General features: G+C 36.8%; 2 protein-coding genes and 1 long non-coding RNA gene across 26 annotated transcripts; 2 read left to right on the top strand and 1 right to left on the bottom strand.

Moving 5' to 3' along the window:
• Positions 1-20,853: 20,853 nt before the first annotated feature.
• LOC140823057 (uncharacterized) lies at positions 20,854-31,203 on the top strand. The gene is made up of 2 exons (XR_012116135.1): positions 20,854-21,005; positions 30,936-31,203. It is a non-coding gene; the product is annotated as an uncharacterized lncRNA (long non-coding RNA).
• On the bottom strand, positions 30,828-60,471 carry LOC140823051 (uncharacterized). Of its 17 annotated transcripts, none has more exons than XR_012116126.1 (8): positions 60,262-60,471; positions 58,664-58,725; positions 44,300-44,419; positions 32,173-34,964; positions 31,944-32,050; positions 31,501-31,785; positions 31,293-31,397; positions 30,828-31,200 (listed from the first exon to the last, which is right to left on the bottom strand). XR_012116126.1 is itself a non-coding variant. In XM_073184140.1 (5 exons), exons 1-4 carry the CDS (start codon positions 60,265-60,267, stop codon positions 32,182-32,184), a joined length of 444 nt encoding a protein of 147 aa, XP_073040241.1. In that variant the 5' UTR covers positions 60,268-60,471; the 3' UTR covers positions 31,944-32,050; positions 32,172-32,181. The 17 variants fall into 17 exon arrangements, 4 of the variants coding, with proteins under 4 accessions (XP_073040241.1, XP_073040242.1, XP_073040240.1 ...); XR_012116124.1 differs by lacking the exon at positions 44,300-44,419 and having other exon boundaries at positions 32,173-34,807; positions 34,892-34,964; positions 60,251-60,471; XR_012116125.1 differs by having other exon boundaries at positions 60,251-60,471.
• Positions 41,761-46,630, top strand: LOC140823054 (uncharacterized). 8 transcript variants are annotated; one of them, XM_073184150.1, is made up of 8 exons: positions 41,761-41,974; positions 42,902-42,961; positions 43,054-43,374; positions 43,451-43,667; positions 43,867-43,956; positions 44,089-44,196; positions 44,278-44,541; positions 45,720-46,630. In XM_073184150.1, exons 5-8 carry the CDS (start codon positions 43,888-43,890, stop codon positions 46,005-46,007), a joined length of 729 nt encoding a protein of 242 aa, XP_073040251.1. In that variant the 5' UTR covers positions 41,761-41,974; positions 42,902-42,961; positions 43,054-43,374; positions 43,451-43,667; positions 43,867-43,887; the 3' UTR covers positions 46,008-46,630. The 8 variants fall into 8 exon arrangements, 7 of the variants coding, with proteins under 7 accessions (XP_073040251.1, XP_073040253.1, XP_073040250.1 ...); XM_073184152.1 differs by having other exon boundaries at positions 42,902-42,940; XM_073184149.1 differs by lacking the exon at positions 41,761-41,974 and adding an exon at positions 42,549-42,797.
• Positions 60,472-62,303: the final 1,832 nt, after the last annotated feature.

A 62,303-nucleotide genomic window follows, 5' to 3' on the forward strand; every position in this document is an offset into this window, starting at 1 on the left:
TTTAATCATGAACATTTCATAAAAATTTAAAAATAATCATAATATCATAAAAACAGCATTTAGAGCACTGCCATGACGTTTACTAATTTTTAGGTGTAAAAAGACCGTTTTACCCCTGAACGTAAAATTTCACGTTTTTGACATTTTCTTAATTCTATTGGCTCTAACATGTCCCAAATAATTATCTAAGCTTACATGAATTTTCTCATATTTTTATTTAGCTTAAATCAATTACTTTTAAATTAATCTTTAAATAAGACGTATTAGTGCGTTTTAATCCCAAATTAAACCAAACCTTAATATATAATTCAAAAATTAGACTTTTAATAATTATTTAAGCTTAAATATAATTTTTCATAATTTTATAAATCTTAAAACTAGGCGTTTCAATTAACTCGTTAATTAGCGTTTCGTGCGGCGATTAAATCCCGAATAAATCCAAAACTCATTATTTTGCTCCCAAATTTTTAACATAACATTTTCAAGATGCCCTTCCAAATAATGAGCCACACCCGTGGACACATGGATTCAATTTTGGCTTTATTAATTTCGTTTTTGACACACTAACGAACCCACCGAGCCATCTCTCAATTTACTCGAGCCACGCCCAAGCCATCTTGAGCCAACCCATATAGGGACCCTCCTGACCAAGCCCAGCCCTAAACACCAGCCCTAGCCCGCTCAAAAACCTCCTGGAAATCGACATAAAATTCTTCACGTGTGTGTGTTTTGTGTTCTAGTTGTACTAGGACTCCTAGCTACCTTAGGACTCTACCAGCCCTTACCCATTGAGCACCCATGACCCTTATTGACCCTAGACCAGTCCCACACCCGAGCCACCCCCAGCCCAAGCCCCTGAACCAAGCAGCAAGGTGTTGTACATGGACAGCACCTGCGCGTCCCTTATGTGCGCGAGAGTCCTACTTGTGTGGGACTCTTTGCAGCAGCCACCAACGAGCCCTAGCCTCCCTGACCCACTTTGGACCACCCTGAGCCATCACCTGGACCACCCTAGCCCAGCCATCATCCGAGCCATTCCCCTGAAAATTTCGACCGACCACCATCACCTTACGGGAAGAGTCCTATGCAGCGTGGACTCTTCCCTAGCCTGGTACATGAGTCCTAGCCATGCTAGGACTCTTCCTAGGACCTAGCCACGTCCCAAAATAGCCCTCCTCAAGACCTGGTCGAGCCCCTAAGCCCCATGCATCAAAACCGAACCCATGAAGACAACCCAATCTCTCGGCCCTTACTGTAAGATTCCTTTCAGATTTAAGAATGATAGTGTCTTGATTGCAGCATTATTAGTGCATCCTAGGACCTTTAAAATCATATAAAGCATGCCCCTAACAAGTCCTAATCATGGAAGCCCCTTCAAGCCCATAAAAATCATGTTTTTGGAACAAAGATCAAGCTTTAAAAATCACCTTGGATGCATACACGAAAATATATCAAGGTGCTCTTGTTTTGCATGAAATTTCAAACATAAATATATAATATGGTGTGATGATGAGTAAAGGAGGAATATAGCATGTATTTGTGTTATATACGCACGAAAAACCGTTGACGTCGAAAAACGGAGTGAAACCTTGGCTAGATTTTCCTTGAACCCTTCGAAAATCCCTTCACTGTGATGTGTGTGTAGTGTCGTGTGTGTTGTGTATTTGCTGCTGCAAATTTTTGTATGGGTGGAGGGCAAGTGGCGTGGATAAATAAGAGTTTAGGGTAGGGTTTAGCAATATTATATAGTTAATTATTTCACTAACAAGGTTTTAGGCCTAATAAGATCATAATTAGGCCCATTAGTCTTAATTAAGATTTAATAAAATATAATCAAAGCTTTTTTTAAATAAATTTGTGAATTTATTAGCCGGGTTGCCAAAAAGCTCACATTTTTATTGGAAAAACCACACCAATAAAATTTACGTCCCGACGTATAAAATCACCTCAAAACCCCTTGTTTTCAAAAATATGAAAAACCATCAACCATATTTTAAATAGTTAAAAACAATTATTTAATAAAAAAACATTTTACGTTTTCCAGCCTTCGGTCTTCGTTCTTCGATCGCAACTCGAATAACCTTTAAAAATATATTTTAATGCAATCATGTAGAAAAGTATATTTTAAACATGAAAATATGCACAACATAATTAATTAATGCAATTAAAACATTTAATTAAAATACACAAAGAATTTAATAACTTGCGCATGTGGTTTACGTGGACCTTAAAATTTTCGAGGCGTTACCATTTGTTGCATCGATATATGTCATATGATGCATGCCATTATGTCACGCTTTATAATGCATGTTGCATTTTATGTTAAGCAGTATCTTCTTCGAGATAGCCTTTACTGTTGAGCTGTATATCTTTCGAGATAAGCTATATCTTGTGGGGCCGCTCAGCCCTGTCTTGTGGACGTATGGACTCCAAGAGTACGTAGTGGCCGACGGGTCGGTAGGGCTTCGGTGTTTCGGGACATTTCTTGTCCACTTCTGATCTTGTAGTGGATGTAGTGACACAGAGGAGTACCACGCGACACTATCCACTTGGCGCCTCTAGACTGAGCAATATTGAGATCTTTTGTGATTCTTGTTTCTTAACTACCCTGGTATCATATCATAGCATGTGCATGTAATATAGGTTTGTATACTCATGCTTTTGTACTGTGCATTCTTATCGCTCGCATCCTCGGTTTTTTTATCTTGGACACCCTATTCCCACGAGGCAGGCCTCAGGTTGGATGGATCGGGAGGAGGTGGACGTTGAGTAGCCGGTTGATTTAGTTTATCAGTAATGTTTTGATTCGATATGGTTCTACCGTATATTTTGGTTTGAGTTATTCTGGACTTCGATTGGGTTGTATAATTATTGTTTACATACCATTTCCGCAATTATCTATGATTATTGTTATTTAGGTTAATTGCATGCTTAGCTCATGATTAGTAGGTGATTCTAGAACGGGTCACTACATTTATGGTATCTGAGACTGCATATGATTTTTGGGATATAGATTTTGTTTTTGGAATTTTTTAGGGAGGGGGGAAGTTGAATAAACATTTGAAAATTTTCACAATTTTTTCGAATAATGAATCAGTTTACTGATAAACTGAATTCAAGAATCTTGTTATCAATTATATAACTTAATGAAAGTGCGGAAATAACTGAAGGACATATAGGATAAAACTGATAAGGAAAAACACAAGATTTGTGGATGTTCGGAAATTTCAAATAATCCTACGTCACCCCTGCTATATCGAAAATAGGATATTCACTAAAAGACTTCGATCTATACAAAAATTTGTACAAACTCACTTCAATTTGGAATTACCTTATTGCCTAACTGAACTCCTAGACTAGACTGAAGATAGCACCTTCCAGTCAACACTATTTTAACGTCTGTGTGTCAAAAACTACATACACAAGTTTATTGTCTTTGTGCAAGATTATATTCGAGTTGGTGTGTGTGTGTGTCTGTGAGAACTGATCTCTGAGTACAACACGAAAGTGTTATCACCCAATGAGGCAATTGCGCTTCTAATCTAAGCTGACAACACGACGAAGTGTTCTCTCTTGGCTGATTGCATTTTGTAAGCTGATATGCAATATGTGTCCCCTTTTTCTCCATATCTTCACACACTTGTTTTTTATTGGTCTTCACTGATCTTCTATTTATAGGCAGGAAACTGATCATATAGTGAGACTCAATAATTGTATCCGTTGCATCTTGAATGTGTTCCTTGAGACTTGTGTCTCGACTTTTCCGACATTTATGCTGGAACTTTTTGTCTTTAAGTGTTGCTGCAACGTCCATTATTGTACCTTGATCATATAATAGCTTTTATATCATTGTGCGTAGTTGGAATCCACTTAGGTAAGCTTGTCTTGATCTGCAACTGATTGAGTCCTAACTGATGCACCTAACTGGTCATCTGAACTGATATTCAGTTGGTCTGGTAAAATCAGTTTACTCTTCAGTTGAACTGATTTCACTCTTTCATTTGAACTGGTCAGCTGGGCTCTTCATCAGTTGAGCACTTCATCAGCTGGCCGGGCTTTTGAAGGTCTTCTGCGGAACTGCCTATCAGCTGGAAAATCAGTTGAACTATTCTTTGATATATCAGTTGAGCTGATTCAGTTTGGGCAATCAGCTGGCACTTTCAGTTCGAATATATTAGCTTCAGTTTTGGCTCGTTTAACTGATAAGTTCGAAGCCTGATCAATTCTAGTTTCCTGCGCTCTTAGGTAAATCATTATAAACAAAATAACAAGTTTTGTTATCATCAAAATCAAGATTACGAACATGAAATGTTCCAACAATCACCCCTTCTATCTCGAAAATAGGATATTTACTAAAAGACTTCGATCTATATAAATATTTGTACAAACCCACTTCAATTTGGACTTACCTTATTGCCTAACTGAACTCCTAGACTAGACTGAAGGTAGCACCTTCCAGTCAGCACTTTTTTAACGTCTGTGTGTCAAAGACTACATACACAAGTTTATTGTCTATGGCAAGATTATATTCGAGTTGGTGTGTGTGTCTGTAAGAACTGATCTCTGAGTACAACACGAAAGTGTTATCACACACTGAGGCAATTGCGCTTCTAATCTAAGATGACAACACGATGAAGTGTTCTCTCTTGGCCGATTGCGTTTTGTAAGATGATATGCAATATGTGTGCCCTTTTTCTCCATATCTTCACACACTTGCTTTTATTGGTCTTCATTGATCTTCTATTGATCTTCTATTTATAGGCAAGAAACTGATCGTAAAGTGAGACTCAATAATTGTATCCGTTGCATCTTGAATACTTTCCTTGAGATTTGTGTCTCGACTTTTCCGACATCGATGCTGGAACTTTTTGTCTTTAAGTGTTGCTGCAACGTCCATTATTGTACTTTGATCGTATAATAGTTTTGTATCATTGTGCGTAGCTGGAATCCACTTAGGTAAGCTTGTCTTGATCTGCAACTAATTGAGTCCTAATTGATGAACCTAACTGGTCATCTGAACGGATATTCAGTTGGGCTGGTAAAATCAGTTTACTCTTCATTTGAACTGATTTCACTCTTTCAGTTGAACTGGCCAGCTGGGCTCTTCATCAGTTGAGCACTTCATCAGCTGGCCGGGCTTTTGAAGGTCTTCTGCGGAACTACCTATCAGCTGGAAAATCAGTTGAACTATTCTTTGATATATCAGTTGAGCTGATTCAGTTTGGGCAATCAGCTGGCACTTTCAGCTCGAATATGTTAGATTCACTTTTGGCTCGTTTAACTGATAAGTTCGAAGCCCGATCAATTCTATTTTCCTGCGCACTTAGGTAAACCATTATAAACAAAATAACAAGTTTTGTTATCATAAAAATCAAGACTTTTTATTTTTTTATTTTTTTTCGAATATGAAATGTTCCAACAATCTTTCCCTTTTTGATGATCATAAAATTTAAACAGTTAAAGAATTTTTAACGAATTTTTAAAATTTAAAATTTAACTACTAATTCTCTCCCTTTGTGAGAATAAAAAACATTTAAAGATGATTAAAGAAAAACTTTCCGTTCGAGGGATAAGAACTTTCCCTCAATAACTGAATTTAAAACCGGGTTAAAAACGAGTTTAAAACATTTTTCAGTTCAAGGAAATAAAGTTCCCCCTCACTAACTGAATGTTCTCTTCTATTTCAGTTACTTCTGCCTCAGTTGGTATTTGATTGTCATCGTTTTGTTCCACCAACTGATTATTAAAATGATTTTTTCCATTATCGTGAATATAATATCTGCAGCCGAATATTCTGAAATAGGACACCACACTTCTATGTCCATGTCAGATCTCATACGATGTTTGCAAATGATTTTTATTAATCATTGATCTGTTCTAAGTGTGACATGCGGTATTTACTGCTTCTGCCCAAAATCTTTCAGAAATACCTGAATCAGCAAGCATTGTTCTAGCAGCTTTTTTAAGAGTTCGATTTCTTCTCTCAGCTATACCATTTTGCTGAGGAGTTCTAGCTGTTGAGAGCTCATGCTTAATTCTAGTATTTTCTAAAACTTGAGAAAGGTTTTGATTGGCAAAATCAGTCCCTCGATCAGACCTTATTCTGTCAATTCCAACTAATTTTTCATTTAATAATCTTTTGAAAAGTTTAATCTGTTTTATAGCAGTTTGGTCTTTTGATTTAAGAAATATAACCCAAGTAAATCTTGAAAAATCATCAATGACTACCAATGTGTATTTCATTCTCCCTAAACTCATGACTGGTATAGGGCCAAAGAAATCCATATGCAATAGTTCTAAGCATCTGGAGGAAAATTTACTACCCTTGTTTTTGAATGAAGATCTTATTTGTTTACCAAACTGACATGCTGAACAAATTTTGTCTTTAGAAAAATCTATTTTTGGTATACCAGTTACAAGATCATGGTTACTCAGATGAACAATAGACTTAAAGTTTAGTGGTCCAACCTTTTATGCCACAACCAGTTTTTTTAAAGATTTTGAAGCTATAAAAAAAAACTGCTGCATTAGGTTGATTAGTCTAACTGACTTTATATGTGTTACCACAACGATTGCTAGTTATAAAGATCTGATCAATGAATTCTTAACTGTGCACGTGTGTCTGTTGAACTGGACTGAAAAATTATTGTCGCATAACTGGCTGATACTAATCAAGTTACAATTTAAATTATCAAGTAGTTAGACATCTTTAATAATAATGTTATCATGGATAAGCTTACCATTACCCACAGTTTTACCTTTAGAGTTGTCTCCAAAACTGATGTTTGGACCAGTGTATTTGATTACTTGGGATAGCAAATTTGCATCCCTTGTCATATGTCGCGAGCATCCACTATCCAAGTACCAAATTGATTCTTTTGTTGTACTTGTCACCTGCAGTCACACACAATATATAATCTTTGTACCCTCATTTATTTGGGTCCTAAACTGATTAGTCCTTTAGGAACCCAGACTTGGATCAGTCTAACTGACTTACGAGTTGTTGTGTTCCAAATTATTTTTCCCGGCTTGTGTGTGTTAGGTGTGTGATGCGTGGATGAAACACTATGATTGTTAACCTTCTTCAACTTCTTGTTTACCTGATATCTCTATTGAACTGGCTTACAGTTGTAATAATTGTAATAGTCATCCTTATAATTTTAATTCTTGTAGCTGAACCTTTTCGGTGACTAGCGCTTTGAACCAGTTGAGCTGTCCGGCTATAACCAATTCCAAACCGTTTAGCTTTGTTCATATTTTCAATCAGTTGAAAATAAGTTTACTTGGTTCAAAGATTTCATGTGCCACAGTTGATTTCACAAAAGTAATGTACTTTCCTTTGGGCTCTTTAAACTTGGGAATTGTATCACTTACAGAGGTTTCTTCAATGCTATTGAAGCCTAAACCAGTTCTACCAGTAACTGATTTTTGAAAACTCTTCATTTCAGTCAGAATAACTGATGACTTATTCCAAGCTTGAATCAGATCATCTTGTTTTGAAATTTTGTTTTTCAACTTATGAATCAAGGATTGGCTCTTGATCATATCATCCTTTTGCATTGCAATCTCCTTTTTTAGACTCAACAATTCAACTGATTCATCAGTTTCAGTTTTGTTGTCTATGAGATCAGTTTGCTCAGCTTTGGTTTTTTCAAATGAGCGAGCAAGTTTGTGATACTCATTTACCATATTATGCAAAGTGTCAATGAGTTCTTCTCGTGTAAAATCAGTAGAGTTGAAGTCAAATACCTGTTTACTTGTGGACTCCAATTCTGCCTCATTTTCCATTAAACATTTGACTTCTTTTTCATCATCACTAGAGCTGACTGAGCTTTCTGAACCTGACTTTTCACTGTCAGTCTCTGCCCATTTAGATTTGCTCTCTTCAGCTAGTAGTACTTCATGTTTATTCTTAAATGATCTTTTATCATTCATGTCTCTTCTCTTGTATTCAACTGATTTCTTGCCTTTATCAGTTGAATGTATGTTGTCCTTCTTTGGTTTGGATAGTCAGCAATGAAATGACCTTACTTTTCACAGTTGAAGCAAGCATTTGGTTCTTCCTTGGAATTTATCTTCTGATATTTTCGTTGGTAAGAACTTTGATTTATCATCAAGAACTTTTCAAACTTCTTCACAAATAATGACATTGCGTCATTACTTAACTTATCTGCAGTTTTCCCAGCTGAACCAGTTGTTTCCAGTTTATGAGCGCTAAGAGCGGTTGTAGCTGCTGGTGTAGACGTTTCTCCTTATCTTGTTTGCAACTCAAACTCATAAGATTTTAGATCAGCAAATAAATCGTGTAGTTCGACCTTATTCAAGTCCTTTGATTCTCTCATGGCCATGGTCTTAACATCCCACTCCTTGGGAAGACCTCAGGCCACCTTCAGCGCGATTTCTTTGTTTGAATACACTTTTCCAGGTGCATTCAGTTAATTTATGATGATGATGACTCTCTCATCGTATTCGTTCGTAGATTCTCTAGTCATAATTTTAATATTGTGAATTTCTAAAAAACAACTGAGAGTTTGTTTTCTTTATTCTGTTCATTGCCCTCGCACAGCTGAATTAATTTCTCCTAGATTTATTTTGATGCTTTGCAGAGCTTGATCTTACTGAATGTAACTTTTCCTAGGTTTTATACAAAATATCTTTAGCCACATTATCCAAATTGGCTTCCCTCTTATCTTGAGCTGTCAATTCTTCACGTGGTTTCTCGACGCGATGAGGAGCACCATCAGTTATGGCAACTACTGTAGTTGTTTTTAGTATTTTCATTTGTCCATCAGTTATGACTTACCACATATCATCATCTTGTCTTTGTGCAAGACGATATATGAGTGGTGGTGTGCATGTGTGAGAATTGATCTCTGAGTACAACACGAAAGTGTTCTCCCACACTAAGGAAATTGTGCTTCTAATCTAAGCTGATAACATGATGATGTGTTCTAGTTGGGATGATTGCTTCTTCTAAGCTGATATGCAGTATACGTGCCCTTTTTCTCTGTATCTTCACACATTTGTTTTATATTGGTCTCCACTGATCTTCTATTTATAGGCGGGAAACTAATCGTACAGTGAGACTTAATAATTTTATCCATTGCAGCTTGAATTTTTTCCTTGAGATTCGTGCCTCAAATTTTTTGACATCTATGCTAGATATTTTTGTCTTTAAGTGTTGCTGCAACATCCGTTATTGTACCTTGATCGTACTATAGCTTTTGTATCGTTGAGTGTAGCTGGAATCCACTTAGGTAAGCTTGTATTGATTTGGAACTAATTGAGTCCTAACTGATGCACCTAACTGGTCATCTGAACTGATATTCCATTGGGCTGGAAAAATCAGTTGACTCGTCAGCGGAACTGATTTCACTCTTTCAGTTGAACTGGACAGTGGGCTCTTCATCAGTTGAGCAATTCATCAGCTGACCGGGCTTTTGAAGGTCTTCTGCTGAACTACATAACAGCTGGACAATCAGTTGAACTGTTCTTTGATATGACAGTTGAGCTGATTCAGTTTGGGCAATCATCTGACACTTTTAGTTCGTATTTGTTAGCTTCAGTTTTGGCTCGTTTAACTGATCAGTTCGAAGCCTGATCAGTTCCAGCTTCCTGCGTTCTTAGGTAAATCATTAGAAACAAAATAACAAGTTTTGTTATCATCAAAATCAAGATTGTAAACATGAAATGTTTCAACAGATTTCCGTTAATCATTTGACCGTTTTCCTCTATTCTGTCTTGTAGTGATGGTTGATCACATTGATGATGAGAGTAGTCACGGCAGTGTAGCTCATTGTGGTGACCAGGACGATCGGAGGCGTCATCATGAGCATCGTCATCGTCGGGATGGCCCTAGGCATTTGAGATGCACCGTTTCATTCAGATGGGGCCTAAGCCTTTAGTCGGTGGCGAGACTCCCGATGTTGCAGACGATTGGTTAGAGCGCATGGAGAGTGTACATTCCACTGCACCGAGGAGAAGCAGATGGAGACCCTTGGTTTTCTTCTCGAGGGGCGTGCGTGCAACTGGTGGCGATCGACTTCTGCACCGATAGTACAGTCTCGTGGTAGGGTGACTTGGGCAAATTTTTGTACAGCTTTCATGCAGCTATATTATCCTCCAGCCCTTCACTTGGCAAAGACGGTTGAACTCTTGAGTCTTAAGCAGAGGAGTATGTCTGTTGACAAGTATCAGCAGAATTTCTTCGAGTTGTTGCCCTTTGCTCCTCATATTAGTGGCAGCTCTGAGGCCAAGTATGACCATTTTCTTCAGGGCCTTAACCAGGAGATCTTTGATCGAGTCACTGTCTGTGAGGATCCTACTTCTTATGAGGGGTTAGTGAACCGGTGTCACCAGATAGAGCTAAGTCTGCAGCGTGGTAGGTCTATTATGTCTTCTCGACCTCCGAGTACTTTGAGCCCTCGATCTCAGTCTTTCAAGAATTATGGTTCTTCTTCTTCTGGATCTCGATCTAGCGGTGTTTTTCGCTTTGGTAAGAAGAAGGTTTCTTGTCTGCATTCTGAGAAGAACTATCCATCTGAGCAGTGCCGAACAGCCGCAGGAGCTTGTTTTAAGTACAAATAGATGGGTCATCTTAAGAAGAATTGTCCTCAGTTGTGAGGTGGAGCAGGATCTGGTTCCGAATCGCAGACGTCTGTTCAGCAGAGAACACATGGTCAGGCAGTGGGGAGTTCGAATCTTCGACTTCGTGCCCAGGGTCAGGTATTTGCGCTGAACCAGGATCAGGCTGCAGATGATCCATGGAGAGTCATAGTAGGTACCTTTCGTTTATGCGGTATTCCTGCTTTTGTTCTTATTGATACCGAAGCATCACTTTCATTCATATCTGCACGATTTGTTAAGCGTCATAAGTTGCCGTATGTTTCTGTAGACGTCATTCTTTCGGTTTCTACTCCGATGGGTTGTCCTTTAGATTTTGAGGGTAACGAGTTGACTACAAATCTTATAATCCTAGAGATGTATGACTTTGATTGTATTATGGGTATAGATCTGTTGACCACCTATCGAGCTACTGTGAATTGTTACTAGAAGCTTGTTAAGTTTCGTAGGACTGAGAGCTCTAGTTGGTTTTTCTATGGTGAGGGAGCGCGACATCCGATGCAAGTGGTATCCGCTCTGAAAGCCTGTCGTGCTTTAGAGTCGGACGGGGAAGGCTACCTCATCTATGCGATTGATTCGTCCACATGTAGTGTTGACATAAATGATCTTCCTGTGGTTTGTAAATTTCCTGATGTTTTCTCAGATGAGATTCCCGGTTTTCCTCCGATTAGAGAAGTGGAATTTGGCATCGAGTTAGTGCCAGGGACTGCGCCGATTTCTCGTGCACCCTATCATCTGGCTCCGTCAAAGATGAGAGAATTGAAGCAGCAGTTGCATGATCTTCTTGATAAAGGTTATATTCACCCGAGTGTTTCACTTTGGGGAGATCCAGTCTTGTTTGTCAAGAAGAAGGATGGATCGATGCGACTGTGTATTGATAATCGCCAACTGAATCATGTGACGATAAAAAACAAGTATCTGTTACCTCGTATTGATGACTTGTTCGATCAGCTTCAGGGTACTTCTGTGTACTCTAAGATTGACTTGCGATATGGTTATCATCAGATGAGATTCAGATATGATGATATTTCCAGCATTCCATACTAGATATGGGCATTACGAATTTCTAGTGATGCCATTCGGATTGACAAATGCACCAGTGGTGTTCATGGATCTGATGAACCGAGTCTTTTGAGATTACCTGGATCAGTTTGTTGTGGTTTTGATCAACGATATCTTGATTTATTCTTACAGTGTGGAGGAGCATGCCCAACACTTGGGGATTGTTTTGCATATTCTTCGTGAGAAGCAATTGTATGCTAAGCTGAGTAAGTTAGAGTTCTGGATTAATCGTGTAGGATTCCTTGGTCATGTGATTTCAAAGGAAGGAGTTCATGTGGATCTTATGAAGATTGTGGTAGTGTTGAGTTGGTCACGTACGAAGACAGTGGACGAGATCCATAGTTTTCTAGGTCTGGCAGGGTATTATCGTCGCTTAATCGTGAATTTTTCTCAGGTATCTAGACCATTGACGCAGCTTACTCGGAAGGATGTTCCATTTTAGTGGTCATATGAGTGCAAAGATAGTTTCAGAGAGCTTCATCGACTTCTGACTTCTGCACCTGTTTTGGTGTTATCGTCGGGATTTGATGGTTTCAATGTCTACACTGATACCTCTTTGCAGGGATTTGTTGTGTGTTGACGAAGAATGGTCATGTGATCGCTTGTGTTTGCGCTCAAGATCTGACGTCATTATTTGTACGGTGTTCAGTTTGAAACCTTTACTGACCATAAGAGTTTGAAGTATCTATTCACTCAGGCCGAGTTGAGCATGAGACAATGTCGTTGAATGGAACTACTTAAGGATTATGATTGTGTGATCAAATACCATCCAGGTTCTGCGAATCTCCCAGCCGATGCTCTTAGTCGCAAGGTGAGAGTTTCTGTACTTTAGACCAGTGCTGTGTCTAGTGCTGTCCAATATTGTTGTTTGTTGGGGTTTAAATTCAAGCATCGGAAGGGTATGAAGAGTATTCGTGTTGCCATTATTTTATCTAAGCCAGCTTTGTTCACTCGGATTCGAGATGCTCAGATGTCTGATATCAAGACTCAGAGATTAGCTCGGTTAGCTGATGGAGATAGCGGTTTCCACTATGAGTTTGATGGTCTTCTATGTTTGTCTAGTCAGGTTGTAGTACCAGAGGATGACACTTTGAGGGAAGATATTTTGTCTCAGACACATCACAGCAAGTTGAGTGTTAATCCGAGAAGCTACAAGATGTATAAAGACTTGAGGATGCGATTTAGGTGGAAAGGATGAAGCGCAACGTGTATCAGTTTGTCTAAGTGTCTAGTCTGCCAGCAGGTTAAGGCTGAGCACCGTCGACCTGGAGGATTATTGTTGAATCTACCTATTCTTGAGTGGAAGTGGGAGCATATCACGATGGACTTCATTACTCACTTGCCAATGTCTTCGAGGAACAGTGATGCTATTTGGGTAGTGGTGGATCGACTCACCAAGTCTGCTCATTTTCTGCCATATAACCGTGATTTCACTTTCGAACATATGGCTCGATCGTACATTCAAGAGATTGTATGTTTGCATGGAGTGCCAGTCAGTATTGTCAGTGACAAAGATCCTCGTTTTACCTCATGGTTTTGGGTAGTTTACAATCAGTATTGGGTACTTCACCGAGTCTGAGCACTGCTTATCATCCGGATACTGTCGGTCAGTAAGAGAGGACTATTTGTATGCTTGAGGATATTTTACGTGCATGTGTTCTGGATTTCGGAACCGCTTGGCATTATTATTTGTCTTTGAATGAGTTCGCGTACAACAACATCTATCATCGTAGTATTGGTATGGCATCATTTGAGGCATTGTACGGGAGACATTGTCATACTCCATTATTCTGGGACAAAGTTTGGGAACGACATGTTGACGAACCAGAGTTAGTCCAAAAGGCTATTGATAAGGTTGCAATAATCAAAAAGCGGATTAAGACTGCACAGGACCGAGAGGCTAGTTATGCGAATACCAAGCGTCGACCTCTTCAGTTTCAGCCAGGCGAGAAAGTGTTTCTCCGAGTTTCGCCTTTTCGCAGGATTTTGAGATTTGGTCTCAAGGGTAAGCTATCTCCAAGGTTTATTGGTCCATTTTAGATATTCGAAAGCGTTGAAGATTTGGCTTACAGACTTGCATTGCTGCTGTACCTATCGAGTATTCATGATGTGTTCCACATATCATTATTGAAATGGTATGTAGCAGACGAGTCTCACATCTTACATCCATCTAAAGTTCAACCTGATTCGCATTTTTCTTACGTGGAGCGACCAGTTCAGATTCTCGATCGCAAAGATAAGGTGTTGCGGGATAAGATCATTCCTCTTGTCTTAGTTCAGTGGCAGCGCAGAGGCACTGAAGAAGCCACTTGGGAGTTTAGAGAGCCGTATGCGTTCAGAGCATCAGGAGATCTTTTGAGTTGTACTGTATTTGTACTTTGGATATATTTGTGTTTTCAATTGTAATCCAAATATAAGTTGTATTCAACAACAATTGAGAAGTAATGACGATATTATTATTCAGTTTTGTTCATCCTCTAAACCTGATTTCGAGGACGAATCTTTTTAAGTTGGGAGAATGTAGTAGCCCGAATTCTACTTAGTTAACTAAACATGATTAAGTATCTTTAGTTAAGTAAATCATGTTTTAATTGACATTGGAACCGCCGTAGCTGATTTCACAAGCCATACCTGATTTCAGAAGACATGGCAGCCTAGGTAGTGGCTGAACAGACATGGCTGAGCAGAAGTTGCTGAGCCAAACTGGTGCTAGGGAATGAGTCTGAACTGGTGCTAGGGAATATCTCCGAACTGATATGTTAGTTATGGAGCAAAGATGAAGGTCAAGATATTGAGCTGAGGTGTCCAGTGACATGTCACAGGTTGGTATAGGTGTCTTTGTACATGTGGCCGAGTGACAGGTGTCCGGACAGGTGTCGAAGTGCATGGCATTGGGTTGACATGTCCATGCATGAAAGGGCTCGAGAGTCCCGAACTGAGGTCTATAGATAGACCATAGGATTTCTCACTGTGAAGTGGGTATTGTGTGTTCTAGCCATCTTAGAGAGCAGTCCGGACAAGGAAGAGCAGTCCGTACAGGACAGATCCGGACAGGGCAGCTAGGGAACGAAGCAGTCGGGGAACGAACTATTCGAACTTGAACAGGTTGGACTCAAAGCATCGTCATCAGTGAGCTGACGAATGTTTGGAATTGTATCATTATTATTTCAGGAGTATTTGATGCTCTTGTTAAGTCTGGTAGATACGTTTTCGTGATGGTTTTCACTTGATGTATAGGCTTGGACTAGACCTGGTTGTTCTGGTTTTTCCTGTGGATTAAGATTGCAGTGATAGAGATACGAAAGTACTATCCGAGATATCCTGGTCAAGTTTACATTTTTATATGTGTTGCATGATTATTTGCTACATTTATATATGTCATATGATGCATGCTATTATGTCACGATTTATGATGCATGTTGCATTTCATGTTGAGCCGTATCTCCTTTGGGATAGCCTTTACTGTTGAGCTGTATCTCTTTCGAGATAAGCTATATCTTATGGGGCCGCTCAACCTTGTCTTGTGAATGCATGGACACCGAGAGTACACAGTGGCCGATGGGTCGAGAGGGCTTCGGTGATCCAGGACATTTCAGTTCCATGTCTGATCTTGTAGTGGATGTAGTAACCCAAAGGAGTACCATGCGACATATCCACTTGGTGCCTCTAGACTGAGCATGTTGACATCTTTTGTGATTCATGTTTCTTGACTACCCTGGTATCATATCATTTCATGTGCATGTCATATAGGTTTGTATACTCATGCTTTTGTACTGGGCGTTCTTATAGCTCACGTCCTCTGTTTTGTTTATCTTGGACATCCCATTCCCACGAGGCAGGCCTCAGGTTGGATGGTTCAGGAGGAGGAGGACGTTGAGTAACCAGTTGATTTAGTTTATCAGTAATGTTTTGATTCGATATGGTTGCACCGTATATTTTGTTTTGAGTTATTCTGGACTTCGATTGGGTTGTATAACTATTGTTTATTGATCGTTTCCGCAATTATCTCTAATTATTGTTATTTAGGCTAATTGCATGCTTATATCTTGATTAGTAGGTGATTCTGGAACGGGTCACTACATCACACCTTCGAACTGAACTGATTTAATTTATATAAATGAGAAAAGGCAAAAAGTAAATCTTTTTTTTTTGGTTGAGGTCGTTGACATGGTCATAATTTTTTTCCGAGAGTTTGTGGCCAGTAAAACTATGAAGTAAATGAACAAATGGCCTTAACACTAAATCAATCTTATAATTGAGTGTTTGACGTATTACCAAAAGTTACAACTGATGGTGATGATGCAGCTCTTATTTTTTAAACCGTAGCTACATTTCTAATACTCTCTTAGAAAGGACAGTCATGCTGCATAAAATAAGTTTCTTATAAACCAAAAGAGTTTCCAGATGAGCAAAGGAAATGACATATTTCTTATAAACTTGGTTTCTTTCTTAAACCAAAATGAAAACGATTTATTCAGAAATCAGAGCATCACGAGCTACAAGATGACCAATTATAAGGATTACCATGAGAACGAGATGCTCTGATAGAAAAGGAAGGTTTATGCTGCAAGATAATTCGACAATCCTCTACTATAGAAACTAAATTCAGAATCGTCATTCTTCGAAGAGTTTAGGGTCACCACAACTAATTGGACATCCATCTCAAATATCACTCAATTAAATTTCATTCCACGAATCCATGAGAAAAAATTCAGGTAGACCCATGGCTTCCCCTTCCTTTACCTCGCATAAGCATTCCACTATCATTGAACGACAACCAAGAAAATTTCCTTCATGATCTTTGACCACCGGTGCAAAACCCAAGCATTTGGTTGTAAGAGAAAAAAGTTGAATCAACATTACACTTCAAAAAAGATGGTTGCGGCCAATTCCAGTCAGTAGATGGTCCCCATGTGCATTACACTCCTTAACCCAACTTCCATTTTGCTCCTAGTCAACCTGTTATAAAGGAAATCCAATGATTAAGAACTGTTTGGTTGCAATATGAGATATTATTATTGTTGGAGTAACGTTTTCTTGCACTAAGGAACAACATAAGTTTTAAAATTTTAGTTTTGACGTACAAAATGTTTTCAGCGTCGTATGATATATTCATAGAGTGTTTAGATCAATTTACCATTGCGTATATAATGTCAACTCCAACTATTCTTGGTTTTTAGAAGAGATAGCCCTTCTTATAAATCTTTACGAAATTTCTTCGAGTCTCTTTATCATGTCTATGAATAGAAACTTTGTTCCTCGTATAGATCACACTAGAGATCGTTTTGTAATTTTCATGTTCCAATTAAACATTCATTATTGTAAATATTACATACCCCTTAATCAAATAAAAAGAAAATCTGTCTTTATCAATCATAGAAATGGAAACAATATTTTGAACCAAGTTAAGAACATATAAAATATCTCTTAAAATTAACTTAAAGTTAGTTTTTAGTATTAAGTAAATGTCTTGTATGGCTTTCGTAGCAACTCTTGCTCCAATGTTCATCCTCATAAAGATCTCACCATTCCATAGTCTTTTATTTATTTTCATCACCTGCAAATCATTGCATATAAGATCCAGATCTAGTATCTAATACCCAAGAAGCTGAAATAATTGAGATATTTACTTCTATATTAAACATACCATTGTCATAACTCTTATGCGCTAGATATTTCTTGCAATTGCGCTTCCATGCCCAGGCTTCTTGCAGTTGAAGCATACATCATCTACCTTATCGGGCTTTGTGAGACTTTTAGAAGTATTTGGACTTGCTTCTTGGTGGTTTGTATTTCTTGGAAGGAGCATGACGCTTCTTTTCCTTCCCTTGTGGTCCGTTCTTAGTCGGACGAGGAGCCCAATAGGAAAATATGTTTTTTTAATGGTGGCTTCATATGTACTTTGCATATTGACTAACTCTTGAAGAGTAGCCACAAAACCCATCAAATGAGGACGGAATTTACAGTTGCATAATGTCCGTCAAAGCCCACTAACTTCTAGATGAGCCCAATCATGATGCGATCATGGTAGGCAAAGCTCCAAGGAAGGTATGAGATCCTTTAGTGTTGCCGGAGGGACCTTTACCAAGCACGAGGGGACGTCTGAAAATATTCAAGGAAGCATTACACGATTTATGAGCAATCAAGAAGGGCTTACAAGGGAAGTTCAAATTGTTGAAGTGTTCGTGATGCATGGAAGTAAGTCTGGGAGTCATAGGAACATTATTCAAATGACAAATGACGAGGAGTCCAGAAGCAGCGCCTGAGCGGCCAAATCTTACCGCCCGAGCACCACACCTACTGTCCAAGGAAGACTTCCAGGATACCTCGTGCTTGAGCGGTAAGATCTTCCCGCCCGAGCGCCAAAAGTCTAGCAGACCCCGCGCTCGAGCGGTCAAATCCTACCGCCCGAGCGCCGTCCAGCTGCGAGAAAATATTTAGTTTCCTAGTTAGAATTTTAATTATTTTGGGATCAAGATTTGATATCCTTTTCATATATAAATATATTAAGAATGAAATTTCATGCACTTTTTCAGATTATTATTGAGTTTATTTAAAAGTTTTAGAGTTTTTCTCTCAAACATTCAAAGCTTTGTTTTGTTCTTCAAATCAAACATATCAAGGATTTATTCTTGTGGCGTTTGTCGATTGATCTCATACGGAGTGTCAAAGAACAGTTCTTTGAATGTTCTTCTGTTTCTCAATTGGCTAATCGTGAATATTTGTTGCTAAGTTTCCTAACTTAGAGGTGAGTACCACAAAACTCACACTTGATTCAAAAGATCGGGACACAACAACGATCCTTGTTCGTTATTGAATTGAGGACGTGATTCCACTTAATTGTGTTTACCTCTCTTCGTACGAGAATTCATATCAAATCATCTTCACGTCATGCTCATGGACCGAGTTCCCTTCTCACAGTCATGATGTTATGAGCTCATTGACAGTAGCATACCATAATAGACGTGTTTGTTCACCATACAACTCTTGTAGGTGACCGTAAATATCAGCATCATTCACAACTTCCCACAACCATAAATAACACGTATACTGATTATTTATAATATATCACATGCATTATAAATAATAAATGATGATTAATAACCAAGAGCTAGTTGATCTGTATGAGTCATATATGGATCCAAATCGAACACCTAGGTAAATACAAAAATGCAAATACAATATTACATAAGCTTCCAATATTTTATATGTCTTCGATCTTCAAAACTCTTGATATTCTAGGTTCACCACCTTCAAAACTTGATGTCCCACTAAATTTTATATTTACTTTAAATTTCAATGACACATAGATAGACAAATTTAAGGGGTGAGAACAAGCCATAAACAGAATCCACATTAAACAACTTTCAAATAATTAAAACATAACATGTAAAATATCCTTACACATACCTGAAAAATTGATCATGGCTCTCAATCATCTTTTTATCATATAATATCAAATATTATATTAAATCCGCAATATCATATATTATCAAAAAACTATGTATCTTGTAAATTTATCTCTAACCACTATAATCATATATAAATTAATAAGTTAAATAAAAGAAAATTTTAATATCAATTAATTCATTAATAATTCAATTTCTCGGCAAACACATTATACTATAAATATAAAATCCAATTTTAATCATTTATTTAAAAAATTCATAATTTTAACAAAATTCTTTTTTAAGAGAGAACTTGATTAAATTTATATAAAATATCCATTTGACTAAAAAATTTGAAAAATTCAAAAATAGCCCCGAGCCCGAAGGGGGCTGGGCTATGCGAGACATTCAACTGCTGGAATATTTCGGAAAGCCGTTGGCGGGCAACTGCCGGTCCTTGCAAATTATTATGTAGTTATAAATAAATTACTAAACATAATTCAAACAAAAAATCATACGATAGAGGATATACTGGCTCTGATACCACTATTGGAATATCGTTTTCTCGCACCCAATCGTAGTTTTATTTTTGAAGCTCAAAAAGTTCCTGGGTGCCGTATAATATAAATCATTCATAAGGTTTTTAGATCTTATTTGTCTTTACGCATATAATGTCGACTCTAAATATTACGGGTTTTAAGCATATATAACCATTCTTGGAAATCCCTACGAACTTTCTTCAGTCTCCTAATCATGTCCATGATCAGAAACTTTTTTTCTCGTATAGATTGTACAAGAGATCTAAATGAAATTTGCGTCGATATTAGATTGCCAAAGTTTCAAAATCCCAACAAGCAGCGGCACAAAGAAAGAAGGTTGGCCGAAATTGTGAGGGAGACAGAAAATTTTTGTAAAGTCAAAAAATAAGATGACGTAATCCAACTGCATGCGAATCTAAGAAAAATAGAAAATGACTCATTAAATGGTTTCAATGGCATGAAAAGATTATGATATGCATGATTACATGTTTAAAAATAGGTTTTATTGTTAAAATGCATAAAAATATATTTTTAAAGGTTATTCGAGACGCGATTGAGGAACGGAGACCGATGACTGAAAAAGAGAAAATATTTTTATTAAATAATTTTTTTTAATTATTTAAAATATGGTTTATGCTATATGACATTTTTGAAAATGAGGTGTTTTGAGGTGATATTATACGCAGAGACGTATTTTTAAACGGTATTCTATTTTTGCCGAAAATATAAACTTTTTGAGAATTCGACTAATAATTTCACAAATCTTTTTAAAAAATATATTTTAAATACCATTTAATGAGCTTAATGGGCCTAATATACCATGATAAGAGGCCTAAGCATGTACTATATATTTTAATTAAATTAAAATGCTAGCATACCCTCCCCAAAACCCTTGTATCCAATACAACAAAAATGGCTTTTCGCAGCGCGCAAATTCACTTTCCGCGGCGCGCATTGCACGCTGCACAATTGCAAGCTGTTAAAACTTCAAGATTATCAACGGCGTGCGTTGCGCGTCGCGGATACTATTTTCAACAGCGTGCATATGCACGCCGCAGATAATAGCATACGCGGCGTGCCTGCGCACGCCGTTGATAGTATTATCCGCATGCACGCCGTTGATAGTATTATCCACGGCGCACATACGCACGCCGTTGATAATAGTATCGATAGCACACACGATATCAAATTCGTTAAAAAAATCAATCGAACGGGCAAAATCAATAAAGCAAAAGTTTAATCAACACAAAATTGATAAAAATCATTGTGTTTCAGTATATCAAAACAGGAAGTCTGAAAATCCAAAGCAAGATACGAAATATGTAACAACTAGCTGGTACATATATAACAATGATTAAACTTTCAATACACGCAAATCAGTAGAATATGTATTGTAGATGCCCGTATTTCGTATTTGAAAATTTGCGGAATAATTTAAAATTTTTCTCTTTAAATAAATAACATGCCTCATTCATAAATAAACTGATAAAATATTTAATGTTTAAAGTAGCAGCGGAAGTAAATAATGTTTTCAAAACCACAACTTAAAATAATTCTTCAAAGTAAACACTGAGTTTGAACATAAATAATAAATGCTAAAAATGAGGTCCTCAGGTTCCTACTACTGCCGACCCAAGCTAGCTCACTGGTCCCCGCCCTCGGTCCCAACCTCATCAGTACCTACATATCATAAAATTTGGCGTAACGTAAAAATATCGTAACGTGAAAATCGTGTCATGGATAATTATAAATACGTGCATAACTGAAAATCATACGTAAAATGTTTGCTCGATAGAGCCTTGTCATAAAATACCATATCATAATTTTCTGTTGAGATAATTTTCTACGCAAGTGGCCCATAACATAACATGAATCGTCTGATCAGACTAAACCACAGTATACTGGGCGGTAGAGATCATCACAGTCCTTGGACTGGATATCCGTACCCATACATGAACATGAACCAGTCGTAAGTCACCGGGTGAAGTAATAATCTCATAAACTGAAATCTCATAAGCGTGAGGCGGCCACAAGACATGTCACATATATCTCAAAAATAAACATTTTCTATTTTTGCACGTAATATAATTATAATCATGTTTTTACCAAATGAGTTAGATCGTTCCCAGGCTCGCTGCGACCTAATTCTAACATGAGAAACGTGCAAATGAACTTAACTTGACCAACACTTCATAACCGAACCAAAAACGAGACAATTACGCCCAACAAACTTAGTATCTAACCATTACTCCGCACCAACCCGAACCAATCTCGAACCATCGTTTAGTCATGATTAAAATACACCTAAAATGATGGAAAATAAATACCAAGGGCTGTAATACACGAAAATTGTGCATGGAGGCCAAAATCATGAAACGCTCTTTCGAGAGTCACTTTGGCACATCGCACCGTAAATTCTCGTACGACCTCTAAACTTAACCGAATAACAAACGGCCATAAACATGACCTTCCTAACTCAATGAGGTACTGTTCAGTCCAAGGTCATAGGCTAAAAGCCAACCAAGAACTCAAACATGACCTCTAAACCGAAGACAAATTTGCTGTAAAATTCCAACGGCGGCAGCTTCGCTTGAGTTGCTTCGTTTACAAGGCTAATGGCCATTGGACTTAAACCACTGACCATAGCCTCTTCCCAACATCCTAAGATGTGGTTTGAACCATGGCTAAGGGCCCTAGGCCAACCACAATCCAAATAAACACCTACGACAATCCGAAGCTTCACCCGAGAACGCCACTTTGCATGCGTGGTGTGTATTGTTTCACTTGTTGTCTTGGTCATTCCAATGGTCATGTGATCGACCATGGTTTGACTTAGACATCATTAGGTATTGTGTGAACCATGGCTAAGGGCTAGGAGCCAACAAAGATCCCACAACACCCAATAATTCGAAACTACTCACACAAACTCAAAAAAAATGAAAACCGAAGGGACTTGTCTTGTTTGTTTAAAAATTGGATGGGACCATGAACCAAGCCATGAAAGATCATCTTGGTCACGGCCAATACATGCTAAGGAAGTGTTCAAACCATGGTTATAGGCCCTAGGCCAACCAAGATCCGAACCCTCGCCTTAGACAAACAATAAGAGAGACCGAGACTCAACAATTGCAACTATGAGAGTTGCTGTCAAATCTCTTCCGTCAATGTGTAGGGGCTGGAACCAATGGACTACCATGACTCTAACATCCCCTAGTACATGTCTAGATGTAGCCTTGCACGCTTGGAACCAAGCCAACCCCCTGAAATCGCAAAACAATACCAAACGTGAAGCATGAAGGTAGCTGAAAAATCTGTGCAGAATTTTGTGAAATATTGCTGTCATAATTTCGGTTTTCACCTTTAAATCATGTACATGTGATGTTTAAAAATCAGTATATGACTTGATTGAAGATAAAGGAATAACATATACATGCCTTGAATTTGTTTTGAAAGAAAACAAACGATTACGACGAACACGGTGCGGCGGAGACGGGGTTCTCTTTTCTTTCTAGTTTTCTCTCTTATTTCTTCTTGGTGGCTCATGATTTTTCCTACTGGTTTTCTTCTGAATTTCGGTGGAATGGTGAGGGATAGACGGCTAGAAGTTAAACTGAATTCCAGTGGACCTCGAGCATATGCGCGAGTCATGTGCTTCAAGTTTCAATCGTGCAAAAAATCCGTCCGTCCGAATCGTAATCTGACTTCAAAACTGTGATCCTATCGTTGACAGTACTACAGGCCGTAAGTTTGATTGACTTCTGATATCATTTGAAATTATGCTATTGTCAGAATTGAATAGGATTCATATATGATGTTCTTGACATGTTAGACATCGTAGAATCGAAGTCAGATTGAGAAACAGATCGATTACGGAATTGTTATGATTTTTCAGAATATATCGATTGATATTGGACAGATTTGGATTGTGGATTGATTACCGATTGCATTGTATATTAGTTATGGATTGTAATTAATATCTGTTGAGATTGTAATGACCGGGATATCAGGATTGTGCAATTATGCCGTTGGTTTTGAGTTGAATCCAGATTGATCAGATTTGGTATTAATTTGAGCAGTATATTAATATGATATTATTGATATTGTCATTGCCAGATTGAGGATTGACAGAATTTGAATTCCACACGGGAACGGCGTCAGAACTGCAATAAAAGAAAGGTATAAGTCAATGTGGTATTGGGAGATCGATTTGAGTAGGATATACTTGAGGTTCCCTAAATCACATACTTATTATTATTATTGTGTTCATTAATTTGATTTGATATGTTTGTTCTATTGATTTATAGGAATCATGCATTAGATGAGTATTAGACGAGTGATCTTGTGACATAAGTGCCGATAGTGATGGAATCGTCACGGGCACATTGCACATTGTCACAAGATAGTGAATTGGCGATAGTGCCACAGTCTGTGACGGATAGGTCAAGACACCGGATGTTTGGTTATATCGAAGTGGTTAGAATTGCATTTTCTTCTATTTCTGATGTTCGATATAGAAATACCAACATCTGGAAACCGGGATCCCTAGACTAGGATTGAGTCTAGTCTGAGATGTGGAGTCACGAGTCTGATTGACAGTTTTATATTGATTATGCTTTCAGATTTGATATATATTACCGATATGTGTTACATGTTTTTACATTGTTTATATGATTGCATGTTTCATTGATTTATACTGGGATTTTATTCTCACCGGAGTTATCCGGCTGTTGTCGTGTTTGTATGTGTGCATGACAACAGATGGGACAAGTTCAGGGTCGAGGAGATGAAGATGGATCGTGATTAGAGTGGAGACTACGGACTTGGATTAGAGATAAGGTTGGACACTTGACATTTAGTTGTTAAACCTTAGTTGAATGATTATATATACAGTACAAGACTTGTACTTTAATACTAATATGTATATTAGATTGAATCCCATTACATTCCGCATTTTTAAAAAAAAAAAAATTAGACCCTATTTATTATAATTGATTAAATTGTCCTAATGATGATTAAGAGTATGATTAGTGTCCGGGTCCCCACAGTATCAATTGAAAATACCGTAGGACCTTTTCAGGAACTCCTTTACAAACTTTGGTGGTAACTTTGTCTATCTTCCATCTTGAGGATCCACACTTTGGACACGAGTCCAGATCTTGAAGCTCCTTTCTAAATAGACAACAATCATTTGGGCAAGCATGAATCTTCTCATATTATAAATCAAATGGTTTCAACAACTTTCTCATCGTGTAAACAGTTTCTGGAAGTGTGTTGTTTTCTGAAAGCATGTCACATAAAATCTTAAGGAGGTCATTGAAACTATTGTATGTGTGACCATTAGTAGACTTGTAATTGAATAGTGTGACGACTGCTGACAACTTTGTGTAATATGTACAACCAGGGAAGAGAGGAGTTTCCGCATCTTTTAATAAATCATCAAACTCATAATCTTTTGCCTCAGACATAGTGTGTCCAATCTCTTCTTCAGGAAAAAAAAAACATCCTTATATAAGTGATATGCCTCTCTACTTTCATCCTGTTTCTGAACTCCTCCTGAACTACCTTCAGCTTGAGATTGTGAGTTATAAGTTTCACCATGGAAGACCCAAATAGTGTAAGAAGGATCGAACCCCTTAATAATTAAGTGGTCGTACACTTGGTCAAATTTCATATACTTCTTATTTTTACAACGCTTGCAAGGACATAAGATTACTTCACGTGTTTCTGCATAGTTCCGAGCTTGTTCTATAAATTATTTTACCCCTTCTTCATACTCGGGTACAAGCCTAGAGAGCAGATACATCTATTCATTATCCATCTCGTAAACAAACCTTTTTCATTTATATAAATCATCAAACTCATAATTTTTTGCCTCAGACATAGCAGCTTGAGATTGTGAGTTATAAGTTTCACCATGGAAGACCCAAATAGTGTAAGAAGGATCGAACCCCTTAATAATTAAGTGGTCATACACTTGGTCAAATTTCATATACTTCTTATTTTTACAACGCTTGCAAGGACATAAGATTACTTCACGTGTTTATGCATAGTTCCGAGCTTGTTCTATAAATTATTTTACCCCTTCTTCATACTCGGGTACAAGCCTAGAGAGCAGATACATCCATTCCTTATCCATCTCGTAAACAAACCTTTTTCATTTATATGAAATAATTATGAGATTTTATCAATACACACACGCACATATATACACAATGATAATTTAATTTATATGATATAATTACTTAGGTGTCAGATCTTATCCCAAATTTTCTTTCCCAAAATATTCCAAACATTTTTATAAGAGAACACCACATAATAAATAAAAAAAAACTTAAATATAAAAAAACTTATTCATACATCATTGTATTTTAAAAAAATAAAAATCATGTGTCAAAGTAGTATTTACCAGCTGTCAAAATAATACACACAATTAATATTTATACCTGCACACAGATTGAGCACACTTCAGAACTCCAGCAGTGTTAGCTAATCCAAGCAATATCCCCTGTATAAGTAAGTGTTCATAGTATTACAAGAATGGCAACTCACTGACTATGAATAGTATTGTTCAAGTTAGATCTAGGAATATATTAAAGAAAGATAAAGACAATGAAAACTACTTAAACATATAATATCAAGTTCACTATTTGCACAATAAAAATTGGTGGATTCACACGTCATTGCCACATAAAATTGGCCGAAAAACAGCTTGTATTTTCCTAAAATCCATTTAAATTAATGTTCAAGAAACATGACAGAAAGAGGAAACAGTTGAGAATTTGATTAATCGAAATAGAACAAGAAATCAATATTCACCAACTTTACAAATACATTGCAGAAACTTGAAGGTGTGAGAAGGATCATTTGGCTTACCCAATAGGTACAAGTAAACAAGGTGCCATTAATAAAACTTGTGACATAATAGGTGTAAAGTAAAAAAGACTGCATTCTAAAAATGTTTGCAGAGACTCTAAATAGAACAGCACAATATAAAATGTTCTCTTTAAAAAACACTTCTTTTAATACAGAATTCGGCACATTAACATTCTCGCCCCATTTTATAAATTATTCTATGTTGGTTACCTAGATATGTATATTAGGAAATAAGGTGAACAAAAAGCTCAACTCTGATGTTCACATTAGCATTTAGCACAACAATACCTTCCACTTCTCTGTTCTCTCACAGTAGTCTACTACATCACCAGAAGGGAAATTAAAAAAAGCTTGGTTCTTTTTGTAGAATCAAAATCTTTTTTCTACTTGATAAAAAAAAAGTCAACATAATTTGAGGCGTAAGTAGACTACTGTGAGAGGCAAACACAACCATCAAACCCTGATGCTTATAATTAGAAGCACACACAAATGAAGTGTTTTTAGTCTGTTGGCTTCTCCAACCAATCGCATAAATATCAGATGAAAATTTCATTAAAATTCATATGATCCATACTTCACAGCAATTGAATCATAAAAAAATTCACCTCAAATTCACCATCAATACATATTTGAGGCGTGCTAAAAATGAGTAATGAGCATTCAAAAACACAATGAGGCCCTAATCAGAAACAACTAAAATAATCTCTTTAATTCATTTTATTTCCTTGAAATCCGCTAAGAGATCATATTTCAACCTACTCTCTAACAGAATGGATATGCCAACAACCGATTTGTTAAGTAACATACACTACTGTTTGTACTACTCGCAGTGCTTATTCTGGATAAATACATTAACTCGATATAAAGCCAAACTTTGGTCAAGGAATTAATAAATGGACTTGTCCGGATTATGTTGACAACTTTAGGCATTTCATTCTAGAAAATTGCATTATTTCCACGTCTTAGAATAAGAGCAGTGCCAATAAGCAACTAATAGATGCACAAGTCATATAGAAAAGCATTTCATAAACTTGTTCGATCCAATGGAAGTTACCACTATGTACTGACCATACTACAGATTATGGTAATCAAGTTTTACATTAATAAAGATTAAAATTATAGCAAAAGAGAAGCAGGAATACAGAAACCAAAAAAACCTTTGTCGTACTTTCATGTTCTGCACCAATCTTGTAATGTCTGATCCGACAAAGAAAACAATGATAAATGTTAAAAAAATGCTATTGAATTAAGAAGAGCAAATAGAAAGAAACATTTGCACTTAACCACGACACTTGAACGAGGTAGTGTCATATTCCTATCACACGCTAAATCAAATGCAGCAAAAAGTAACGTATTCAACCCATCCAATAACAAAAAAAAAAACAAGAACTCAAGCACATGATAGAGGGACGAGGAAAGGAATGCACGCAATAACATGCCTCATTCATAAATAAACTGATAAAATATTTAATGTTTAAAGTAGCAGCGGAAGTAAATAATGTTTTCAAAACCACAACTTAAAATAATTCTTCAAAGTAAACACTGAGTTTGAACATAAATAATAAATGCTAAAAATGAGGTCCTCAGGTTCCTACTACTGCCGACCCAAGCTAGCTCACTGGTCCCCGCCCTCGGTCCCAACCTCATCAGTACCTACATATCATAAAATTTGGCGTAACGTAAAAATATCGTAACGTGAAAATCGTGTCATGGATAATTATAAATACGTGCATAACTGAAAATCATACGTAAAATGTTTGCTCGATAGAGCCTTGTCATAAAATACCATATCATAATTTTCTGTTGAGATAATTTTCTACGCAAGTGGCCCATAACATAACATGAATCGTCTGATCAGACTAAACCACAGTATACTGGGCGGTAGAGATCATCACAGTCCTTGGACTGGATATCCGTACCCATACATGAACATGAACCAGTCGTAAGTCACCGGGTGAAGTAATAATCTCATAAACTGAAATCTCATAAGCGTGAGGCGGCCACAAGACATGTCACATATATCTCAAAAATAAACATTTTCTATTTTTGCACGTAATATAATTATAATCATGTTTTTACCAAATGAGTTAGATCGTTCCCAGGCTCGCTGCGACCTAATTCTAACATGAGAAACGTGCAAATGAACTTAACTTGACCAACACTTCATAACCGAACCAAAAACGAGACAATTACGCCCAACAAACTTAGTATCTAACCATTACTCCGCACCAACCCGAACCAATCTCGAACCATCGTTTAGTCATGATTAAAATACACCTAAAATGATGGAAAATAAATACCAAGGGCTGTAATACACGAAAATTGTGCATGGAGGCCAAAATCATGAAACGCTCTTTCGAGAGTCACTTTGGCACATCGCACCGTAAATTCTCGTACGACCTCTAAACTTAACCGAATAACAAACGGCCATAAACATGACCTTCCTAACTCAATGAGGTACTGTTCAGTCCAAGGTCATAGGCTAAAAGCCAACCAAGAACTCAAACATGACCTCTAAACCGAAGACAAATTTGCTGTAAAATTCCAACGGCGGCAGCTTCGCTTGAGTTGCTTCGTTTACAAGGCTAATGGCCATTGGACTTAAACCACTGACCATAGCCTCTTCCCAACATCCTAAGATGTGGTTTGAACCATGGCTAAGGGCCCTAGGCCAACCACAATCCAAATAAACACCTACGACAATCCGAAGCTTCACCCGAGAACGCCACTTTGCATGCGTGGTGTGTATTGTTTCACTTGTTGTCTTGGTCATTCCAATGGTCATGTGATCGACCATGGTTTGACTTAGACATCATTAGGTATTGTGTGAACCATGGCTAAGGGCTAGGAGCCAACAAAGATCCCACAACACCCAATAATTCGAAACTACTCACACAAACTCAAAAAAAAATGAAAACCGAAGGGACTTGTCTTGTTTGTTTAAAAATTGGATGGGACCATGAACCAAGCCATGAAAGATCATCTTGGTCACGGCCAATACATGCTAAGGAAGTGTTCAAACCATGGTTATAGGCCCTAGGCCAACCAAGATCCGAACCCTCGCCTTAGACAAACAATAAGAGAGACCGAGACTCAACAATTGCAACTATGAGAGTTGCTGTCAAATCTCTTCCGTCAATGTGTAGGGGCTGGAACCAATGGACTACCATGACTCTAACATCCCCTAGTACATGTCTAGATGTAGCCTTGCACGCTTGGAACCAAGCCAACCCCCTGAAATCGCAAAACAATACCAAACGTGAAGCATGAAGGTAGCTGAAAAATCTGTGCAGAATTTTGTGAAATATTGCTGTCATAATTTCGGTTTTCACCTTTAAATCATGTACATGTGATGTTTAAAAATCAGTATATGACTTGATTGAAGATAAAGGAATAACATATACATGCCTTGAATTTGTTTTGAAAGAAAACAAACGATTACGACGAACACGGTGCGGCGGAGACGGGGTTCTCTTTTCTTTCTAGTTTTCTCTCTTATTTCTTCTTGGTGGCTCATGATTTTTCCTACTGGTTTTCTTCTGAATTTCGGTGGAATGGTGAGGGATAGACGGCTAGGAAATGAATGGGAAGGTTGCAAGATAATTGGAGATTTGAATGGCAAGATACAAACTTTTCTATCCTTAAGTTTGAGAGATAAGGAAATGATTTGATATTATTTGGTTTGATGGGTGAGATGGCCGAAAATTGCTTATCAAATGAGGGTAGAAATATTTCTTAATTATTAATTAGCGGGGAATTAAATTGATGGGATTATTCTACCTTGAAGGGTTAAGGAAAGAAATTAAAAATGGAGAGTTGCCAATCATTTTAAATTTCTAAAGGAGGTGGCCGAAATCTGGCTATTAAATTGATGGAAAAATTGCTTAATTATTGAATTTTATCTCTTTAAAGTTTTAAACACTAATTATGTATTTTAGTGAATTAATAAATTAATTTGAGATATTAATTTTCTTGCATGCATGGCTAACTCTTAAAATAAATTACTAACATGTTAAGTTACAATTTCTTAAATAAAATAAGCCTAAATTAACTTATCTCAATTGGTCACACATTTTAATTTAGACTTTTAATTAAATTATCGGGCATAAAGGAACTTATTTTCTACTTATCTCTAATTAATTAAATAAATCCTTAAACATTCTTTTACATTAAAATAATTTATTCTTTATCTTAAATTGAGTCTAGGAATATTTTCTTATTATTAAATTTTCTCAATACTCCGACTTCAGTCCGGCCTCGCTTATTTAACTGAAAAGACAAAACTAAACTTCTGCGATTTAAAATAAATAACCATGACTAAACAACTTTAAAATGCCTTAAATATAAAAGAAATCATTTTCAATTTAAATACTAGTAATTATGCCTGGCTTATACGTAATCTGATTTATCGGGTTCTACATGTATCAATCGCACAATACTATAAATTTAGATAACCATGCGACTGTGCTTCATATCGCATCCTCGCGAAACTGCATTTCATCATTTGGTCGAATTAGATCCACTTTCTCCAACAAGACCTTATCAACCCAAACTTTCTAACAAGATCTACCAAGAACAACGTGATGCACTTTTGTGTTTGGATCTATGGATGCAATTCGACCTTCTGCAACAACTAATTCATCAGCACACCAATGAAGCAGCTTACATTAGGTATTAACACGAATATCTCCAGAACTCACATTCCTCAAATTTGACTGTAGATAAACAATGAAAAGTTGTTGATTCAACCGTGTCTATTTTTGTAACAATTTTGCGGTTTAAAATTACATAATTTAAAGTTAATTACCTGAGAAACATGATCAAAATCACCATTTTTCTTGGCACCAATATCGATATCACCATTTCTACAAACTTCATTCCCGATACCACTACCAATACCACCACTGGAAACCTAATTTTACAATCAAATCGTGTCAAGCGATGTAATCATGATAATTCAGAAGCATTTAAGTGTGTATATATACCAAATACATTTTTTATATGTTTTTACTAACCTTTTCTTCCTCATTTTGTTTATTCATATTTTGTAAAAACATGGACCTCATTTCTTGCATTTCTAGTTGATTTTGTTGCATTTGTTGTTGAAGGCTTTATACCATAGTTTGAAGTTGTTGAACAGTTCCATTTTGTTTCACAGAAGCTCTAACTTTCGATGGTGTAACTCCGAAGCCCATTCTGCGCGCTCTACCTTGAGTTTCCTTGCCAAACACAAGGCTAATTGCATCATCAACAATGTTAGTTGCGTTTTGAGAATCAGCTGGACATTCTTGTATTTATTTCTGTAAAAAAAAAAAGGTTAAAAAAATTATGAGAATGGAAACCAATAACCAAATATGTAAATCTATTTTAGAACAAAAAATGCACATGTTAATTCCATTTTCCCAATTACACATTACCTTATACAAGAAAAATGATGCAAAGTTAATGTAATTATTACCATTTTCTCTCCAACAGCTTGAGTACTAGGCTCTCCATTTTTTTTCTTGTGACCTTCAATCCAAACTTGCGATCTCGTAATTTTTGTATCTGTCGGGCTTCTCTTTTCTTTTAATATAGAAATATATACAAAATCGTTAGAACATAATTCAAAAGATGTATGTATCAATAATTACATAAATTATAAAAAATAAAAAAAATTATCATAATGTAAGTCAAACGAGCATAACCTCTCCGGCTCATTGTGTGAATGTGATCTTGTTTCTTTCTATCGCTCTAAATCTTTCACTCTTTTCCTGAGATTAGTTAAAATCGCACAATCAAACTGTTCAAAAGATTAAAACTTAGCAGTCACTTGCCCAACCAAAGCAACACACCAAAATGTAGCACAACCATCAACATAACTTAATTTTGAAAACATGGAGAATAAAAAATCAAGCAATAGATCTTTTAATATCACTTATACTAAATTATTTTTCCCTCCAAATTGAAGCAAAGAAGTTTTGAGATAATGTCATCCAAACTCAAACATTGATAAAAATCAGCACGGCAATAAACTAATGGTGCATCTCAAGTAACCAACCGTCAGCAAAAAGAAAATCCAAAATCCAGTGGCATGTCAAATTAAAAGGTTTCTGACAAAGATTTCTCATTTTTTACCAGTTTAGAGCAAAATTATTCATAAATTAAGATTAAAAAAAAACAGAAAATTATCTTGGTCTAAATATTGGAAAATATTTGTGCATAATTCATAAAAGACATAATTCCCTCAGGACTACTTCCAATTACAAGATTAATTGGAAAATTATTATAAAAATATTTCCAGGCAGGAACACCGTCCATTATGTTGAACCCAACTCTTAAATCATTGTATGGCAAATTCATTCCTGCTACGAGAAGTTGAACCCAACTCTTAAGGTGAGACCAAATGATATCTGTTCAGGGCTGAGGAGAACTATCAGGAAGTAAAAGTACAATACATTAACACATGCCTCCAAATTCTCGAAGTTCATAACAAAACAATGCAGAAAATCATGGTATGGCAAATTTATTCATGTCGTACCCCAGTTGATCCACAACAAAGGGAAATTATACGTATATAAATGAGAAAATCTATGTCCTAAATGGACCAAGTCTAGTTGATCAACCCTTAACAACCATTCAGTACCCCGAAAGATCCTCTATTCAACACTGTAGAAACACATTTATACTCGGTTTCAATTTACATTCCCATATTTGGAAGTAAATGGAGAAGAAAAGATTTGGAAACTTTTTATCAATATGACTCTAATCCCAGTGCTTTCAGACCAGCTGGTCTCTGTCCTTTTTAATTAAGACTCTGGCTTTAGCACGCTTCATGTTATGATAACAAATTGGAACTTTCCACCATCAGATAGGGAATTCTCAAAAACCTCATTTTCCACAATCTAAGATGCCAAAGACAAAATCTGAGAACTAAGATACTTATCTAAGCTCCATGGTCCATAATGTCCAGTAAATATCTTAAGATTTGGATAACAACTGAAACCTAAATTACATATTTAAATAGCAAATAACAAGGTTTGTTTTAGCCCTAGTATCAAATGAGACAGGATGAACATTAAAATAATAGTCAACGAAACACGAACAAAAACGTTGGAAAAACTTTCTTAATAAATGTGCCGTCTCAGGACACAAAGATTCCTGTTTTGATTTGGTATCTGAAGAATATCAAGAAGAAACAATATTTAATGCCGATCCAATCGTAAAAATGATGCTAACAAGAAACAAATGAAAATATATAATGCAAATTTTTTCAGGGCGTTACTGATCCAACTCGTACAAATTACCAGGATGCAAAATTAGGTAATTTCCAAAAATAAAAACCAATCTTCGAACAACTACATACAAGGAGCACTATACAAACTATAGAACCGCAAGAATAACAATTATTTAAGATCATAAACAGCATTTTCATGAAGTAAACCTCAACACATGGTACACACATAAATACACATATATATGTTTATCCATATTCCATACTGGGTTTGAACTATACTTCTTAAAGCCAATCAATTCAGAGTAAAAATACTTTTGAAAGAGCACAATAGTTGTCAACAATATAAACTAGCATACACGGCACGTTACAACAACCTAAACTTTTGACAAGGGATAACAACACAATACATTAACCACAAAGATCTAAATAGCACAACAAATTGAAAGGTAAAGCAAATGTATTAAGTGACCATAAAAGAGTCCAGAAAATTTCTCACTTGAAAGTTAGGTGATAATGTACTGTACAAACAATTCCCACTGATTTTGGTCCATAAATTCAGGCTTCAAAGATTGAGATCTCGTGAAGTCAGTCGACTTGTATTAGTTTCTCGTACAAGTATTTGCAATTTGGATTTCCTATAACGCCACAATTTAGCCAACTTTCGAAAAATTGATTTCTTTTCACAATCCTCAACTTTGTAAGTCAGATGTACATTAAATAACAAGAAAATATGTCTACATTTTGTTATGAAAATGGAAATGAAAATTTTAGTAACTAAATAAATTACCTGAAGACAGCTCCACATCCTATCCTTCATTTCTTCGCTTATGTAATCACATCCATCTAATGTGTAAGGCACAAATTCTTTTATCATGCACCCTAGGAAAGAAGCGTACTTCACTGAATTATCTCCAACCGGCTGTCCAAACTCATTACGCTCCAACTCTTTACACTTGTCTTGGCCACTAACCATTTTCAACTTTGATGCACCACGTCCTTTTTTCTTATCTGTTTTCTCATCATCAATTGGTTTTACCATGCAAATCATTACATGAATTAGCTGAATTGTTAGAATCCATTCTCGATAACCTATTAGATATATTTTCCTGTAAAATGGAAAAAAGATACATTGAAATGTACTAGTGTGCTTTAGTAAAATAAAACAAGATTTAAAATAGAAACAATATCACCTAAATTTCATCTACAGATCCTTTGCTATGTTTTTTGACCATTTTGCTCATCTTTTGAATGTTATTTAATAACCTGATAAACATGTAATATGACATGATGTATCACTGAAAATAAACAAGCAAACAAATATATTAAACACTAAATAAATAGTTACGTAACTTTATAAAAAATGTATCAATCAAAATAAACAATTATAAATCTATCCCTGAAAATTTCCGTCATGTCTCAATCACATCGATTCCCTCACACTCATTCCTTGAGTATGGTTCTTTCTCAGTAATGTTAATATCAAGTAGGCACACATCAAGAGGTGTTGATGACGTATAAGCATCTTCTTCAAGCACATTCATGTTATTAATACCCCGAAGCAGCGCTTTTAGCAACACATACCAATTTGTTTCATCATTGTCCCTGGAATAGAATACTTGCTTTGCTTGTGATGCTAAAATGAAAGGATCACTTTCAAAAGTTTTTAGTCCTTGGTGTAAGTTGACCAGTGTAAAACCATCTTCAATTTTGATACCAGTTCCAGGATTGGCCCAATCACACCTAAAAACAGGCACTTTGAAAAAATAGTAGTCTAGCAAAAAAATATCCCGTATAACCCCATTGTATGATAGTCTTCCTACTGTATGTGAATTGTCATTAGCATTAGATTGACAAACATTATTGGCTTCAATTGAAACACCACTATCTTGTGTCGACCTTTCAACATCAATTGTGTGGAACCGATGTCCATTTACAATATATCCCATATAAGATGTAACGTGCTTTCTTGGACCATGTGCTAGCCATTGAATTCGGTCTGAAGAGTTAACATTATCCTGTTTTGATAACCATTCAGCAAATGTTTCCATATGCTGCTTTTGTAACAATGTTTCGTTACTTAAGAAAAGATGATCTATTTGTTTAAGCTCGTCAATGTTCATCCTAATTAAAAAAATTGAATGGAGATGTTAGAATACACAAGATATGTAATAGATCAAGACTAACAGTATGAAACTAAATACACTCACTGTAAGTAAGGTTCAACTTCTGCAGTATTGAACAACACATATTGATGTGCATCTTGTAACACATGATCCTCTAAAATCTTTTCTTTCCTCATAGAAATTGGACGACCTTCTGATAATCCATATTCCAAATCATCATTCCACTACAATTTAACTGGTTTTTTGCGGCATGACGTTAACGGCGTGCATTAAAAGCACGCCGTTAATATAATTTTTAAAGGCGTGCTTTAAAATGCACGCCGTTAATTTGGTTGCACCTTACACCAACCACGACGTGCAGAACAAAAACGCTGTAAATATATTTATCAACGACGTACCGGAAAGTGTGTTGTTAAAGTATTTTGTTTCCCCGGCGTGCATTTAGCAAGCTGTTAAAAATTATATTCACAGCGCACAATGCATGCTGTGAATATTGACAATAAAATTAATACTTTACAATTGAGGAGCCAAATCCCCAAATAATCGCGGTTTTCTTTTTTCCCCCGATCAAAACCCTCCAATCTCCTTCTCTTTTTCCCATCGTTCATCGCCAAGATTAATTATGTGTTTCTCTTTTGTTAAAATTCTAATTTCATCTTCAGAATTTTAACAAATTTCTTCGTAAATTTTCATCGCTCCTCTACCTAGCTTCAGTCATCGTCGGCTCCTTCTACCACCGCCGTCTCACCGTCCGCCTACGGCCAGCCTCTTTGCCTTCTGTTTGGAACCCATCCAAACTCCGTCGCTGCTCCATCTGCTATCCCATCAGACGCCTCCCAAGCTGCAACCGCGAGCCACTCGCCGCGACCCTCCACGGACGTGTGTTTGCCCTGGTTACGCCTTTCCAAGCACTTTGCTTCTTACAATCATTCAGCTGTGTGGCGTTTCTGTTTATTTTTTTTCACAATTAATCATATCGATTTCACTCAGAATCTCGCTTTCTCTCAGGTTCTTTAGCCGTTTCCCAGAAAATATTTATTTTTCTCTTGAATCCTTGTTTGCAAGATTGTTGTCTTTGGTTTAGAAGATTTTATTTTTAGATGTGGTCGAAAATCATAGATCCTTCAGTTTTATGTTCAAACATGGTTGAACATGCTAAGTGGATTAGTTTTTACGTTTAAGTTCTGTTAGTTAGTAATGCTAAGTGGATTAGTTTTTAGGTTTAAGTTCTGTTAGTTAGTAATGCTAGAAGCCATTGCCCGTGGCGATTGTTCAGTGGATATGAATTCATCCGTTTGTGTTGTGATGAATCACACTAAAAGTTTAATGCTACATTAGATGACAGCGCTGCGCTAGTACTTTGACGTTCATCTTACAAACTTTTATACTCCTTAAAAAAATATTTTGCACTGTAATCCCTTTAGTTGTAGATTGTGATCATATTTTAGTAGAATGGCTCTAATTTCAGCAAGTGTGCTTTCAATTCTCGAGAGAATACAAGTTTTCTAATGCATATTGCCCCCATTAAAATGTTGAGCTGACTGTAGTTTGTTATATTTTCACCTAATCAATCCCAATAACTCGACTGTGTTGAAATCTTTTTCCTGTTAGTCTGTACATGAAGGGCGAATATACCAGTTGAAGCTCTTTTGCGACAAGGAATATCCAGGATTGGCCAGTGATCTTTACCTGGGGCTCTATTGTTATTTGCATCGCTTGTGTGTCACGTAGATAATTTCATATCATTATATGTTTTTGTCCCCTCCCATTTTAATGTAATCCTCATAAAAATCTTTGCCAGCCAATCTAGTCTCCTTTCCACTGCCACATATTTGCAGCACTTGTGTGTCAAGTAGATATTTTACATGATAATAATTGGGAAAATTTTTAAATTTCATCTTTAAAAGTGGTTGTTGGGGTTGTTGAATAGGGGTGAAATATAACTATGAAAAATGATTAATTATTGCCTAGATTCATTGATGTAGTTACATTAGTATGAGTTGTTAGTTCATTCGATCAAGAAAATTCTTAATTCTTGATCATAATAGTATCCTCCCACGATAATATTTAACATTACTTTTTACATCAAAGATGTATTTTATGAAATTTATTATAGTAAAAGAGAAAAAATGTTTCGGGCAACACTAAATTCCTAGATTTGGTTTTACTGTTAAAATTGGATGCATTCTTTTCACGTAAGTTAATGAAGTTGAAAAAAATAGACTTCCTAATCATAAAAAAATGCACTTCCCATCCCCTGCCTCCACAACCTATAGACCAATTAATGATGCATGTTATTGAAAGAATTTATTTTTCTTATCATAAAAAAAAATAAAAATAAAGACAAATAAAAAATAAGCATTCCTTTCATTTTTTTGATTCGCAATATTAATTGTCCTTTTGAAAAATCATATTTCTTGGTGTTGGTGCTATTCCTTTTTCCATATATTAAGTGTATTGCTTGATGAATCTTTAGGTTCTAAATTTTGCATTATTGGTCTTGAAGTTATGTGGCTAATATTAGAGCTAGATGACAAGTAAATTTTTTTTGGATTTGAATTAAATCTACTTTAACAATTTTATGGCTAGTTTTTAATATTTATGGCAAAAGTTGAGGTTCTATTTTTATTCATTTTCTCATTTTATTTATGAAGTAATGAAAATTATTTGAACTCATATATTAATTTGAATGTTAAGGTTTGGGTCAATTACGAAATGGATAAAGAATGGATTCATTTGCCTTCAAGACTTCTACCCGAGTATGAAGAAGGGGTTCAAAAATTTCTTGCACAAGCCAAGGACTACGCCAAAACACGTGACGTAATATTATGTCCTTGTATACGTTGTAAAAATAAGAAGTATATGACATTTGCCAAAGTGTATGAGCACTTAATATTCAAGGGGTTCGATCCTTCTTACACGATTTGGCTCTTCCATGGTGAAACTGATACCTCACCATTTGAAGGTGGAGGTAGTTTAGGAGGAGTTCAAGAAGCGGATGACGAAAGTAAAGAGGCATTTCACTTATATAGGGATGCATTTGTCTCAGGTGAAGAGGTTGGACACACTACGTTTGACGCAAGAGATTATGAGTTTACTGATTTATTAGAAGATGCAGAAACTCCTCTCTTCCCCGGATGTACGACTTATACAAAGTTGTCAGCATCTGTCACATTATACAATTACAAGTCTACCAATGGTCACACTGACAGTAGTTTCAATGAGCTCCTTAAGATCTTAGGTTACATGCTTCCAGAAAAAACCACACTTCCACAAAGTGTTTACTCGATGAAAAGTTGTTGAAACCATTTGATTTAAGATATGACAAGATTCATGCTTGCCCAAACGATTGTTGTCTATTTAGAAAGGAGCTCAAAGAATTAGACTCATGTCCAAAGTGTGGTTCCTCAAGATGGAAGGTGGACAAAGTTACCTTCAAAGTTCGTAAAAGAGTTCCGGAAAAGGTGCTAAGGTATTTTCCTCAGTGTTCTAAATGGCGGTCGAGGCGGCCGCCTAGGCACCGCCTAGGCGGTAGGCGGCCCTCGACCGCACCGCCTACGCTTGAGGCGGGTGTTTTAGGCGGCCAAAGCTATACGGCGTTGCTTTAGTATTCGATAACAGGGCTTGCGTATTCAATAGTGGGGAGGCGGGTCGAAGCGGTGAGCAGACGGGCGACGCGGCCAAGACAGGCGGTCAAGATTTTTAAGTTGTAGTCAACAAATTCAAAAACCTAATCAAAGCCAACTAGTTTTAACTTTCAAAACTCTAGCACACCCAACTTTTTTTTTTTTTACTTTTGGTTTTCACTCTCAAGTCTCAACCACTAAGCCCACCACACACTGTCTGTCACCCGCCGCCCGCATATGTAGATGTAGTAGATGGTGCATATGTAGATGATTTGGAAGATTATTTATGTTTAGTCTAGTATATGTTCTAATAATGTATATTTATTTGCACATTATGTAGAAGATATTATATTGTATAAAACTTCTTTGTACTAAAAAATTATTTAATTACACATCTTACATAAAAAATGATGACTATTTGTGATTATATATGTTTATCGATAAAAATTATTTAAAAAAATTCAACCGTCTAGGCACCGCCTAGGCACCGCTTAGGCGGTCGAGGCGGTAGGCGGTCACCGACCGCCCCGCCACCGCCTCCCGCCATTTACAACCTTGATTTTCCTGTGATACCAAGATTTAAAAGGATGTTTAAATCAGAAGAAATGGTTGAAGATTTGATTTGGCACTCCAATCACAAAAGTCAAGATCATATGATGCGTCGTCCAGTTGATTCAGTAGCTTGGGATACAATAAATCACAAGTGGCCTGCTTTTGCATCAGATCCTAGAAATCTGCGTCTTGGTCTTGCAACAGATGGATTCAACCCTTTTGGTGGCCTTAGTTCCAGATATAGTTGTTGGCCGGTTATCTTGGTCAATTACAATCTTCCTCCATTGAAGTGCATGTCGAAGGAAAATCTTATGTTAACATTACTAATACCAGGTCCAAAGCAACTGGGAAATGATATAGATGTGTACTTGGAACCTCTTGTGGAAGATTTGAAGGAGTTGTGGGACATAGGTGTGGAGGCATTTGATGCATTTAGCAAGTCAATGTTCAATCTGAAGGCTATCTTGATGTGGACAATCAATGATTTTCCAGCTTATGGAAACCTAGTTGGATGTGCCATAAAAAAAAATTTGGTTGCCCAGTATGTGATGAAGATGTATGTTCTATGTGGCTTAAGTACAGTAGAAAGTTTTCATACTTAGGCCACCGAAGATTTCTTGCTCCCGATCATCCATTTCGTGATAAAAAGAAGTGGTTTAATGGGAAAAAAGAGAGAAAAAGAAAACCAAGGACTGGTTTAGAAATTCTCAATGTGGTAAAAGTCATTGAAAATAACTGGGGAAAAAAAAGAGTCAGAATATCAATAATGCAAAGAGAAAGAGAAAGACGCATGATAGTTTAAAAAATGCACAAAAATCAGATCAAATGTGGAAGAAGAAGTCAATTTTTTTCAGTTTGCCATACTGGAGTGTGAGTTATTTTGCACTATATTCATCAAGTTTTATAAATTTGTTTTTTTGTTCATAAATTTTTATGAATCATGAACTAGTACTATGAAATGTGTTGATTGTTACGTGCAGGGAATGCTGCTACGTCATAACTTAGATGTGATGCATGTTGAAAAGAATATCTGCAAAAATATCATAGGCACATTGTTAAACGTGAAGAAAAAATCCAAAGATGGTGTGAATGCTCGCAAAGATTTGATGCACTTAAACATTAGAAAAGAATTACATCCTCAAGAGAAAGGGGAAACTATGTATCACTTTCCTGCTGCACCTTACACATTGTCTAAAAAAGAGATGAATGTATTTTACTCTAGATTGAAGAAAATAAAGTTACCCGATGGCTATAGCTCAAATATTGGTAACTGTGTTTCTTTACAAGATCATAAGCTTATTGGGCTGAAATCTCATGATTGCCATGTTCTAATGCAACAATTGCTATCAGTAGCATTGAGAAGTCTTTTACCTAAAGGTCCACGTAGTGCTCTATTTCTATTGTGTGCATTTTAAAATGAATTATGTCAAAGAGTGTTAGACAGGAACCGTTTAGAACAACTCGAGGAGAATATTGCTGAAACTCTATGCATGTTGGAAAGATACTTTCCACCCGCTTTCTTCACTATCTCGGTTCATTTGACAATTCATTTAGCAAGAGAGGCTCGCTTGTGAGGGCCTGTCAAATTCCGTTAAATGTATCCATTTGAAAGGTAATAGATATTAATTTATTTTTAGACCAATATTATGTTATACAAATAATTTAAATTTGCTACAAACACTAGTTTCATGTGAAATTTGTTTTTTTCTTTAGATTTATGAAAACACTTAAAGAGTATGTGAAGAACCGAGCAAGGCCACCTTGCAGAAGAACGAATGCGATTTTGTAGTACCTATATAGAAAAAGCGGCTGGTATTGGTATCCGTTCTAATCGGAATCAGGATTTGGAGAATGGATTAGTGGAAGGTCGCCCAATTTCTCAAGGAAAAGAAAAAATTTTAAAGGACCATGTGTTGCAAGCTGCACATCGATATGTGTTGTTCAATACTGCTGAAGTTGAGCCATACTTACAGTGAGTATAGTTAATTACATATCATATTAGCCTTTGTCTATTACGTAATTCATATATTCAAATAATCACCCTTTAATGATTTAAATAGGATGCACATTGAGGAGCTGAAACAAACAGATCGTCGTTTCTTAATTAATGAAACATTGTTACAGAAGCGACATATGGAAACATTCTCAATGGTCATCAAAACATGTTTGTGATAACTCATCAGAAAGAATTCAATGGCTAGCACATGGTCCAAGAAAACATGTCATATCTTATATGGGTTATATATTCCACACAATTGATGTTGAAAGGTCGACACAAGATAGTGGTGTTTCGATTGAAGCAGATATTGTTTGTCAGTCTAGTGCGAATGATTATTCACATACTGTTGGAAGAGTATTATACTATGGAATTATACGAGATATTATTTTACTAGACTACTATTCTTTCAAAGTTCCTGTTTTTAAGTGTGATTGGGCAAATCATGAAAATGGAATCAAAATGGAAGATGCTTTTACACTGGTCAACTTACACCAAGGTCTAAGAACTTTTGAAGGTGATCCTTTCATTTTAGAATCACAAGCAAAATAAGTATTTTATTCTAGAGACACTGACGAATCAAACTGGTATGTGTTGCTGAAAGTGCCGCCTCGGGGTATGCATAACATGAATTTCCTTGAAGAGGAAGCCTATACATCATCCACACCTCTTGATGTGTCCACACTTGAGATTAACATCACTGAGAAAGAACCGTATGCGAGAAATTAGTATGAGGGCATTGATGTGACTGACCCGTGATTGAAATTTTCGGTTGTAGATTTTATAGTTAATTTAAAAGGTTCCATTACACTTTATTTACTGTTGCAATATATTTGTCTGTTTTTTTTATTTTCACTGAATTATCATGTTATATTACATGTTTGACTCTATCTTCATATACAGCATTAAAAAATGAGCAGATTGGGCCAAAAACGCAGCAAGGTATCTGTAGATGAAGTTCAGGTGATATTTTGTTATTTTGTTAATTTTGGTTTATTTTAATATTAACGAAGTCTCAATTTTACATGATAATATCTCTTTATTCTATTTTGTAGGAAAATATAGCTAATAAGCTATCGAGAGTGGACTCCAACACTCCACCTAATTCATCAGAATATTTGCGTGATAAAGAGCTAGTTGATGACGCCAAAACTAATAAGAAAAAAGGACGAGGTCCATCAAAGTTTCATTTGGTTAGTGGCCAACAACAGCCCAAAGATCTGGAACGTAATGAGTTTGGACAGGCAATTGGAGATAATTAGGTCACGTACGCCACTTTTCTAGGTTGCATGGTAAAAGAATTTGTGCCACACACATTAGCTCGATGGGATGACTTAGACGAGGAAATGAAGAATAATATGTGGTGTTGTCTTCAGGTAATACTTATCACTGTTTTTTTATTCCTATATTATGACAAAATGTATAAATATTTTTATGCTTGTTAATGTGTAGTTGAACTATAAAGTTGAGGAGTGGGAGAAACATTCAATTTTTCAAAAGTTAGGTAAATTGTGGCGTGATAGAAAGTCCAAACTCCAAATACTTGTACGAGAAGTTGATGATGGTCGAGTGACTTCACGAGATCTCTGTCTTTTGAAGCCCGAATTTATGGATCAAAACCAATGGGTCTTGTTTGTAAAGAAGACACGATCATCACCATTTCAAATAAGTATCAATTCATTGTTATGGATTTTTTGACTATTTATGGATCAAACCCAGTGGGACTTGTTTATAAAAATAAGGGCCTTCATTTTTCATTTATACCCATTATGTGGCATTCGTGCATTAGATCAATTCTTTAATTTTTAGCGATCGTGTGACTAATAAATTATATATGAATATGTTATATGTTTTTTTATTTTTAGGAGAAGAGTGAAAAATTTAAGGCAATGAGGGGAAAGCAAATACACAACCACACAATGAGCAGGAGAGGTTATGCCCATTTGGCTAACATTATGGTAATTATTATTATTTGAAATACATTATGAAAGTTCTTCTCAAAGTTTTTTTATTTTTAATTGTAATGATACATTTTTTGAATTATGTTCCTAATGAATTTTTCATATATTTCTCTATGCCTCTTACTCAAGGAAAAAACAAGTTCTGCTGATATACCAATTACAAGAACAAAAGTATGGGTGGAAGGCCATAAGAAGAAAAATGGACAACCTCGTGGTGAAGCTGTAGGAGAAAAAATGGTAATAAAATTATTTCTGTAAAAAAAAATGGTCAACTTAAATTCATTATTTTCTCAAAAATTATTTGTTTGTTATTTGCAGAAAGAAATAGAAGAATGTGCACCTGAAACTCAAAACACTACTAACATTGCTGAGGATGCGATTAGCCTTGTATTTGAGAAGGAAATTCGAGGTAGAGTGCGTGGACTGGGCTTCGGAGTTACACCTTCAAAAGTTGGAGCATCTTTGCAACAAAATGGAACTATTAAAAAACTTCAAAGTATGATGCACAACCTTCAACAAGAAGTGCAACAAATGAGGTCCATTGTTTTCCAAAATATGAGGCAACAAAATGAGCAAGAACAGGTTAGTAATTAAACAACAACAGATAAAATAATTTGTATTGATGCTGTTGAGAATTTTGGTTTAGTGACCTATGATTTTGTTTTATTAATTTTTTTTGTTGGGAAGAAAAATGGTATAAGTTTCACTAGTCTTATTTAGTTTACTTTGTAGCTTTAATGTATTTTTATTTTGCACTTGAATTTTTATGTTTAATTTGGTTGATGTGGTCATAATAATTTGTATATTGGCTTCCTTACTAAATAATGAAATTATAATGTATCCATATCAAGGTAAACCTAGAAGTAATCTAATGAAGCTTCTTACATTGGAGATTTGTCGTTTGACATATTTTCATTATAATAGGACTCATGGATGTGGATATGCGAATTGAAACAATTTCCCCATTTTTTTCCAGCCTTCATTGCTTGGAATTTAATCTGAAGTCCTGTTTTGAATTATAATTAATCATCAGCAAGTGAAACTAAAGTAATATATGCTTAAACTTGAATTGGCTGAACCATGTACATATTTGAGTCTTGCTTCTCTTCAATTTTTCTTTTTTGGAAAGCCTCTTTTTCAAGCTTACCATCATTCTGTTGTAAGTTGGTGTTTATTAGCAACTGCATGGAGGGTTACCATAGATTTTGGCTGCCAGTCCGTGCCTTTTCCCACCCATAACTTACTGTTAAGAATATCTGAAATGAGTTCAATGTTAGTCCAGATTTGTAATATCTGCAGTTGAGAATGCTGTCATTTTCGAATGGAAAAAATAACTTTGAATTGATGTGTGATTATTTCAAAGTACAAGTTTTCATATTCAATAGATGTGTGATTATTTTAAAGTACTAGTTTTCATATTTTCACATACCAGCGGTTGACTGATCCTTGATGTGCTCAATGTCAAAATTCCCTCTAGAGGCTGCATCAGGTTGCTTGTTTATGTAGGTTGTTTGACATATTTTTTGTTGTTTGACATATTTTTTGCTTTATCTCAATATGTAGGTTGGTAGTGGTGGTAGCATTCGGATTGAGAATGATATTGGTAGTGGCTGTGATATCAATCGTCTCAAAAAAAGTGGTACTGTTGATAATGTCAACCAACATCTCGGGTAACTATCTTAAAAGTTTGTGTTATCTAAACCACATTTGTTATAAAAATAGATATGGCATAATTAACACTTTGTATTGTTTATATGCAGTCAAATGTAAAGAATGTGAGTCATGGAGATATCCCTGAAAATACTAAATATAAGTTGCTTCATTGGTGTGGTGATGGAGTTGTTGCTGAAGGTCGAATTGCATCCACAGATCCAGCGGTAAAAGTGCATCACGTTCCTCTTGGTGCATCTTGTTGGAAAGTTTGGGTTGATAGAGTTCTTGTAGAGCAGGTAGACTTAATTCGACCGAATTCTGAAATGATTTTTCTGGATGATGCACTTGAAAGCACAATAGCATGGTTTTCTAAATTTATCGTTTTGTGTGACTGATACAGATCCTATTGGTTTAGGGTTAGAGACACTGTTGCATCAAACCATTATATTACTGAGTATTTTGTTTAGTTTATAAAATATTTTGTCTTATTGGATAAAGGAGAATTGACTTTAATTACTTAGTTTTTATGTTATCTTATTATTTTGCTTTAATTCCGGTGATTGGTTGGATGTGATGTGATAAATCATTTGAGTTTAGATATTATTGTTTAAATTTTGGTTCATAATGATATAAATAACGTTAGTGTGCTGCACGTTGCTGATAAACCAAATCGACAGCGTACAATATATCAATTACAGCTTGCATTGCACCCTACAAACATATCACTAATTTTAATTGCAGCGTGTTGCTCGCTGTCAATAGCTCACCTTATCAACAGCATATTGCGCATGCCATGGTTACTTTTAACCGTAGCGTGCAGTACACGCGGCCAATGAATCATCAACAGCATATTTCGCACGCCATGGATACTTTTAACCGCAGCGTGCATTGTTTAACATATCAACAGCATGTTTTGTGCACGCCATGGATACTTTTAACCACAGCGTGCAATGCACGCTGCCAATTGTTCAACATATCAACATCATATTTTGCGCACGCCATGGATACTTTTAACCACAGCGTGAACATATCAACAACATGTTTTGCACGACATTGAAACTTTTAACCATAGCGTGCGGGGCACGCTGCCGAAAGATAACTTCAATAGCACACTCCGCACGCCGTTATTAGAGTAAACCGCAGCGTAAACCACACGCTGCCAATAGTTTCAAACTTAACACGGCTTTCAACTTTACAGCTTGCGTTGCCGCATGCCATGCACGCCGCAGATATCTTTCCGCGGCGCATATTGCACGCCGCGGAAACCCACTTTTCTTGTAGTGTTCGTATTAGAACGAACACCAATACTAGAAGCATATTTTATATAAGCACTACAAAATGCCATTCGTTCTTCTGCGAGGTAACACTCAGCTATGCAACCTTCTGGTCTCGCCGGTTCTTCACATACCCTTTTAGTATTTTCATAAATCTAAATCACAAAGTAAAATTCACATTAAAGAAGTGTTGATAGCATACTCTAAATATTTATATAATATAAAATTTGTCAAAAAGATTAATGATTATTTTATACCTTTCAAATGGATACATCCAACGAAATTGGACTGGCCCACACAAGCGAGCCTCTCTTGCTAAATGAATTGTCAAGTGAACCGAGATGGTAAAGAAAGCGAGTGGAAAATACCTTTCCAACATGCATAGAATTTCAGCAATATTCTCCTCAAGTTGTTCTAAACAGTTTCTGTCTAATACTCTTTGACATAATTCATTGTAAAATACACACAACAGAAGTATAGCATTGCGTGGACCTTTCGGTAGAAGATTTCTCAATGCTACTGATAGCAATTGTTGCATCAGAACATGGCAATCATGAGATTTCAGCCCAATAAGCTTGCGCTCTTCTACAGAAACACAGTTACCAATATTTGAGCCATATCCATCGGGTAACTTTAATTTCTTCGACCTAGAGCAAAATACATTCATTTCTTTTTTGGACAGTGTGTACGGGACAGCAGGCAAATGATATTTATTTTCTCTTTTTTCTTGAGGATGTAATTCGTGTCTAATTTTTAAGTGTACCAAATCTTTGCGAGCATTCACACCATCTTTAAATTTTGTCTTCAGGTTTAATAATATGCCTATGATATTCTCGCATACATTCTTTTCAACATGCATCACATCTAAGTTATGACGTAGCAGGAGCACCTAAAGGTAACCATCAACAAGCTTCATAGTGTTAGTTCAGAATATTTCTAACGTTTTAGGAACAAAAAATAAAAAAAATTGCCAAATCTAATGAATAGAGTGCACAATAATTTACACTCCAATATGGAAACTCGAAAAAAATTGACTTTTTCTTCCACCTTTGAACTGGTTTTTGTACCTCTTTTGAACTATCCTGCTTCTTCCTCTTTTTCCTCAAAGTGTTGATAGTCTCACCCTTTTGCTTTTTACCCTGTCATTTTCAATACCTTTCAATGCATCGGCAATTTCTAACCCATTCAAAGGTCTAGGTTTTCCTTTACTCTCTTTTTTTCCCATTAAACCACTTTTTTTTCTGACGAAATAGATGATTAGGAGCAAGAAATCTCTTGTGGCCTAAGTATGCAAACTTTCTACTATACTTAAGCCACATAGAAAATATGTCTTCACCACATATTGGGCAACCGGGTTTCCCTTTTGTGACACATCCAGCTAGGTTTCCATAAGCTGGAAAATCATTCATTGTCCACATTCAAATAGTCTTTAAATTGAACATTTACTTGCTAAATGCATCATATGCCTCCACACCGGTGTCCCACAACTCCTTCAAATCCTCCACAAAGGGTTCCAAGTATACATCTATATCATTTCCCAGTTGCTTCGGACCTGGAATCAGTAATGTCAACATAAGATTTTCCTTTGTCATGCACAACAATGGAGGAAGGTTATAATTTACCAAAATAACTGGCCAGCAACTATATCTGGAACTAAGGTCACCAAAAGGGTTGAATCCATCTGTTGCAAGACCAAGGCGGAGATTTCTAGGATCTCATGCAAAATCAGGCCATTTATGATCTATCGTATCCCAAGCTACTGAATCAACTGGATGACGCATCTTATGATCTTGACTTTTGTGTTTGGAGTGCCAAATCAACTCTTTAGCATTTTGTTTTGATTTAAACATCCTTTTCAGTCTTGGTATCTGTAATGCCCGAGAATTTATAACATGCTAATCTGCGATTATTGATTTTGAATTGATATAATCATGAAGGATCGTTTTGAGGCTTGAAATGTGATTGCATGTGTTATCGAATGTGCGAGGACAGTACCTCTCGCGCACATGCGCGATGTGATGCGCGCACATGCGCGAGGTGGGCAGAAGACCTCGTACATATGCGCGGCGTGAAGGCGCGCATATGCGCGAGATGTGCAAGGAGCCAAGTCCATGTCCAGAGAACCTCGCGCATATACGCGGAAGTGGTGCGCGCATATGCGCGAGTCATGCAAGATGTTAAACTGAATTCGAGTGGACCTCGCGCATATGCGCGAGCTGCCGAGAGGCTTATCGCGGAGACCAGTAGGTCTCGTGCATATGCGCCAGTTGAGGTCGCGCATATGCGCGAGACGTGTTTTGCAAAGAAGCGAGCTACCTAGCTTTGGGCATGCTATATATATACATAAACAAGCTTTTATTCTCAGATAACAAGGAAAAAAGAAACGGGAGCTTCCGGGAGAAAGTTTAGCTTCTTGTGCTTCAAGTTTAAATCGTGCAAAAAATCCGTCCGTTTGAATTGTAATTTGACTTCAATACTGTGATCCTATCGTTGACAGCTACTACAGGCCGTAAGTTTGATTAATTTCTGATATCATTTGAAATTATGCTATTGTCAGAATTGAATAGGATTCATATATGATGTTCTTGACATTTTAGACATCGTAGAATCGAAGTCAGATTGAGAAACAGATCGATTATGGAATTGTTATGATTTTTCAGAATATATCGATTGATATTGGACTGATTTGGATTGTGGATTGATTACCGATTGCATTGGATATTAGTTATGGATTGTAATTAATATCTGTTGAGATTGTAATGACCGGGATATCAGGATTGTGCAATTATGCCGTTGGTTTTGAGTTGAATCCAGATTGATCAGATTTGGTATTAATTTGAGCAGTATATTGATATGATATTATTGATATTGCCATTGCCAGATTGAGGATTGACAGACTTTGAATTCCACACGGGAACGGCGTCAGAATTGCAATAAAAGAAAGGTATAAGTCAATGTGGTATTGGGAGATCGACTCGAGTAGGATATACTCGAGGTTCCCTAAATCACATACTTATTATTATTATTGTATTCATTGATTTGATTTGATATGCTTGTTCTATTGATTTATAGGAAGCATGCATTAGATGAGTATTAGACGAGTGATCTTGTGACATAAGTGCCGATAGTGATGGAATCGTCACGGGCACATTGCACATTGTCACAAGATAGTGAATTGGCGATAGTGCCACAGTCTGTGACGGATAGGTCAAGACACCGGATGTTTGGTTATATCGAAGTGGATAGAATTGGATTTTCTTTTATTACTGATGTTCGATATAGGAATACCAACATCTGAAAACCGGGATCCCTTGACTAGGATTGAGTCTAGTCTGAGATGTGGAGTCACGAGTCTGATTGACAGTTTTATATTGATTATGCTTTCAGATTTGATATATATTACAGATATGTGTTACATGTTTTTACATTGTTTATATGATTGCATGTTTCATTGATTTATACTGGGATTTTATTCTCACCGGAGTTATCCGGCTATTGTCGTGTTTGTATGTGAGCATGACAACAGGTGGGACAGGTTCAGGGTCGAGGAGAAGAAGATGGATCGTGATTAGAGTGGAGACTACGGACTTGGATTAGAGATAGGGTTGACCACTTGACATTTAGTTGTTAAACCTTAGATGAATGATTGTATATAGTACAAGACTTGTACTTTAATACTGTTATGTATATAAGATTGAATCCCATTACATTCCGCATTTTTTAAAAAAAAATTAGACCCTGTTTATTATAATTGATTAAATTGTCCTAATGATGATTAAGAATATGATTAGTGTCCGGGTCCCCACAACAGGTGGTATCAGAGCGATAGATTTTTTAGATTGAGATAGGAGCTAGTGAGCGGGGTAGAATGTGTTTTCTTTCCTACTTTTGATTGCTAGAATGATTTACTGCTTTATAATGCATGTTTATCTGTTTATCTGATTTGATTTGAAAACATGTGTTATTGAGAATGAATCAGAGTCGATTCTGGATCAGCAGTAAGATGATCGGAGGAGGACTGAAACAGATTTGTTATATTTGGTTGCTAACCCTTTTGATAATCAGGTATGCATCCACGAAGAGTACCGGAACAGGGCAATACTTCGAATCCTCCAATGGATGTGACAGCAACACCAATGGAGACATTGCTGAAGAGATTTCAGTCGTTCCATCCACCTACATTGAAGGCTACTGAGACAGCAGTGAATTGTGAGAGTTGGCTGGACGATATTGAGATGTTGTTCGAGTCTTTAGATTACACAGATGAGCGGAGAGTAAAGCTGATAGGGCATCAGTTGCATGATGTTGCAAAGAACTGGTGGATTACAACCAAGCGGGCATTGGAGCATCGAGGTACTGTTATTACCTGGAATGTGTTTAGAACTGAATTTTATCAGAGGTTCTTTCCAGTGTCGTACAGGAAGGATAAGGGAACAGAGTTTGCGAACTTGAGACAAGGTCAACTAAACATTGAAGAATATGTGGCCAAGTTCTCTACATTGCTACGATTTGGTCCACATATGGCCGAAATTGACGAAGCCGTTGCTGATCAGTTCATTAATGGCCTGAATCCGGAAATCTTTACCTTGGTGAATACCGGGAGACCGAACAACTTTACTGATGCTTTGAATAGAGCCAAGGGCGCCGAAGCCGGTCTGATGAGACAGAGAGGAGCTTCGTTTGTGCCTCCAGCACCGAGACCACAGCAACCACCTCCCCGGTTTGAGAGTGGCAGCAGCAGTGGCGGAAAGAAGGACTTCTTCAAGGCTAGAGGGAAGCAGTTCTTCTAGCTTTGGGAGTACTCGACAGAGCCAGAGCTATACAGGACCTTATTGTAGCACTTGTGGAGGGAAGCATTCCACTGAGCAGTGCCGAGGAGTGTTCGGCAGTTGCCATATCTGTAGGTAGCAGGGACACTATGCTAGAATTTGTCCCCAGAGAGATACTCAGAGGTCACAGGGTTCTGAATCATCTGGATCAGTAGCTCAGACTGGTAGACGACCACCAGCTGCATTTCATTCATTTCAGCCAGCACCATCTCAGTCACAGCAGAGGCCAGGAGGTAGCCAGACGGTGAGCCAACCTCCTAGACAGCAGGCCAGAGTGTTCGCTTTGACTGAGGAGCAGGCTCAGGAAGCACTAGATGACGTTGTTGCAGGTAACTTTTTTTTATGTGGTTACCCTGCATATGTATTGATTGATACCGGTGCTTCACATACTTTTATTTCTGAACGATTTGCATTGAGTCATGCTTTGCCTGTTGAGTCATTGTCTGCGGTAGTGTCTGTCTCTTCTCCGTTAGGGACAGGTTTGATATCAATGAAGTCTATTAGATCTTGTATACTGCAGTATGATGGATATGAAATTGAATTAGACTGTATTGTGCTTGGGTTGTCCGATTTTGATTGTATTATTGGTATTGATACGTTAACCAAGTACAGAGCTACTGTAGATTGTTTCCACAAGATTGTAAGATTCAGACCTGAAATGGCTGAGGAGTGGAAATTTTATGGTAAGGGTTCTCGAGCCAGAATTCCTTTGATATCTGCTATAAATATGACTCGATTATTGCAGAAAAGAGCGGATGGATTCCTTGTCTATTCAGTTGATATACTGAAATCGAGTCCATCATTGGCGGATTTGCCAGTGGTGTGTGAGTTTGCTGCTGTCTTTCCAGATGAGATTCCTAGTTTGCCTCCGATTCAAGAGATAGACTTCAGCATTGAGTTAATACCAGGTACAGTTCCGATTTCGAGAGCTCCGTACAGAATGGCACCGATAGAATTGAAAGAGCTAAAAGAATAGTTGGAGGATTTACTGGCCAAGGGGTATATCAGACCGAGTGTGTCTTCTTGGGTGCTCTTGTACTGTTTGTGAGGAAAAAGGACGGTTCAATGAGACTCTGTATCGACTACCGGCAACTGAATAAAGCAACGGTAAAGAATAAATATCCCTTGCCTCGCATTGATGATTTGTTTGATCAGTTGCAGGGTTCATCTGTATATTCCAATATCGATATGAGATCTGGATACCATCAGCTCAGAGTCAGGGATTCTGATATCTCGAAGACAGCATTCCAAACCAGGTATGGACACTATGATTTTATTGTCATGCCATTTGGTTTGACGAATGCACCGGCTGTATTTATGGGGTTGATGAACCGTGTCTTTCAGAGATATTTGGATGATTTTGTTATCATATTCATTGATGATATATTGATTTATTCAAAGAATATGATTGAGCACGCAGAGCATTTAAGAACTGTGTTAGAGAATTCTGAGGGCTGAGAAATTATATGCTAAACTGTCGAAGTGCGAATTTTGGTTGAGACAGGTTGTATTTCTGGGGCATATTATATCCGGAGATGGTATATCAGTTGATCCCAGTAAGGTGAGGCATTGATTTCTTGGCCGAGACCGACATCAGTGCCCGAAATTCGCAGTTTTATAGGTTTGACCGGATATTATCGTCGATTTATTAAAGATTTCTCGAGTATTTCCAAGCCTATTACCTAGTTGACTCAGAAAAATGCTCCATTTGTCTGGTCTGAAGACTGTGAGACCAGCTTTCTTGAATTGAAGAAAAGACTGACCAGTGCCCCGATCTTGACGATTCCGTCAGGTACAGGTGATTTTGTGGTTTATTGTGATGCATCTCACCGAGGATTGGGTTGTGTTTTGATGCAGCGAGGACATGTTATTGCTTATGCCTCAAGACAGCTGAAGCCCCATGAGACTCGTTATCCAATTCATGATCTTGAATTGGCGGCCATTGTCTTTGCTTTGAAGATATGGCGACATTATCTGTATGGTGAAAAGTTTGAAATCTATTCTGATCACAAAAGCCTGAAGTACCTGTTTTCGCAATCCGAGCTGAATATGAGGCAACGAAGATGGCTTCATTTACTAAAGGATTTCGATTGTGAAATCAAGTACCATCCAGGGAAATTCAATGCAGTAGCAGATGCACTAAGTCGAAAGGTATGTTCTTTATCCTTGTCGACAATTGGTGTTTCCAATTTGGTAGAAAATTGTTGTTTGTCTGGATTAGCCTTTGAAACAGATCGTCAGCATCTGAGATTGTGTGCTATTCGAGCTGAACCAGAACTGATATTCAGAATCAAAGAGGCACAGAAAGTTGATCAGAATGTACAGAATTCGATTGCCATGGTCAGAGCTGGACATCAATCGGAATATAAAGTTCGTGACAATGTTTTGTATGTGAATAATCGCATTGTTGTGCCGAATGTTTCAGAATTGAGACAAAGGATACTAGCTGAAGCGCACAACAGTCGTTTTAGCATTCATCATGGTGGCAGAAAAATGTATAATGATTTGAAGACACAGTATTGGTGGAAACAGATGAAATCTGATGTTACTAAATTTGTATCAAGTGTCTGAATTGCCAACAGGTGAAAGCAGAAAGAAAGAAACCAGGAGGTCTACTGCACAGTTTATCTATTCCTGAATGGAAATGGGATCACATTTCCATGGATTTTGTGACGCAATTATCACGTTCCTCCAAAGGTTGTGATGCGATTTGGGTTGTGATTGATCGATTGACCAAATCTGCATGTTTTATTCCATACAAAATGACGTACAGATATGACCAGATGGTCGATATTTATGTCAGAGAGGTGGTCAGATTGCACGGAGTGCCGAAGTCAATTGTTTCAGACCGTGATCCTCGGTTTACTTCGCACTTCTGGCAGAGTTTGCAGCAGGCTCTCGGTACGAAGTTACATCTGAGTACCGCATATCATCCCCAGACTGACGGACAGTCAGAACGGACGATTCAGACATTGGAGGATATGCTGAGAGCTGTAGAGCTCGACTTTAGCACTAATTGGCAGGATGCCATGCCTCTTTGCGAGTTTTCGTACAACAATAGCTATCAGACGAGTATTGAGATGGCTCCATTCGAAGCGTTGTACGGAAAGAAATGCAGATCCCCTCTGTATTGGGATGATATCTCTGAAGTTCCTGAAACTGGACCTGACATGATAAGAGATATGACTGAGAAAGTGAAGCTGATTCAGAAGAAAATGAAGGCAGCTCAGGACCGACAGACCAAATATGCCAACATCAGACGACGACCGTTGGTATTTGAGACTGGAGATCGAGTATTTTTGAAGATTTCACCTTTCCGAGGAGTTGTCAGATTTGGCAAGAAAGGAAAGTTGTCTCCACGATACGTTGGTCCATATGAAATTCTCGAGAAGATAGGAGACCGTGCCTGTCAACTAGCATTACCGCCTTTATTATTGGGGATACATGATGTCTTTCATGTATCTATGCTGCGGAAATATCCTCCTGATGATTCTCACATTATTCAGCCAAACGAGGCAGAACTTGATGAAAGTCTAAGTTATGTCGAAAAACCGATCCAGATTATCGATCGCAAGGAAAAGCAACTTAGAACAAAGACTATTCCTCTTGTGAAAGTTCAATGGACTCGTCATGACATTGAAAAAGCCACCTGGGAGACTGAATCAGATATGAGACAGGAGTTCCCAAGACTTATTTCGATGATGTGTCTTTTATTGCAGCTTCGCTATTTTAGTTGCTATTGTTCCGTTTATTGCATCTGTTTACTGTCTATGATATGATTGTCTGAGATTTCGGGGACGAACTCATATCTTAGGAGGGGAGAAATGTAATGCCCGAAAATTTAAAACATGCTAATCTGCGATTATTGATTTTGAATTGATATAATTATGAAGGATCGTTTCGAGGCTTGAAATGTGATTGCATGTGTTATCGAATGTGCGAGGACAGTACCTCTCGCGCACATGCGCGATGTGATGCACGCACATGCGCGAGGTGGGTAGAAGACCTCGCGCATATGGGCGGCGTGAAGGCGCGCATATGCGCGAGATGTGCGAGGAGCCAAGTCCATGTCCAGAGAACCTCGCGCATATGCGCGAGTCATGCGAGAAGTTAAACTGAATTCCAGTGGACCTCGAGCATATGCGCGAGTCATGTGCTTCAAGTTTCAATCGTGCAAAAAATCCGTCCGTCCGAATCGTAATCTGACTTCAAAACTGTGATCCTATCGTTGACAGTACTACAGGCCGTAAGTTTGATTGACTTCTGATATCATTTGAAATTATGCTATTGTCAGAATTGAATAGGATTCATATATGATGTTCTTGACATGTTAGACATCGTAGAATCGAAGTCAGATTGAGAAACAGATCGATTACGGAATTGTTATGATTTTTCAGAATATATCGATTGATATTGGACAGATTTGGATTGTGGATTGATTACCGATTGCATTGTATATTAGTTATGGATTGTAATTAATATCTGTTGAGATTGTAATGACCGGGATATCAGGATTGTGCAATTATGCCGTTGGTTTTGAGTTGAATCCAGATTGATCAGATTTGGTATTAATTTGAGCAGTATATTAATATGATATTATTGATATTGTCATTGCCAGATTGAGGATTGACAGAATTTGAATTCCACACGGGAACGGCGTCAGAACTGCAATAAAAGAAAGGTATAAGTCAATGTGGTATTGGGAGATCGATTTGAGTAGGATATACTTGAGGTTCCCTAAATCACATACTTATTATTATTATTGTGTTCATTAATTTGATTTGATATGTTTGTTCTATTGATTTATAGGAATCATGCATTAGATGAGTATTAGACGAGTGATCTTGTGACATAAGTGCCGATAGTGATGGAATCGTCACGGGCACATTGCACATTGTCACAAGATAGTGAATTGGCGATAGTGCCACAGTCTGTGACGGATAGGTCAAGACACCGGATGTTTGGTTATATCGAAGTGGTTAGAATTGCATTTTCTTCTATTTCTGATGTTCGATATAGAAATACCAACATCTGGAAACCGGGATCCCTAGACTAGGATTGAGTCTAGTCTGAGATGTGGAGTCACGAGTCTGATTGACAGTTTTATATTGATTATGCTTTCAGATTTGATATATATTACCGATATGTGTTACATGTTTTTACATTGTTTATATGATTGCATGTTTCATTGATTTATACTGGGATTTTATTCTCACCGGAGTTATCCGGCTGTTGTCGTGTTTGTATGTGTGCATGACAACAGATGGGACAAGTTCAGGGTCGAGGAGATGAAGATGGATCGTGATTAGAGTGGAGACTACGGACTTGGATTAGAGATAAGGTTGGACACTTGACATTTAGTTGTTAAACCTTAGTTGAATGATTATATATACAGTACAAGACTTGTACTTTAATACTAATATGTATATTAGATTGAATCCCATTACATTCCGCATTTTTAAAAAAAAAAAATTAGACCCTATTTATTATAATTGATTAAATTGTCCTAATGATGATTAAGAGTATGATTAGTGTCCGGGTCCCCACAGTATCAATTGAAAATACCGTAGGACCTTTTCAGGAACTCCTTTACAAACTTTGGTGGTAACTTTGTCTATCTTCCATCTTGAGGATCCACACTTTGGACACGAGTCCAGATCTTGAAGCTCCTTTCTAAATAGACAACAATCATTTGGGCAAGCATGAATCTTCTCATATTATAAATCAAATGGTTTCAACAACTTTCTCATCGTGTAAACAGTTTCTGGAAGTGTGTTGTTTTCTGAAAGCATGTCACATAAAATCTTAAGGAGGTCATTGAAACTATTGTATGTGTGACCATTAGTAGACTTGTAATTGAATAGTGTGACGACTGCTGACAACTTTGTGTAATATGTACAACCAGGGAAGAGAGGAGTTTCCGCATCTTTTAATAAATCATCAAACTCATAATCTTTTGCCTCAGACATAGTGTGTCCAATCTCTTCTTCAGGAAAAAAAAAACATCCTTATATAAGTGATATGCCTCTCTACTTTCATCCTGTTTCTGAACTCCTCCTGAACTACCTTCAGCTTGAGATTGTGAGTTATAAGTTTCACCATGGAAGACCCAAATAGTGTAAGAAGGATCGAACCCCTTAATAATTAAGTGGTCGTACACTTGGTCAAATTTCATATACTTCTTATTTTTACAACGCTTGCAAGGACATAAGATTACTTCACGTGTTTCTGCATAGTTCCGAGCTTGTTCTATAAATTATTTTACCCCTTCTTCATACTCGGGTACAAGCCTAGAGAGCAGATACATCTATTCATTATCCATCTCGTAAACAAACCTTTTTCATTTATATAAATCATCAAACTCATAATTTTTTGCCTCAGACATAGCAGCTTGAGATTGTGAGTTATAAGTTTCACCATGGAAGACCCAAATAGTGTAAGAAGGATCGAACCCCTTAATAATTAAGTGGTCATACACTTGGTCAAATTTCATATACTTCTTATTTTTACAACGCTTGCAAGGACATAAGATTACTTCACGTGTTTATGCATAGTTCCGAGCTTGTTCTATAAATTATTTTACCCCTTCTTCATACTCGGGTACAAGCCTAGAGAGCAGATACATCCATTCCTTATCCATCTCGTAAACAAACCTTTTTCATTTATATGAAATAATTATGAGATTTTATCAATACACACACGCACATATATACACAATGATAATTTAATTTATATGATATAATTACTTAGGTGTCAGATCTTATCCCAAATTTTCTTTCCCAAAATATTCCAAACATTTTTATAAGAGAACACCACATAATAAATAAAAAAAAAACTTAAATATAAAAAAACTTATTCATACATCATTGTATTTTAAAAAAATAAAAATCATGTGTCAAAGTAGTATTTACCAGCTGTCAAAATAATACACACAATTAATATTTATACCTGCACACAGATTGAGCACACTTCAGAACTCCAGCAGTGTTAGCTAATCCAAGCAATATCCCCTGTATAAGTAAGTGTTCATAGTATTACAAGAATGGCAACTCACTGACTATGAATAGTATTGTTCAAGTTAGATCTAGGAATATATTAAAGAAAGATAAAGACAATGAAAACTACTTAAACATATAATATCAAGTTCACTATTTGCACAATAAAAATTGGTGGATTCACACGTCATTGCCACATAAAATTGGCCGAAAAACAGCTTGTATTTTCCTAAAATCCATTTAAATTAATGTTCAAGAAACATGACAGAAAGAGGAAACAGTTGAGAATTTGATTAATCGAAATAGAACAAGAAATCAATATTCACCAACTTTACAAATACATTGCAGAAACTTGAAGGTGTGAGAAGGATCATTTGGCTTACCCAATAGGTACAAGTAAACAAGGTGCCATTAATAAAACTTGTGACATAATAGGTGTAAAGTAAAAAAGACTGCATTCTAAAAATGTTTGCAGAGACTCTAAATAGAACAGCACAATATAAAATGTTCTCTTTAAAAAACACTTCTTTTAATACAGAATTCGGCACATTAACATTCTCGCCCCATTTTATAAATTATTCTATGTTGGTTACCTAGATATGTATATTAGGAAATAAGGTGAACAAAAAGCTCAACTCTGATGTTCACATTAGCATTTAGCACAACAATACCTTCCACTTCTCTGTTCTCTCACAGTAGTCTACTACATCACCAGAAGGGAAATTAAAAAAAGCTTGGTTCTTTTTGTAGAATCAAAATCTTTTTTCTACTTGATAAAAAAAAAGTCAACATAATTTGAGGCGTAAGTAGACTACTGTGAGAGGCAAACACAACCATCAAACCCTGATGCTTATAATTAGAAGCACACACAAATGAAGTGTTTTTAGTCTGTTGGCTTCTCCAACCAATCGCATAAATATCAGATGAAAATTTCATTAAAATTCATATGATCCATACTTCACAGCAATTGAATCATAAAAAAATTCACCTCAAATTCACCATCAATACATATTTGAGGCGTGCTAAAAATGAGTAATGAGCATTCAAAAACACAATGAGGCCCTAATCAGAAACAACTAAAATAATCTCTTTAATTCATTTTATTTCCTTGAAATCCGCTAAGAGATCATATTTCAACCTACTCTCTAACAGAATGGATATGCCAACAACCGATTTGTTAAGTAACATACACTACTGTTTGTACTACTCGCAGTGCTTATTCTGGATAAATACATTAACTCGATATAAAGCCAAACTTTGGTCAAGGAATTAATAAATGGACTTGTCCGGATTATGTTGACAACTTTAGGCATTTCATTCTAGAAAATTGCATTATTTCCACGTCTTAGAATAAGAGCAGTGCCAATAAGCAACTAATAGATGCACAAGTCATATAGAAAAGCATTTCATAAACTTGTTCGATCCAATGGAAGTTACCACTATGTACTGACCATACTACAGATTATGGTAATCAAGTTTTACATTAATAAAGATTAAAATTATAGCAAAAGAGAAGCAGGAATACAGAAACCAAAAAAACCTTTGTCGTACTTTCATGTTCTGCACCAATCTTGTAATGTCTGATCCGACAAAGAAAACAATGATAAATGTTAAAAAAATGCTATTGAATTAAGAAGAGCAAATAGAAAGAAACATTTGCACTTAACCACGACACTTGAACGAGGTAGTGTCATATTCCTATCACACGCTAAATCAAATGCAGCAAAAAGTAACGTATTCAACCCATCCAATAACAAAAAAAAAAAACAAGAACTCAAGCACATGATAGAGGGACGAGGAAAGGAATGCACGCAATAACATGCCTCATTCATAAATAAACTGATAAAATATTTAATGTTTAAAGTAGCAGCGGAAGTAAATAATGTTTTCAAAACCACAACTTAAAATAATTCTTCAAAGTAAACACTGAGTTTGAACATAAATAATAAATGCTAAAAATGAGGTCCTCAGGTTCCTACTACTGCCGACCCAAGCTAGCTCACTGGTCCCCGCCCTCGGTCCCAACCTCATCAGTACCTACATATCATAAAATTTGGCGTAACGTAAAAATATCGTAACGTGAAAATCGTGTCATGGATAATTATAAATACGTGCATAACTGAAAATCATACGTAAAATGTTTGCTCGATAGAGCCTTGTCATAAAATACCATATCATAATTTTCTGTTGAGATAATTTTCTACGCAAGTGGCCCATAACATAACATGAATCGTCTGATCAGACTAAACCACAGTATACTGGGCGGTAGAGATCATCACAGTCCTTGGACTGGATATCCGTACCCATACATGAACATGAACCAGTCGTAAGTCACCGGGTGAAGTAATAATCTCATAAACTGAAATCTCATAAGCGTGAGGCGGCCACAAGACATGTCACATATATCTCAAAAATAAACATTTTCTATTTTTGCACGTAATATAATTATAATCATGTTTTTACCAAATGAGTTAGATCGTTCCCAGGCTCGCTGCGACCTAATTCTAACATGAGAAACGTGCAAATGAACTTAACTTGACCAACACTTCATAACCGAACCAAAAACGAGACAATTACGCCCAACAAACTTAGTATCTAACCATTACTCCGCACCAACCCGAACCAATCTCGAACCATCGTTTAGTCATGATTAAAATACACCTAAAATGATGGAAAATAAATACCAAGGGCTGTAATACACGAAAATTGTGCATGGAGGCCAAAATCATGAAACGCTCTTTCGAGAGTCACTTTGGCACATCGCACCGTAAATTCTCGTACGACCTCTAAACTTAACCGAATAACAAACGGCCATAAACATGACCTTCCTAACTCAATGAGGTACTGTTCAGTCCAAGGTCATAGGCTAAAAGCCAACCAAGAACTCAAACATGACCTCTAAACCGAAGACAAATTTGCTGTAAAATTCCAACGGCGGCAGCTTCGCTTGAGTTGCTTCGTTTACAAGGCTAATGGCCATTGGACTTAAACCACTGACCATAGCCTCTTCCCAACATCCTAAGATGTGGTTTGAACCATGGCTAAGGGCCCTAGGCCAACCACAATCCAAATAAACACCTACGACAATCCGAAGCTTCACCCGAGAACGCCACTTTGCATGCGTGGTGTGTATTGTTTCACTTGTTGTCTTGGTCATTCCAATGGTCATGTGATCGACCATGGTTTGACTTAGACATCATTAGGTATTGTGTGAACCATGGCTAAGGGCTAGGAGCCAACAAAGATCCCACAACACCCAATAATTCGAAACTACTCACACAAACTCAAAAAAAAATGAAAACCGAAGGGACTTGTCTTGTTTGTTTAAAAATTGGATGGGACCATGAACCAAGCCATGAAAGATCATCTTGGTCACGGCCAATACATGCTAAGGAAGTGTTCAAACCATGGTTATAGGCCCTAGGCCAACCAAGATCCGAACCCTCGCCTTAGACAAACAATAAGAGAGACCGAGACTCAACAATTGCAACTATGAGAGTTGCTGTCAAATCTCTTCCGTCAATGTGTAGGGGCTGGAACCAATGGACTACCATGACTCTAACATCCCCTAGTACATGTCTAGATGTAGCCTT

This window comes from Primulina eburnea, chromosome 2, assembly GCF_022965805.1.
Source record: "Primulina eburnea isolate SZY01 chromosome 2, ASM2296580v1, whole genome shotgun sequence".
NCBI classification, from domain to species: Eukaryota; Viridiplantae; Streptophyta; class Magnoliopsida; order Lamiales; family Gesneriaceae; genus Primulina; species Primulina eburnea.

Coding starts and splice junctions, on each gene's coding strand:
- LOC140823051 (XM_073184139.1), bottom strand. CDS start 36,000: ATGAGGAAAGAAAAGATTTTAGAGGATCATGTGTTACAAGATGCACAT. Junction 35,823..35,908: donor GAAGTTGAACCTTACTTACA/GTGAGTGTATTT, acceptor TTTTTTAATTAG/GATGAACATTGACGAGCTTA.
- LOC140823054 (XM_073184150.1), top strand. CDS start 43,888: ATGAGGGGAAAGCAAATACACAACCACACAATGAGCAGGAGAGGTTAT. Junction 43,957..44,088: donor CCCATTTGGCTAACATTATG/GTAATTATTATT, acceptor CTCTTACTCAAG/GAAAAAACAAGTTCTGCTGA. Junction 44,197..44,277: donor AAGCTGTAGGAGAAAAAATG/GTAATAAAATTA, acceptor TGTTATTTGCAG/AAAGAAATAGAAGAATGTGC.